This window comes from Sciurus vulgaris (genome assembly GCF_902686455.1).
Source record: "Sciurus vulgaris genome assembly, chromosome: 6".
In the NCBI taxonomy this organism is placed as follows: domain Eukaryota; kingdom Metazoa; phylum Chordata; class Mammalia; order Rodentia; family Sciuridae; genus Sciurus; species Sciurus vulgaris.
Genome location: NC_136466.1, coordinates 109575216 through 109647304, shown reverse-complemented (window position 1 = coordinate 109647304; position 72089 = coordinate 109575216). Strand labels below are relative to the sequence as shown.

General features: G+C 40.9%; 1 long non-coding RNA gene across 1 annotated transcript; it reads left to right on the top strand.

Moving 5' to 3' along the window:
- Window positions 1-22315: 22315 nt before the first annotated feature.
- Window positions 22316-57985, top strand: LOC306664758. Its single transcript, XR_013764791.1, has 3 exons — window positions 22316-22432; window positions 23627-23792; window positions 57416-57985. It is a non-coding gene; the product is annotated as an uncharacterized lncRNA (long non-coding RNA).
- The last annotated feature ends 14104 nt before the right edge of the window (window positions 57986-72089 follow it).

The following is a 72089-nucleotide window of genomic DNA, read 5'->3' as shown; positions in this document are numbered from 1 at the left end:
TGAACAGAGAACCTATAGATGTGAGAAAATCTTCACCACAGGCACCTCAGAGCACTAATCTCCAGGATATATAAAGAACTCAAAAAACTTAACAACCCCAAAAAACCCAATCAGTAAATGAACAAAGAAACTGAAAAGGCACTTCACAGAAGAAAAACTATAAAGGGTCAACAAATAAATGAAAAAATGTTCAATATCCCCAGAAATTACTGAAATGCAAATAAAAACCACACTGAGATTCCACCTCACTCCAGTCAGAATGGCAATTATCAAGAATATAAGTAACAATAAATGTTGGCAAGGATGCAGGTGAAAAGGCACACTTAGACATTGCTGGTGGGACTGCAAATTGGTGCAACCACTCTGGAGAGCAGTATGGAGATTCCTCAGAAAACTTGGAATGGAACCACCATTTGACCCAGTTATCCCACACCTTGGTATATATACCTGAAGGACTTAAAATCAGCAGACTACAGTGATGTAGCAACATCAATGTTTATAGCAGCTCAATTCACAATAGCTAACTATGGAACCAACCTAGGTGCCCTCCAATAGATGAATGGATAAAGAAAGTGTGGTATATACATATTTGATGAACTATTACTCAGCTTTAAAGAAGAGTGAAATTATGGCATCTGCCAGTAAATAGACGGAGTTGGAGAATATCATGCTAAGCGAAATAAGACAATTCCAAAAAACCAAAGGCCAAATGTTTTCTCTGATATTCAGATTCTAATTCATAATAAGTTGTGGGGAGTCCCTAAGGAAGAATAGAGTCACTTTAGATTAGGTAGAGGGGAGTGAAGGGAGGGGAGGGGATGTGGAGATAGGAAGGATAGTATAGTGAAACGGATATTAATACTTTATGTACATATATGACTGCATGACTGATGTGATTCTACAATATGTACAATAAGAAAAATGAAAAATTATACTCATCTATGTATGATATAGCAAAGTGCACAAATGTATTTTATTGTCATGTATAACTAATTAGAAAAAATAAAAAATGGGTGTGTCTTAACCTAAAAAAAATTAAAGTGAACACTGTAAAAAAAATTGGAAGTTATACTCCATGTGTGTATGGTATGTCTGAATATACTCTACTGCCATGTATATCTAAAAAGAACAAATAAAAATAATTTTTTTTAAAGAAAGAAAATCTGCAGATTTCTGGGAAACATTTTGCTTCCTGATGTGGTTATCACCTCTTCCTCTTCATTTTCTTTCTTCTTCCTCCTGCATAGAAGGATGGTTGGAGGGGCAACAGTCATCTCATGACCATAAAGGGACCAAAAAGAATGAAGCATGTCAAGAGCAGTCAGGCAGAGACTGGGGGAGCTAGGGTGTGGGTGATTACGAAGCTGGCAGACCCCCTGCCCACTTCCGGACTTCTTCTTATGTGAAAAATAAATTCCTTTGGTTAAACTTCTCAGTTGGGTCTCTTCACACGCAGCCAAATGCTAGTCTACTACTAGAACAGAAGACTCCCCCCCAAGGAGGGGTGTTTGAGTTGATTTGATGGGCGGAGGCAGGAAGTGACTCTCAGCTACATGGAGCATTTACTTTGTAAATGCCAAGTAAGAAGGTTCACTGTGTTGCATAGTCTCAGGTTTGCACCCCGAGTTCTTGACCTCTCTCTGCTACACTGCCTAGGCTTTGCCGGGTAAAAAGGAAGACCAGGATGAGGTTGCTGAGAGGCAGGAGCAGTTTTGTATCCCTAGCGGTACCATTCCATGGATCTGTAAGCAGCAGTGGTGGTCGCTCCATGAAGACAGGTTCAGGCTGGAACCAGCAAACCTGGTGCAATAAGCCATAACTTCTCTTCCTCCCTCTCTCTACCCCAGTTCACAAACAGCTTTCAAATCTTATTTTCAAATACTCAGCTCCTAGACAGACAAGCCAACCAACCCTTTCCTGCCTGCCAGGAAGCTGCTTTTCCAGGGAGGGGCCTTTTGAATTCAAGTAAAGAAAAATCTTCTTTTTTTTTTTTTTTTAAGCTTCAACTGGTTGCTAGGGTTTTGTGTCTCCTGCTTACCCTGCTTTCCGGTGAGAGAGTCATCTCTATAGAAACTGCCACGTCACAGGGTTCTGTACAGCAGCAGCTGAGTCTCAGGCTGCCTCTTCCAGAACAGGTTAACTGTCAGAGTCCCCCAGTGAAGTGTGTGCCTGGGAACCTGGGGGAGAGGACCTGAGGGCCATCAGTGCCTTTAGATCTCTCTCCCCACAGCAGTCCTTTCCTCTCCTACCCACCACTCCCACCTCTCATTTTACCTCTCCTTCTCCCCTCTCTTCTCGTCCCTCTGTAAACAGAAAGAGGAAACATTCCAGCCTGTATTTCTACTTTGCTTCTCACCCTTGGAAAGATTAGATTGCTCCCCCAGCCACACACACACACACACACACGAACTCTGTTCTGTGAAGTCAGTGGTGGCTGAGAAGGGGCTTGTTTGCAGGACCATTCAGGAATTCTGTGTCATTGTGAAGACACCAAGGCTTACTCAGACCACCCTCCTCAAAAGCCACTGAGTCACCTCAAGTGGAGTTCATAACTAGGGAGTTGGGATATAAGGGATGCTCTTCCAGCTAGTATTGCCTTATAAATGGGCAATCATGTAGTTTACTGAATCAAGAATTCCTAAGAGGAGCTCTTAGTAACAGCACTGGGACGATTCTCAGGCACCAGGATTGTCTGGGTCACTAGGACGTTTAACAGCTCTGCTTATAACTTTTAAGCATGTTTTACAAACAATGCATGCTAGGAAATGGCTTCCTGCATCCTGTTCTTCCCTGTGAGCCCCACTGCCCATGGAATTGGGAAAGTGGAAAGTTTTCAAATAATGTGTGGGCTCTGAAGTGAAGAAAGGAATTACATTCTTGAAGTGCTTGTAGATTTTTAAGAAAACCCCTGTCTACATGACATCTCATGCCCATGGATCTGAAGGATAAATACCCTCTACCAACATGACTTGTTAAACCCTGTAAGCCATTGTTTTAGTCAGTTTTTTTCGCTGCTCGGACTAAAAGATTTGACCAGAACAACTGTAGAGGAGGAGAGGTTTATTAGAGGTCTTAGTCCATAAAAGGCCAGCTCCATTCCTTGGTGCTTAAGGTGAGGCTGAACATCATGGTGGGGGAGAATGGCAGAGGGAAGCAGCTCACATGGTGATCAGAAAGCAGATAGAGACTCCACTCTGCAGATACAAAATATATACCCCATGGCCATGCCCCCAATGTCCACCTCGTCCAGCCACACCCCACCTGCCTCCAGTTACCATTCAGTTAATCCCATCAGGGATCAATTCACTGATTGTTAAGGCTATAATCCAATCATTTCTCCTCTAAACCTTGAGTTGTCTCACACATGAGCTTTTGGGGGACACTACATCTAAACCATAACAGCCACTGTCTCACTAATGGTCTTATAAAACTAAGTCATTCGTTTTATGTCTGGCTCCTACAGCACACAGAGACTCTCTCTGTGTATATATGTATGTATGTATCTATCTATCTATCTATTATCTACCTAGCTACATCACATTTTATTTATCCGTTTATCCACTGAAAAACACCTAGGCTTGTTCTATAGTTTGACAGCCAGACTTTTGTCTCCTTGAAAATTCAGTGCTCGTTTGATGAGGACAAACCTAGTGAGTAGATCACCTCAGGCCTCTCAATGAGCTAGGCTGCTGATTGAAGGAGCTGGCTTCTGCCTAACATGTTACAAAACCCCATAAGACAAATTCCCCTCACTACTTTCTATTTTAGGAATTCCAGCCTATTCATGCTTGTTAATTTTCCAGGTGAACTTTAGCATCGGATAATCCCTTTAAATTTTCTTTTCTTAAAATATTATTTTAAAGTATTAACATGAAGGTTAACTTAGGGAGAAATGATAGCATGATGTTGTCAAGTCTTCCTATTTCTTACACTGGAGATTGCTTTACCTTTCCATTTGTTTAAATCTTCTTTTGTATTTTTAGGGAATTTCGTTTGTTTGTTCATGCAAATTCTTGAACCACAACTCTGGGCAATCTTCTTTAGGATCTTTGGAGCTGGGTGCATCAGAGGTCCGGGAAAAGAGGCCAAAGGCTCAAAAGATAAGTTTACCATAGTGAATTGTACATCACTGCTTTTAGGTGTTTTAAATTCTGAATTTGGAAAGCTAATGTTTTCCATAAATTTCGGTGTTAATCATCATGAGTAGAATAACCTATGTGTTGCACCAGGATCCAGGCCAAGGGTGTTGACATGAAAAGAGATGGGGTTGGAGCAGAGAAAGGGTTAGAGATCTAGCTCCTCCACTCTTTTGTTCTGTGGACTTGAAAAACTAGACTTAGCTTCTCTGTTTGTCCTCCTTCATCTGCAAGGTGGATCTATAATACTTTCTACCCCAAATTTTTAGGATCAAATGGATTCACCTGTTTACATTTGAACAACTGTACAATGTCTAGAAGCTGTCCAATGATAGAAAGGGAGATGCTATGATAATTTTTTCCTAGTGTGAAATTATATTTTAAGTTATAAACATCTGACCTGCAGCTTTTGAAATCCAACATGCCCTCGAGTTTGGGATTCTTGCAGATGGCAAAAATTTGTGCCTATATTTTCTACTTGCTTTAAGAGAAAAAAGCAGTCACGGCATGGTATGCTAACAGCAGATGAATACCAGGACAGCAGGGTTACTTCATTTGGTTTGGCACATTTTAAGAAACTCAAACAGAGACTACTGGCTTGATACTGTCACGGCGATGCAAACGTGGAATGCTTTTATACCTAAATGAAATTCACTAGTGGAAAACAAAAACTCAAACTCTTCCAAAAATGGCATCTCCCCACTCCTGCCATCTTCCTCCTCTTTTCCAGAACTGTAGGAGGTAGAATGGCTCAATAAATGAGCCCTGGTGTTTGGCAATCTGCACTCTGCAAATTATTGGGTACATAAGGCTCATTTCACACACTTCTGGTGGGAAAAATACATGTTGCTCTATGATGGACACCCAAAAGATCCAAAATAAATGCAGCCCTATATGAAACATATGAAGGCTGAAACACCAAAAAGTACTGATAGCAGTACTTCGTGGTCAATCAGCTAAATCACAGTTTGATTCTATTGCATGTCCTAGAAATTAAAGGGAGAGGAAGTAGGTTTTTTTCACAGATAAGCCTCAAATGAGCCATCTCCTGCTAAAAGGTGAAGAGGTGTTCTCTTCTTTTCCATGGCCTCTCTTGACTCACCTGATGGTTTTCAGGACTCTTGATACCCTATTAGTACAAGAACCATAAAGCAATTCTTTTTGCTTCTTTTTCTTTTATTATTTTTGTTGTTGTTTATTGATGCATGCATAATAGTGGGTCTCATTGTTCCGTATTTGTACATGCACACACACAATGTGGTCGATTTCATCCTTCAATACCCCTCTTCCCTTTTCTCCTCCCTTCCCCGGTCCCCTTCCTTTTCTCTACTGGCCTTTTTTCTATTTTCATGAGATGCCCTCCCTTTTTTTCCCTCCCTTTTTTCTCTCTAGCTTCCACATGTGGGAGGAAATATAAAACCCTTGACTTTTTGAGCCTTCTTTCTCTTTTGAGCATCTCTTGCCTAGTCTCTTTTCTTAAAAATATAGAATTGTACTTTATTTCCTCTTAGAAAAGAATCATGTCCATAACTCATGTCCATAACAACATTATGTAGTAAAACTCACAAAAACATTCACATTCTTTGCTTTTTTTCCCAACATTGAGAGATGTTACCAGAATAACAACTCAAAAGAAGAAGAGAAGGAAGAAGAAAACTCCATGTAAAAAGATATCTATAGGAAAATATTGGAGAATGACCATGAGGGAGTCAAATAAACTAGTACTGAATTTTTAAGTTAAAATATCACCCAACAACTTTAAAAGAGAAACGTGGAGGCTTTGCAGAAGTCTTTCTGTTAGAACTTTTCTTTCTTATTTTGCAGTGCTGGGGTTCAAACCCAGGGCCTTGCACATGCTAGCCAAGTACACGACTACTGAGCTACATCCTAAGCCCTAGAAATAGTTTTACATTGTTTATGATCCATGAAAAATAAAGAATGCAAAATAGTACACATACTTACTAAAATTACATGACAATTTTATTCCTAAAAAGAAGTGATCAGAAGAGAAGAGAGAGAGGAGAAGGGGCACAATTCTTATGGGGCTTATTGATACATGTGAAAAAGAAAGATGCTGTTGGTGACTTCCACTGAACAGCTCACGTGTACTTCCCGCCTTTGTGGTCAATTCCAAAAATACTGCAAGAAAAGTGGAGATTTTTGTATCAAATAACATTTAAGAATATTTGCTGAAGACTAATTTGACAACTTTCCAATTGCTATTCCAACCACCCAGCTGCCACTAGAACAGGATTATCCTGTGGTTTCCTATCATCATCCCACAGGTGGTAAAGTAAAGAAGGGTCTTTCAGGGCTGGGGAGATAGCTCAGTCAGTAGAATGCTTGCCTTGCATGCACAAGGCCCTGAGTTCGGTCCCCAGCACTGCAAAAAAAAAAAAAAAAAAAAAAAAAAAAAAAAAAAAAAAAAGAAGGGTCTTTTGTAGTATTATAAAATAATTATAAAATTAACTTTGATTGTCCTAAAGCAGGAGCTTTCTCGGGATTTGGAGTGGAGTGAAGGTGTGGCATAACCTCATTGTATACTTAAAATTTGTTTTGCTAAAATATTCTTTTATTAAAATGTTAACACTGTTCCCAATTTTTTACAAGCTTAGGAACTTGAACCACCCCAGGAATCAAAAGACAGACTGTACCATTTTGCTGTAGTTTTGTTGAGCCATAAACCCCAAATTTAAAAATACAAGTAAACAATTTTTAATTGGAATAAAACCTATTTAATAATGAAATAGGACCAAAGCATTAAAACATTCTATGAAAGGCAAGGGTGAATGAATTTATTCAAGTTCAAGCTCTCAAATAATAACTTTTACTCCCTAAATACTTTGAAAATTTCTATTCTGGTACAGGTCGGGAAATACAGCATATTATGTGTTTGTCTAAACACTACATGCATGAATTCATTTAATTATCCTAATAACCTTAAGATGTAGGTAGAATCATTATCCCCATGTTGCAAATATGTAAATTGAGGCCCAGAGAGGTCACCTGACCTGTAACAGCTAAATCAGGAGTCAAACCCAGGCCATCTAGCCCTTTAGTGTACATTTTTTAAAAATAATTTTTTATTTGTAGATGTGCACAATATCTTTATTTCATTCATTAATTTCCATGTGTGCTGAGAATCGAATCCAGTGCCTCACACATGCCAGGCAAGCACCCCACCCCTGAGCCACAACCCCAGCCCCTTTGGTGAACATTCTAACCACTGCACAGAGAAGTTGCCCATGTCAAATTAGTGTTCTTGGTTTTGACCTCACAGTGCCCCGGCTCAGGTCTCCAGAGAAAGACTCCCAGAAAGGAGTGTGCACTGCTGAGCAGGAAATACACAGGGTGAGGAGCCAGAGAACCATGGCTTGGCTGATGTGGACACAACACTTGAGCCTATTGAGATCTCAGTTTCCTTGTTCTTTAAGCAAAATGCTTGCCCAGCTGGGCTCACAGATTTGTGAAGATAAACTCTGAAAGTGTTTACTAGACTGTAAACTCTGCATACACCAAGTATTATTTTTTCCTAAAATTAAAATTTCCAAATACTTGAATTTCAATGGAAGTGTTGCTAAACTTCAGTATCACATACTTTGCATCCTTCTCCAAAGTGTTCAAAGTTTTTTCTTGATGACTCGGTTTCAAGTTGTAGATAAAGAGTTATTTTCCCTACACTAAAGGCCCCAATTCTTCTGTCTGAGCCTTTGTTTTTCTCATTCATCTGTGTGTATGAAGGAGAATAAACATGGGAGGGAAGAGTATGGGGAGGTCACATTTCTTTTCTCCTTGCTGTCTTTCCTTGTCTATCTTCCTACTTTAAAATGCTATCTCTAATCTACTGTGGATGGGGAAATAATGAAAGCAAGCATGTCAGAATCATGCTTAAAATAAGAGAGTATGAGGTTTCCAGGTCAGGGCCTTATTATCCTTTTCCTTCTTCTTTTTTTTTCCTTTCTGACTATGTTTTATTCCAAGGTAGAAGCGACCATGGAGTAGCACCCTTACACTGGAGAGCCCAGTCATCCCTGGGCCTGGACAGAACGGCCGGTACATCTGAGACCTTCACTCTAGAGAAGAGCAGTGGCAAGGAAGTGGAATTTGAGGTTAATTTCACATCTCTACTAATGATTACTTTCCCTCACAGGATAGGAAGGGCAGCATGGGTGGAGGTGTCCCCTAGTCCTGTGAAATTACCAGTGTATCTGGGATGCAAGGCCAAAGTGAGGACCCTGGAGTCATCTTCTAAATAATGTCCTCCACTGTGGTGAGGCTTCTCCTAGCTCTTGATACTTCTTACACTAACTCTCTGACTCATCCAAGACTGTCAAACACACAGACATTGTTTTAGTATCCCAAAGATCCTATGAAAATTTCACCTTAGCTTCCTCACATGAACTGGAAGTCCCTGTCATTCTCAGGCTACTGTGGGACATTCCATTTAACAGGATGCCTGCTGGAGCTGAACTTACGTGTGATTTTTACTGCTCTGTGGGAAGAAATGTGCCAGAGAACTTGCTTTGGAGCTCGCAAGTAGTCACAGGGAATGGGACATGGTGGTGCACACTTGTAATCTCAGAGATCTGGGAGGCTGAGGTAAGAGGACCACAAGTTCAAGGCCAACCTCAAAAACTTAGTGAGACCCTGACTCAAAATTTAAAAATAAAAAAAAAAGCAAACAGAAAAATAAAAATTGGAAGAGGAGAGAAAGGGAAGATCTGGCATTCCTGAAGTCAGCAACACTTCAGGAGGTAGGTGCAGGGCAAGTGACCCTGTGGAAATTATCATCCTTTCTCTGATTAAACCTCATGCCTGTCGTTATTTAACCTTACTTATGTGACCATTCTGAGGCTTTCGCTGGTGAAATACCCTATGCCAAAGGCCAGTATAAGGGATGTCATGTACTGAGGTGAGTTGCATGCCTGGTCTAAATCTGTACTGAGTACACAGGTTTTTGAAAGATTATTTTAAAAGCCTTACAATCAACTTCTATTAGTCTGTTGCTGTGGCAAAATAACTGAAGCTTGGTAATGTATAAAAGAGGTTTATTTGGCTTATGATTTTAAAAAGTTTGAAAGTCCACTATTGGGTGACCCATCTGCTCAGCCTCTGGGGAAGGCCTCTGGCTACCTCACAAAATGGTAGATGGTGTCATCATGGGGTCACATGGGAAAGGTGGATATCATATGGCAAGACGGAAGCTAGAGCAATCCAAGGGAGAGATCAGTTTCTCTCATGACAACCTGCTCTTGAGGGAGCTGACTGGGATCAATCCCTTCCAGTGGCAGTGCCTTCTTGATCTAACTAATTTCTACTAGGTACCAGCTCTTGAAGGTTCCACCACTTTTCAACATCACCACACCAAAGACCACACTTCTAGCACATGAACCTTTTGGGGGCACATTTAACCATATCAAACCGTGGGAATTTCTAAGGCAATTTGGGGTATCATTGCACATCTCTCCCTCTTTAAGCACTGCCTTCTCCCTTCCTCAGGAAGCAGCCCTATTTGTCCCCTGTGACTTCCACCCACCAGCCCTCAGGTCATAGCTGATGGGACTACCCTTTATGCCCTGGAGGACCCTTTCACCTAAGTATCAGGAGGTATGACACTATTGAACTTAAGACTTGAAACAACCTAAATGTTTGTCACCCAAAGAATGGGTAACAAACTGAGGCATATTTTTTGAACAGCAGAATATTATGTAGTAGTGAAGGTGAATGAGCTAAATCTACATGTATCAACAGTTTTATTTCAAAAACAATTAAAGCAAAAGCAAGTTATCGTATATAAACCATTTCTCTGAAACATCAAAATATGTAAGCAATATCATATTTTATATACACACATATTTGTAGTAAAAGATAAAGAAATGAACAGAACACCAAACGCAATACTCATCACATTTAGGATACTTGTTGGCAAGTAAAGAGGGAAATTATACGTACAATGCTTTTTTCTTAAAGGGGATATGTACATATGAATGCTTAATATATCATTTCTATATTTTTGCAAGCAAAGACCTTCTATAAGTATTTAAGTAAATAAAGAAATGAAAAAATACAATAAAACCTTTACAGCAGTCAATTCCAAGAGATAAGATTGTAAGAAAGATTCCTCTACTTTTCCTTAAAAATTCCCCTAATTTATCTATCAGGCCATTTGTTTTATGACAGAAAAATATCATTGATATGTAAGCATATCTGAAAAATTCTTGATTCTATAAGGAGAAACTAAGATTAATAGTGTGTGTATGTGCGTGCACACATACATACGCACACACACAACTCTCTCTCTCTTTATAAATAAGAAGCATTTAATATACACATACTATGCATATGTACACATATGTGTAATACATATGGGGAATTATGCTGACTACACTTCTTGCTAAGATGTAAATGATTCATCCATGACTTAGGAGCAACCATAGGTGGAAAAGAGAAGAATTGGAGCAAGAAAACAGTGAGTTCCTGAAAGATTACAACCATGTTTGGAGTGGGGGAGGGGTGGGGTGGTAGGAGGTAAAGTGAAGAGGAAAATAAGAAAAGTTATAGAAAAAGTTACCACAGGAAGAAATAAGAGAACTCAAGATAAAGTGTAAGCTGATATGTGTGGTCAACAATCCCAGTGAGCCCTAATCACTGGGGTGGGACCTTGTGTTGTGTATACCCATGGAGAACACTGGTCACGTCCCCCTGGATGTTGCTGCTCTGCAGTGAGGAAACAGAAGTCTAGCTTTCCTAGGTTGCTGCCCCTTGCCTCCTAGGACAAGGGCAAAATCAGGGATAGGTTTATTTGTGTCTGAATTCTGCTTGCTGCCCAGCCTGCCCAAGCTCTATGGCGTCTCACCAGGATCTGCTCCTCTGGAATCCTGTGGAATAAATAAGTAAACAGCAACACTTGATTTTTAATTAATGGAAGCGGATGCATTTCTTTAATACATACAGAAGTAAAAGATTGATTTATGTCTTTTGCACACATGTAGAGACAGCTTAATTTAATGGAGCTGACGAGGGTGGGGAGGGGGTCTGAGCAAGGCCCATCTGGCCAGCTTCTGTTTAGCACGGATCACTTCCCACTCATGACAGAGATGCTAATTGTGAGCACTACTTCCAAACACCATAGGATGTAGTGTAATTACACTGTTCATAAAAGAATTCCAAACAGGGATCTGTTTTGAATCTGATGGAACATAATGAGTGATCTCGGTGGCAGATGACAACATTCTTCTTTCAATTAATAGGAGACTTGCTCAAGTCCTCCCCAAAACCATTAGGCACTGATCAAAGAGATTTACGACCTCTGAAAGGACCCCAAACAAACATTCTTCAACTAGAAAGTGCAGCAAAACTGTCTCCTTTGAGGACATCAATTTAAATGAAATGAGTAGACAAAAGAATTTTTTAGAAGACTTTCCAACCACATCTGAAAGTCAAATTGTCCCAATGCAAATATCATTAGACCATTTTATGGGTGGTTTAATTCATTCCTTTTCTCCTTCAGTCATTTGTTCATAAAAACCATTCAATAGATAAGTATGGAACATTATTAGGAGCAAGGCTTAGGGTTTGGCTGTGTTAAAAAGCAATGATGAATCAGAAAGGGAAGTTTTTCATAAGAGGACTCTGCTTGTTAGAAACAGAACCCACGATGAGTTAGAAATTCGTAATTCAAGTTCAAGCTGGCTATGGACTTTTTGCAAATCATTTAACTTCTCTATGCCTCAGAGTTCTTAAAATAGGGATAAGTAATGCCTGCCTTTCAAACCGCATGGAATTGCTCTGAGTGAAATAATGCACACTGAATCTGACCGTAAACACATGAATGCAAGAGGCTATTGATGTTAAGACACTGTCCAGGAAGGGAGATTTAAAGCACACAGAAATACCTATCATACAAGGCAAAAAGCCAAAGCTATTTTAATAAAGGTACAAATTTGTCTATTGGTTCCAGATATCTTCTGAGCTCTGATAGGGTCCCAATGATGTGCTCAAATGAAGTGCAAAGAAGTTCAGAAGAGGAAGAATTCTCCTGCTTACTCTTTCAATGCTCCCCATCAAAATTATTCCCCCAATATTACAGTATCCCCACAGTGATCAATTCAGCTCTCATAAAACCCATTGTGTACAGTTTGATTTTGTTTCATTACAAAGGCCTTCCATTACTCTGAAAATGATCTTCTCCCAGCCTCTTGCTGTTTTTCTTCCCTCTCCTCTCATGGAAGTTGAGAAAGAGAGAACAGTTTTTGGAGGCACACAGACCAGCCTCTACTCTACCTGGCCCAATCTGGGTGATCCAGAAAAGTTATCTGATGTCTCTGAGTCCCAGTGATCTCTGTACAATGGGGGAATTACGCCAGCCTTATGACGTCCTTATGGGATGAGAGAAGTTTATGTGAAGCTTCCGGCATATTGAACAGTCTCCAGACGGCAGCCGTTATTATTATAACAAAGGCCATTTGAATCCATTTGCCAGGTTTCCTCCATTCATGTAATGACTTTGGCTTTGAAAAAGGATTTGATTCAACTGAGTTGTATTTTCTTTTTTCACTTATTGATCTGGGAGATAAAATGTGCATGTTTAAAATTTTTTCAGTAGGCTTTAAACCAGTTATTCAAAAGATACAGACACCAGAAAACAAACTCAGCAAAGGGCTTACAGCTTCCTCCATGGGCCTTGGACTCTCGGAGCCAGGGTCCTCCTCTCTTAGCAATGTGCCTACCCTCCCCATCCTTGCTTTAGTTTTTGCCATGGTTTATACCTCTTCCACCAAAGGCAGGGATGTCACTCTCTGGGCTGGTCACTCCAATTTCAATCATTCAGTTTACGGTTATACCTTTTTTCGTTTTGTTTTGTGTTTTGGTACTGAGGATTGAACCCAGGTCCTTAACCACTGAGCAACATTCCCAGTCCTTTTTAATATTTTATTTAAAGATAGGCTTTCCCTGAGTTGCTAAGTGTCTCGCTACATTTCTGAGGCTGGCTTTAATCTTCAATCCTCCTGCCTCAGCCTCCCCAGCAGCTGGGATTACAGGTGTGCACCACTGCACCCCACCAGTTATGCCTTATTTTTAAGCACATAATGAAATGGGAGAATGGTAAATCAGACAATTGTAAAAGAAGGCAAAATGCTTCGATTGATCTAAGACCTTCCTGTCCCTGGGAGTTGTCATAGTATTAGAAATAGCTATTTGTAGAAGTCCATTGGCTTAGATCAAGGGAAATGAAGGAAAGGAGGGTGGGGGTGGAATAGGAAAGATAGTAGCATGAATCAGACATAACTTTCTTATGCTCATTATGAATAAATGACCAGTGTTAACTCCAACCAGAAGAATGGGATGCTAATTAGAATAAGTTATACTCCATGTTTGTATAATATGTCGAAATACACTCTACTGCCATGTGTATCTAAAAAGAACAAATTTTTAAAATTTTAAAAAAAGAAATAGCTATTTGCTTTGTTTTCTTCCATGTTTAAAAAGAAAGCTTTCTAAGACAAACTCGAGTCTGCCGAATCGATGCTGAAGAGCAGTGAGCCTTTGGTGGGGAGGCTGTGGACCATAGGCAGGGCTAAGCCTAGATCTGTGAGTGGTTGCCTGTGAAACTGACCCTTGAAAATGACCTTTGATTCCCCTCACAAAAGCACTTAGGGATGTGCTGAGGTTGTTACCAGCTACATGTACCTCCTGGAGCCCAGGACCAGAGTCTCAGAGCCAGGCAGAGAACCCAGGATGGCGAACTACCCCTTCCACCTTAAATGGTGGAATGAATGTCTTCAAGGTGTGGGCAACATTACTGGTCCTGGGCACTTTCCTGGGGACTTGGAGACCAGAGAGGTTTGCTCCTTGGGGAGGGGAAAATATTTTGTAGAGTTGTTCTTTGAGGTTTTATGTCACTTACTTCCAGCAAAGGAGTTTGTATCTTGCCTGTGTGTGTTGGTGTCTTTCCATCTACCACCATTTCCTTTAGGGTACCACCTAACATGTGGATGTGCATCTGTGTGATGTATTTCTGGAAGTGGAACTGGTAGGTCCCCAAACTACACCTCTATTCTCATAAGTCAGTGGGGAGGAAGGACAACCATAATGAAAACTCCTATTCAGTAACTTGGGCTGGGAAAGAAACCCCTGGACATGGCATAGTGACCTCAGATGTAGAGGATATGCCATTCCTGCTGGACAAGCATACTAAGAAAAATGACAGGACTGACAGTCATAAAGCACATACATCTGTTCACTCACTTTCCAGGTAATGGGATAGATGCCTTGAACAACCAGTCTATCTGCCCGGTGTATCATCCTTGGGAGGAAAGCTCTGTCCAGGGTCCCATATGCTTCTTAGTTTTGTCAGCACTCTTTGTGTTTAGGCCCAAGGATTTCCTAACTAGCTCACCATCAACTCAAATCTGTTGATCTGACTTGGGCTTTTGGGCTTTAATTGCCACCAAATCTCAGTCAACTGCCAATTTCATTTTGAGAGGGTCCATTTACTAAACCTGTGAGATCTCTGTGTGTCTAATTATGTCTTGAATGTACCTTAGCTTGGCCACCTATTACAATGACCATCTCCTCTTGGCTTCTGACTCAAAAAACCTGTTATGGGGAGCCTGTCTCTCTACAGTTTTCTTTAAGAGCCTAGGTGAAAGTGGCTTGAAGACATATAAGATCAGTGTACTCCAACATATCTGATAGCCCTGTTATAATTTTGAAATAATCAAACTTTCCTAAATGGAGTACCTACCTTATTCATAGGATGGCTGCAAACAGAATTTGATCTATGCAATCCAGCAATGCACATGATTAATATCTTATTCTGGACCTTGGAAATCTCATTTTCCAGACTTAATTTTTTCTCCTACTTTCAGTTAAACAGCCCTGGACTTGAGTTGGTATTTCAAGCTATCCTTTAACTAAGACCACAAAAAGTAACTAACATCCTCCCATATCCTTAACTTGACCACCAAATCCCATAAAGCCCCATCCCCAGGGGACACATGCTCTGAATTCCAACTAACAAGAGCTGTGATTTGGCAAACAGTCTCAATACTGCACAATGTGGACCAATGGTAAATTCTTCCTTGGTCCAATCTTGCTCATCTTTAAGATTATCTTTTCTTGTTCTTTAATTTCATAGATAAATTCAAGAATCACAGGGTTTTTTTGGATTTGCATTTAATCAATAGATTAATTACATTACTAAGTCTATGTACATCATATGTCTCCTCAAACTTGTCTCCTTTAATTGTTTGTTAGTATCTTTTAATTGTCTTGTATTTTTCCATAAAGTTTTACATTTTTATATTTTAATTTTTTATTTTGTTCTAATTAGTTATATATGACAGTAGAATGCATTTATGCATTCTGGTAGATCATACATAAATGGAGTGTAATCTCTCATTTTTCTGATTGTACATGTTGTAGGATCACAGCAGTCATGCCTTCAGATATGTACATGAGATAATAATGTGCTTCACTCTACTATCCTTCCTACCCCGAGACCCCTCCCCCTCCTTTCACTCCCCTCTACCTGATCTAAAGTAACTATTCTTCCCTAGCACCGCCCCCACTTATTGTGAATTAGCATCCACATTTATTCTTTATTCATTTCACATAGTTGAGGTCCTGGGGCATATATGTAATAGTTATTCTCTTGTTTATTCCAAATTCACACCTAGGTTGGCATCATCTTCTACAATATCAAAATGTTTCTATATGTAATAAAAATTCACTATAGGTAACACTAGAAGAATCTGGCATGTACGGGAGCACTAATGACCAGGGTCATTCCTTTTAGGGCTTTTCTTCTTTGTCCACTCATGCATCTTGTTTTCTTTAAAAATCAGATCTCAAATAACACTTACTTCAGCCTTTCTCAAGATCTGCTTTGCCTCAAAGTTCATTAGTTAATTCGTTCTTTAATTAATTCTGTGAATATTTATTATGTTTTTGCCTATTAGCATATTTTAATATTAGAACATTATTCAAGCATCTGAAACTGAAAACTAGAAATTCCTAGTACCTTTAATGGTGGAATTCAGTGATACCTAACATAGGTGCTTTCTCCCTCTGTTCCTACCACAGAGTAAATATACACTAAAACTTTTCCTATTGCCTGTAGAGGTCGGAGCTGACCCCATGAATGTCTTCACAAGATAGGGACAAGAGGAGTGATTGGATAAAGGATTTCACAAGTTTTCAGGTATAGACATCCGTCATTGATTTTTATAGAAAAAGCACTGCAAGTTACTACTGTCACCTTTGAAGAGCAACACATTATTGGTGTAAGTCATGTCACATAAAATATCAGGGCCAGGATCTAGCGCAAGGGAATAGTGGCTGCGGGAGGTGGAGATGCTAGTGCTGCGTGTGATCAAGCCTGGAGAGTCGGGGGCAGCAGTGAGGGTTAGGGAAGCTGTCCCATCCCATTCAGCAATGCTGAGGCTGATGCAGCTCGCCAACCCAGTGTGGAAGCAAAGGCAGAGCAGCAGTCAGGATCAGGCCTTGCACCCACTGTGTTCACTCTGCCATCTACATGCCAACCTTTGTGGCCCGGTATCCTCAGAACACTATTCCAAGCCTCAGTGCATGGACTTGGATTTTCCTTGGTATTAACTTCCCTGCAGTGTTCAACCTCTACTCTGGTGCCTCATTCATTCATCCATTCACTAAACAATTATTGATTATCCCATATATGCAGCACCGTTCTAGGCTCTGGACATACAGAGACAAAAGACACTTCCTTTGCCTTCAAGGAACTGGTAGACCAGTGAGGAAAACAGAAATTACCATCAATTCAGTTCCATGCAACAAATATTCTTCATATGGCTACTATTCCAAGAGACCTTTTAATAGGATGGCAACCCAAATGCTGACTTTCATGGGGATTTCAGGCAGGATAGAAACTATATGAAAAATGTATATGAAATGCATTGTGAGCTACCTGTATTTTCTATCATTATGAGGCATACAAGTTGACCAAGTCAAAGCCATTGCTGTTGCTTCAATTCTTCAGTTCTCTTAGGCAAAGGTAAAGACATTAGGGAAATGCAGTTTAATCTGGGGCTCCGGACAACCTCTCCCAATAAATGAATGAATGTTTCTCTACAAAGATTCCTGTGTTAGTCAGTTTTTCATTGCTGCGACCAAAATACCAGACACAAACAACTTAGAGGAGGAAAGATTTATTTTAGTTTATGGTTTCAGACATTTTAATCCATTGTTGGGCCTGAGCATCATGGCAGAAGGACATAGCAGCATAGCAGAGGGAAGTGACTTAGCTCATGGCAACTGGGAAACAGAGAGGGGGAGAGAGAGAGAGAGAGAGAGAGAGAGAGAGAGAGAGAGAGAGAAGAGGAGGGAGAGAGAGAAAGAGGAAGGGGGCAAGGACAAGATATAATCCCCCCCAAGGGCATGTTCCCAAAGATCTACTTCCTTCCACTAGATCCCTCCTCCTACAGTTTCCAATAATGCCTTCAAATGAGGTCAGAGCCCTGACGAACCAAACACTTCCCAGTTGCCACGCCTCTGAACATTGCTTCATTGGTGAAGTCTTTAAGTAGATGAACTTTGGGGGAACACTTCACAAAATCACAACATTCCACCCTTGACTTCCAAAGTCTCATATCCATCTCACATTGGGGATCAAGCTTTCAACACATGAGTCTTTGTGGGATTCCTTATGTTCAAACCATAACAAATGCTAAGCTTTTCTGAGTCTGCGAAAGCACTGGCTGGTGGTGACAGATGAAAAGAAGGACATGTCAAGGAGCCAGGAAGGAGTTAATTACTCTTGACTTGTTTTTATCCATTTTTCTTGAAGAGAGGAATGCTACTCCCACCAAGAGACTCACCTTCACCTGGTGGGTGCACAACTGGAAGCAAGTGCATGAGTAAGGAGGAGATTTTCCTCTGTCTAGCAAGGCAATTACAAAGCACAATGTGTTAATGCTTTTTCCCACGGAAGTCAAGGTCAGTGCTGTTCTTAGTGTACTCAGAGAGACTGAAAAGAGATGTGATTTGGGCCAACTCTCATCCAATCAAGATTCAGAACCACAAGTTCAATTACTATCCTCTGCCACTCAGCAGGAAAACTTTTGAATCATGACAGAAAACAAGAATTTGATTTGACAAGTAGAAGAGCTTTCACACAAGTTAATAGAACTTGGAATTATGGAGACACTTGAAAATAGCTTCACACTAAAGATTTCTCCTTGAGAGTCATTCATGTTTCCTTGCATTTCTGAAAAGGTCCAGAAATGAATAGCAGAAAGTCCTGTCCACTCACTTCTTCATACAGCAGTGGAGGATTTTTATTTGTTTACTATAGCTTTTTAGTGGAAATTTTTCATATAACATTTTCTGAGGCCTCCCATGCTACTTTGGAAGAAGATGCCAATCAGAATTAAATAACCATAAAGGAAATATTTGTGCAGGGTCTAGGGCAATGGGAGCAGGAATAGACAGAAAGACTTCAAACTGCTATGCAAGGAAGAGAGTTTGTCGGGGTCTTAAGCCCCCTTGCTCTTCTTGACCAGTGACAAGGGAAGGGGACACTCCCCAACAAGGCCAGACCGGGAAAGGTAGGGCCGACTGACCGCCCACACCCAGCCCTGGGGGCCAAGGACACCCTCCAGGCGGAGGACAATCAGACACATCAGGGAGAACAGTCACAGCAGGAACTCGTTTATTGAGGAAGTCACTCAGCTTTTATGTAGGGCGGAGGCTAGGTGGGACCAGCTTAAAGGTCAGCAAGGCCCAGGGGGTTCACGCAGGCGAGAGTCCCATAGTACTATATGGCAAGCACGAGCTGATCACGTTCACAGAACTGTTGTTAACCAATCCCTGACGGTGGTCAATTTATCGTCATTAACTTTTGAAACTGCCTTTGAGGCCTTGATCTTGCTCACCCGCCAGGGAGTAAGGAGTCAGCCTGAGTTAGTTAACATGTCATTAGTCCCAACAAAAGTTGACAAGGAAAATTGGGGGAATGGAGAATTGGGTAGGAGAAGATTTCAATTGCAGGGAAACTCCGATGGTCTCAGGGAAATGGGAAACACCAGAGAAAAGAGTTCCCATTAGAGGACTCCAAACTGGGTAGGTAGAGGACTCCAAATGGGGCTGGCATGGCCCTGCTCTAGTACTCTACCCATAGAGAGTGAGGCCTCAGCATGAATGCTGTGTTAGGTCCAAGTGCTAAACCTCAGGTTGCCCTGATCTACTGTCCTTGCAGCAGGTTCTCTTGAAGAAAGATCTGAATGGAATCTGCCACATCCATTCCGTACCACCCAGATCCATTTCTCCACATGTGTTTGGTAAACAGCTCCCATCCAGTTCTTATGGGCTTCTCTTTCTGGAGAGAAACCTTAGAGAGGTTAGTTGAGTGAGCTCCAGTCTCTGCAGCTAGTCACTGTCTTCATCTTCCACTAGCCATTCTAATTTCTCCTTACTCACACAGTCATTTTAGCAGGTCCTGATGGCTCACCCAGTGGTTTGACTCTCCAGTACAACTGGGAATAGAATACTAAAATGTGCCCAATTGCTTTCCCTGAGTTTCACCCCCATTCCTGCCACCATCCTGTGAAAGTAACCCCTCCTCCTGTTGACCAGGAACAATTATTCTTACCAACATGGCAAAATCAAAACACCAATTTTCACCTGCTAGTCCTGGATAACAGGAGTCCAAAGTACCCAGGTGGCATCATAATTTGTAGTTCAATAGGACACGTGATAAATCCCTGGCAAGAGTATATCCTCTTTTCAGACTAGAATCTCTAATCTTGCAAAGATCAGAACTGTGAGAATCTAAAACACAAAGTCCCTGTATGGGTCATTGGGAGTGATAGTAAGAGGGGCCAGTTTTGCTTTTAACTTCTGGTTTCTGAAGAGTTCACATTTATTCAGACTTTATTAAGGCAGTGAGTGGGACACTTAACATATATACCTGGGGCAAAATTAAGTCTGTCTCACATATATGTAAATTATCTCTGATCCTCCATTTTAATTGGAATAGAAAGAAGGCCAAATTACATACCATATACTTGAGACATTATTCAACACTGTAGCAAGATACTATGTCCAACTACGTCTGACCCAGGATTGTAATCACAGCTAATGGTAAATCTAACTATGGTTGTCTACAGTCATTGTCTGTGAACTAGTCTGTGTCCTCAGGCCCGGACTGTTGAATTAGATGGAAAGATGATGAAAACCACCATCCTTTCATCCTTTAGTTCTTCCATGGTGGCACCAATTTCCACCATCAACACCTGCCAAACTCTCAACCCCTAAAATCAAGCAATAAACAACAATGGATGCAGCATTTGGATGCAATGTTTTTTCATTTACTATTTTGTCCAGGATGTCAGAGGCTTCTGCTTGGTCTTTCCCACTATTGCTAGTTTTTACTCACAGGCCAGTGGTCCAATGTGAATGTTACTCCAAATACCAAGTATGGGTCCCTGGGACCTGTAAACAGTAAGCCAAACTTGTAATATTCCCATTCATTAGAGGACTATGGGAACATTTTGGGTCTCTACGTGACAATACCAACTCAGATCAAACCCTCTGTTCAATACTTCTGGAAATGTCTCGGTATTCCTTTCTCCCAGTATACAGTCACCCAAGTGAATGGCCATATGTCCATTTGAGGAAGAACAGAGAGAAGAGTTCAGTGAGCACTTGCCATGGTGAAGCAGGGACCTTCCTCTTAAGAACTGACCATCTCTTTAGCTGGTGGGTTTCAGATTGGAAAATTGTCTGAGCTTCCCATCTACTGAGCCATATTACATTGACCATCTCCGCAATATCCTGTGCTCAAGTGTCTTCGGTTGCCTTCTGACACCGCCAGTCATTATGGTAATTGCAGACCCCTAGCTTCTGGCGATTAAGTGTTGCTACCTGGCCTCTATGCCTTCAGAGCTCCATTGTCCCCAGTGCTATTCATGGGCCCAACTTTCCCTTCCATCACTGAGCTTCACCAGCATATTCATGATGGCCCTGGTCAATGCCATGTCTTCTGGTCTCTCCTATGCAATACAATCCTCAGGTGGATTTTCTGCCCTCACCTAAACTATCGATTACACCATCTTTTTTCTCCTCAAATCTTTTCATTCCTTACTTTGGCATCTGCCTGGGCAACTCAGGAAAGTCCATTTTTCTCAGTGTTAGCCATCACTTTCCTTAGACTTCTAAGAGCCACCCTAGATCTAACTTTCCCTCATATACAAGTTCTTGCCTGTGTCTAAGAAAGTGTACCAAGTCGATGAATTCTTCGTTTTCTGTCAATGAAAGTTCACACAATTTCTTACCTTCCTAAGTCTAGTGACCCATCAGCCAAAGTTAGGTTTGGACCTAGCTACTCCAAAGAAAAAACAAGGATCCTAGCAGCCCCACAAAAATCCTATAGCTCCTATGATGACTGGAGTTGCTCAGGATGCTGTTCAGGCTTGAACTTCTGTCTTAGCAGGGGGCCTGTTCCTTCCTGGTAGTCTACTATATGTGCTTTGTAAAGCATATCCTTAATAGGTCAGCATAGGAACCAGTCCCTGCAGATTAAGATCACAGGTGCTGAGGTAGTCTCACAGCTATCTCAGCTATCTCCCCAAAAGCCTTTGCCCAAGCCAAGTCAGACACCTTGAATCTCATCAAGCATGTAATCAAATGAATCCTGCTTTACACAGAAATGAAACCTGGCCTAGAGGGGTTTTCTACCAGAACTTGTTTTCAGTTCCTTCAGATAGCATTCTTACGGGGAATCCCAAGTGCCACCACATAGCTTCCCAAACAGGTGGGCTGGGCGGTCTCCATGTGTGAAAACTCCTGCACCCAGGTAGCAAGATGGGGAGTGGGGAGGAGTAGGTCATCCTGAGCTACTTTTCATGTCAGAGGGAAACCTGTGATGGCAGTGATTCAGTTTAGCATACCAAGATTTTACTTGTTGTTATGGTGTGGATGTGAGGTGTCCCCCAAAGCTCACGTGCGAGACAATGCAAGAAGGTTCAAAGGAGAAATGGTTGGGTTGAGAGAGTCTTAACCTAATTAGTGAATTAATCCCTGATGGGATTAACTGAGTGGTGACTGGAGGCAGGTGGGATGTGGTTGGAGGGAGTGGCTCACTGGGGTGTGGCTATGGGGTATATATTTTGTATCTGGAGAGTGAAGTTTCTCTCTCTCTGCTTTCTGATTATCATGTGAGCTGCTTCCCTCTATCACACTCTTCCACCATGACGTTCAGCCTGGCCTCAACCCTGAGGAATGGAGCCCATCTTCTATGGATTAAGACCTCTGAAACTGTGAGTCCTCAAATAAACTTTTCCTCCTCTACAATTGTTCTGGTCAGATCTTGCAGTCACAGCAGCAAAATAGCTGACTAAAACACCTGTACATCTGAGGTATAATCTGCCCTCCACAAGGGCAGGATTATTTTTGTCAGTTTGCATCAGCTCTATCCCTAGCACCTGGAACAATGCCTGACTACAGCAGGTATTCAATAGATCTCTTGTTTCTTTTCATTCTAAGAGTTAATGATTCATAAGCAGTGAAATGCACAGGTCTTAGGTGGTATGATGAATTTTAGACAAATGAATATATTCATTTAATCCAAACCTGAATCAAGATATACATTTCCACCACCCCAAAATATTCCCCAGAACCCCTTTCCTGATGATCCTTCATCTTTTTCTGGATATACCTGCTGTTTGGGTTTTTATTAACATAGACTATTTTGGCTTTAATATAAATCGAATTATAAAAAGTGTGTACACTTTTACATCTGACTTCTTTGTTTGGCTTCTCGTTTTTTAGCTTCATTTTATCACAGGTTTCAATGATTCACTTCTTTGTATTGCTGAGTAGATTACATTTACGAATGTGTCACAACTTGTCTACTCTGTTGGTAGACAGTTGTTTCTAGATTTTGTTGATCATGACTAAAGCAGCTATGAATGTTCTTGCACAAGTGCTTTTGCGGGCATATGTTTTCATTTCTCTGGGTAAATACTTAGGAATGGAATTTCAGGGTTGTAGGATAGGTATATGTATAATTTGATGAGACAAAGCCAAGCAATTTTTTAAAAGGATTATCCTAGCAATGTATATTCTCATGAATATTTGGTGGTGTTAGTTTTTATAATTTTAACCCTCCTAGGTGTGAAGTTGTAATGTCCATAAAGAAAAGGAGGACAATAAAACACCATGTTGCTGAATCCTCCTTTCTGTTCCCCCAAACCCAACCAAGTTAGGAGAACAGTAAGAGCAAGCCCAGGTGGAAAAGTCCAGATAATTATTATCTTGAATGACATCGGCTTTCTCTTATGCACACCTGGGAACTAGGGCAGGTTAGTGTTATCTGTGGAAAGGGACTTTTCTTGCCCATACAACAGGACAGTTATTCCTTGGGATTCTGGTTACAGAAGCAAACTAAGCAAGCTTATGCTGATGATGTTACTGCTTCGGCAACTTAACATATAAAACTCTTCTCTGGATAGGCACACACCGAGGACAAGGATACATGTCAATCTTCCAACCGGTCATCACTGGACAACATGCCATGAGGGAAAGGAGTTCCTGCTAGGTGAAGCATTGTCGGGATGGAAGTGCTGTTCATTTAGTCCATCACCACTGAACTCTTCTCGGAGCAGTCAGTGACCTCTCGTAAGCTTTCCCCAACAAATCCTATATCTCCCAGGCTGTCTCAGGAACTTTTGGCTTTCCCACAACCTACTCCACTGCCATAGCCTAGTGGGTCCATGGACATGATAGAGGTAGATTCTCACTGTGGTTTTAATTGGCATTTCTCTGCTAACCAGTAATATCAAGCCTATTTTCATGTGCCTGCACATAATTTGTCTGTCTTCTTTTGTGAAGTGAATACTCAACTCTGGTCAATGTTTGTATTGCTGTTGATTTGTTTAATCATCAATACTAAGGAGCTATTTAAATATTCTGATTTAAATATACCTTTGGGTATAAACCAAGGAGTGGGAGAGCTGGGTCAAATGGTGGTTCCATTCCAAGTTTTCTGAGGAATCTCCATACTGCTTTCCAGAGTGGTTGCACCAATTTGCAGTCCCATCAGCAATGTATGAGTGTACCTTTTTCCCTGCATCCTCGCCAATGTTTATTGTTGCTTATGTTCTTGATAATTGCCATTCTAACTGGAGTGAGATGAAATCTTAGAGTAGCTTTGGTTTGCATTTCTCTAATTGATAGAAATGTTGAGCATTTTTTCATTTGTTTGTTGACCTTTCATATTTCCTCTTCTGTGAAGTGTCTCTTCAATTCCTTTGTCCACTTACTGACTGGATTATTTGTTTTTTGTGTGTTTAGTTTTTTGAGGTGCAGGTGGTAAAGATTTTCTCCCCTTCTGTAGGCTCTCTCTCTTCATGTTATCGATTGTTTCCTTTACTGAGAAGAACTTTTTAGTTTGAATCCATCCCATTTATTGATGCTAGATTGTACTTCTCATGCTTTAGGAGTCTAGTTAAGGAAGTTGGTTTCTAAGCTGACATGATGAAGATTTGGGCCTACTTTTTCTTCTAGTAGGCACAGAGTTTCTGTTTTAGTACCTAAGTCTTTGATCCACTTTGAGTTGAGTTTTGTGAGGGTGAGAGATAGGGGTTTAATTTCATTTTGTTACATATGGATTTCCAGTTTTCCCAGCACCATTTACTGAAGAGGCTATCTTTTCTCCAATGAATGTTTTTGGCACCTTTGTCTAATATGAGATAACTATATTTATGTGGGTTTGTCTCTGTATCCTCTTTTCTTGGTCTTTGTGTCTGTTTTGATGCCAATACCATGCTGTTTTTGTTACTATGGCTCTGTAGTACAGCTTAAGGTCTGGTATCGTGATGCCTCCTGCTTCACTCTTCTTGCTAGGATTGTTTTGGTAATTCTGGGTCTCTTATTTTTCCAAATGAATTTCATGATTTCTCTCTTTATTTCCAAGAAGAATGTCATTGGAATTTTAATGGGAATTGCATTAAATCTGTATAACACTTTTGGTAGTATGGTCATTTTGACAATATTTATTCTGCCTATTCAAGAGCATGGGAGATCTTTTCATCTTCTAAGATCTTCTTCAATTTCTTTCTTTAGTGTTCTGTAGTTTTTATTGTAGAGGTCTTTTGCCTCTTTTGTTATATTGATTTCCAAGTATTTTTTCTTCTTGAGGCTATTGTGAATGGGGTAGTTTTCCTAATTTCTCTTTCAGTATATTCATCACTGATGTATAGGGGCACCTTTGATTTGTGGGTTGATTTTATATCCTGTTACTTTGCTGAATTCATTTATTCTAGAAGATTTCTAGTGGAATATTTTGGATCTTCTAAATACATAATCATGACACCCACAAATAGCGATAATTTGAGTTCTTCTTTTCCTATACATATTCCTTTAATTTTTTTCTTTTAATTGCTCTGACTAGAGTTTCAAAGATGACGTTAAATAGAAGTGGTGAAAGAGGGCATCCTTGTCTTGTTCCAGTTTTAGAGGGAATGCTTTCAAGTTTTCTTTGTTTAGAATGATGTTTACCTTGGGTTTAGCATATATAGCTTTTACAATGTTGAGGTATATTCCTACTATCCCTATTTTTTCTAGTATTTTGAACATGAAGGGGTGCTATATTTTGTCAAATGCTTTTTCTGCATCTTTTAAGATGATCATATGATTCTTGTCTTTAAGAGTATTAATGTGATGAATTATGTTTATTGATTTCCATATGCTTAACCAACCTTGCATCCCTGGGATGAACCCCACTTAATCTTGGTGCACTATCTTTTTAATATGTTTTTGTATTTTGCCAGAATTGTATTGATAATTTTTGCATCTCTGTTCATCAGGGATATACAATTGGTTTTTATATACTGACTTGGTATCTTATGAGCTTGCTAACTTTTTGTATTAGTTTTAATAGTTTGGGGTAGGTTCCCTTGAAATCAGATTATCTAGGCATACAACTACTTCTGTGAATAAAGACAATTTTACTTCTTTACCAAGCCTTCCACCTTTTCTTGTTTGTTTGTTTTTTGGTGCTGGGGATTCAACACAGAAGTTTGCACATGATAAGCAAACACTCTACCACTGAGCTACATTCCCAGCACTTTTGATTTTTATTTTAAGGCAGGGGTCACCCTAAAGTAGTCCATTCCAACCTTGAATTTGTGATCCTCCTGCCCAACCTCCTAAGTAGCTGGGATGACAGATGTCAAATATTTCTTTATCTTTCTTTTCCTGGTTGGGATCCCCATTACAAGGCTGAGTGTGTCTTCTTTGAACAAATGTCCTTACCTTGTTATTGGTCCTAGGGGAAAAGGCATTTGATATTTTACTTTTATTATATCATATTACCTATAATTATTTTGTAGATAGCCTTTGTGAGATTGCCTACTTTCTTGAGAGCTTTTATTTTTATTGCAAATGAATGTTAGATTTTGGTCAAATGCTTCTTTTGCCTTTGTTGATCTAATCATGTTTTTTTCTACTGGACTCTTAATAGGCTAACTTTTATTGATTTGCTAATATTAAATCAACTTTGACTTCCTGTAACAATCTCACACTTGGTCTTTAAGTGTTCTCCTCTTTATATATTGCTTGTTCTACATTGCAGTGTTGGTGAAGATTTTTGCATTTAGGTTTATGAGGGATATTGGTCTGTAAATTTTTTCTGTAGTATAATTGTCAGTTTTTGGTAATGCTGACCCTTCTAAAATGGGAAGATTTCTCCTTCCCATCTCCATTCTGACAGCTGACATGAGGTTGATATAATTTCTTGCTGAAGTGTTAAATAGACCTCATCAATAAAACCATGCAGTCGGGAGATTTCTTTCTGTGAAGGTTATTATGAATTCAATTCCTTTGATAAGTATGCAGCTATTCATATTTGTATATCATCTTATGTTAACTTTGGTAAGTTATATCTTTCTATAGATTTGTCTATGTCATTAAAATTGCCAAATTTATTGGCACTAAAATTTTCTTATGATATTTTGTAATCCTTTTAATGTCTATAGGAACTGTAGTGATGCCTTCTCTCATTTCTAATATTGTTAATTTGCTTTTTTTTTTTCTTGATTCAGTTTGCTCTGACTTTACCTGTTTCTCAGTGAAGGAACTTTTGACTTTATTGATTTTGTCAATTATTTGTATTTTTATTGTTTCACCAATTTCCACTGTTATATTTATGTTTTTATATTTTACCTTTTTGATTTAATTTGCTTATCTTTTTCTAGTTTCTAGGTGCAAGTTTAGATCATTGATTTTATACTTATTTTTACTTTAAATATTTAATGCTACAAATTCATTTCTAAGAATTTCCAAAGCTGCATTTCCACAAATTTGACGTCATGCTCTTGTTTCCATTCAGTTCAAAATATTTTCTAATTTCTTTTATGATTTTCTCTTTGACCCCTGAGTTACTTAGACAATACTTTGCTAAAGTACTAATTGAAGATTTTTATAGATATTTTTATTATTGATTGATAACTGTATTATGGTGAGATGAAATACATACAATCACTTGAAATGTACTGAGACTTTTTTTATACTGCTCAACACATCATTTCATGGATACTAGAAAAGAATGTAAACTCCTTAATTGGTGGGTGAGTATTTTATAAATTATCAACTAGGATAAGTTGGTTGACTGAGCTCTTCAAATCTTTTATACCAGAAGTCCAAACTTGTCCTGTAACAACCAGAAAGTAAACATTTCCATCCTTGTGTACTATGTATTCTCTATGGCAACTACTCAACCCTGTTTCTGAACTGCAAAATCAGCCATGAAAACAGACACAGAAATGACCAGCCTCAATCAACACTCTGTGGTTTTCAAACTGCAGTGCTATAGAGTTAATGATTTTCAATCTACCTTTTCTTTCATTTGCTAAAAGAGGGGTGTTATAACCTCTACCCATGATTGTAGATTTGTTTAGTTTTTAATTTGGCTATATCGGTTTGGGAGTTTTGCTTTTGTTTTCTTAATTAATTGGCTATTTTTATCATTATAAAATGTCCCTCTTCGTTCCTGAATTGTCTTTTAACTTGAAGTTCATTTTGCCTGGTATTATAAGACCACATCAGTTTTCTTATAATTAGTTTGTATGGTACAATTTTTCTATTTTACGATTTAAAATTTTCACATCTTTACACTTCAAGCATATCTCTTGTAAACAATATATGAGTGGATTCTTTTTATTCAGTCTGATAATCTCTGCCTTCTAATTGGCATAGTGAGTCTATTTACATTCCATTGATATAGCTGGGTTTAATCCTGCCATCTTGATACTTCTTTTCTATTTATTTCTTCTTTCTTGGTTCCTTTGTTTATTTTTTCTCTTTACTTATCTTGGACTAATTGAGAATTTTTAAAAAATATTCCATTTTATCTCACTCATTGGCTTTTTCACCATGTGTCCTTGTTTTATGTTGTTAGTGGTTGCTCTAGGGAAACAATGGGCATCTTTGACTCAATATATCTTGAATTAATATAATATCACTTCATAGGTAATGAAAGACCTTACAATAGGGCTGGTTTGCATTCTCTGAAAAGTTGACACCAATATGGGATTAGATATACAGGCAATTATTGTGGGGAAGTGTCTATGAAAGATAAAGATGGAAGGAGCTCGAGGAGGTAGACACATTCAGGTTGCAATGCAGGTTTGAGACCTGTGAAGGGAAGGAAGGAGGAAAAGGTAGTGCAGGTAGACTCTCAGAATACAAAATAATTTTAAGAAAGTCTTGGTCAAGATGGAGAGGGATTCATTAACAAAGGTTATTCACCTGAGTGTCTGACATTGGGCCAAAATGGACTGCTGGTCCTATGTTCCACCATACTCTGTCATTGTATGGCAGCAGACAGAGAGGCAGAGACTAAAAGTTGTCAATCAACTATGATTCCCACAGTAAGCAATCTGGGAATATCTGACCAGTGTGCCTCCATGGCCACCACAGACCATCCTGTGTCTCACAGGTACTCTGTGTAGGTTCAGGGAGCAACTATGGGACACTTTCTTTCAGAGAAAACTTAGAAATTAGAGATTAGTGGGATCATGATAGCCTTTGTTGCACAGTTGTCAAGAAGTTGCAACTGATATGCATCCTCTCTTTTCTTTACTCTCCATTCTGTTTTCCTTATTCTCAGCAAACTTTTTTGTAGGTATTGGTAGCTGGTATGGCTAAAGCGTTCATCATTGAAGAGTTTGAGACTTCTCAGTTCAGGTTAATTGCATGTGTCCATTCAAGGTGGAAATTAAACAAAAGAATACCAGGAAGTGCCTCATTGGGTCAGCAGGTGTCCACACACTTTCTTCTCTCTTGTGTAAGAATAGTCTGGACACCTTCTAATCAGAGTCAATTACTCCTTCCTAAATAATGATTCTTTTTCCTGCTGGATCTTAGACACTAGATTCCTACTGGATCTTGAGCAATGTGTCCTGGAAACAACCATGATTTGATCAAAAGGATATTTATTCTATGCTCTGACAAGAGAGTACCCCCTTTAGAGACCCAAACCTCTGACATTTTAGTGCTCAGAGTTGTAAGGATAGGAAGCACAAAGTTTGTCATGGGTCATTTTGTGTGATAGTAAATGGAGTCACTCCTACTTCCTCCCTTTTGGTTCCCAGACTCAAGAATTTTTCCTATTGGGAGCACAGTACCCTATACAGGTCTCTGGTTTAGTATATACTACAATCTAAGGGATGGCCTGTATCCTTGCCTATCAGTTGCCACTTCAGTTTTTATTTCTTTCCTGTGTTCTGGGAGACTGCTGTCCATGGTGGGGTGCAATGTTGGTATAATTGGTGCATTCCATGGTCAAGAAGCTATTCCCATATATCCTTGGCTGTGAAATGGGCCTTCTAGATAGCTGTGCTGTGTGGGTTTTCATATTGTGTATCAGGCATTCTGTAAACCTCCAAATTGTGGAGCTAACTGAAACTATACAGGCAGGAAAACCAAATCCATAGTCAATAGGTAGCACTGGGAGGAAAGCTTTGGCTCTTTCAAGATGGAAGGATCCCCAAGGATTAAACCTCTAAGAATAGTACAATGTCTAAGTCTAAATATTAATGGCTGCTTCCAGTTGGTATACTCAGAAGCAGTGGTTAGACTGACCTCTGCAAATGGGAATCTGTGCTGTGATTTCAGCCACGCCGTCAGTCTTCCACTGCTATGTCTAGGAGGCTGCCTGCCACTGTGTGCTGTAGCCTGTATGGTGTAGCCCATGGCCAATGGCCCTAGCCCACAAATTGTTTGCTGTGAGATGGGTTCCCTGGACAGATGCTTCCATCTCTGCCACCATGGCAACTGTGATCATGCACTCGATTCCAGTTTTGGGGTGGCAATGATGAAGGCTTGGCTAATGTCAACTACCTGAGTCATTTTGTTTGTTATTCGATGGCGAATGCTTTCTGGTGGGTGTTAAAACATGATATAAAAATCTTCACATGCTGTTCCCAGTCCCATGTGTCAATCCACACACCTCTACCCACACAGTCTCTGATCTTCCATTTGTTTTCCTTCCAGGGCTCTGACCAATCAGCCAGGTCACTGGACACAATCCATGAATATATACATACATTCTTACCTCAGGCTACTTCTTCTACTCATTGTAAATGACTAGGGGTGCCACTTGCAGCTTCACCTACTGGGAAATTATTCTCTTTTCACTGCCTGTCAAGGTCACCCCCAAATATGGATGTAACACAGCACTGTCTGTTTTTAGCTTGCTTCCTCATATCATGTTAGCCCAGATATACACCAAGTTCAATCTTTTTCCTCCTTTCTCAGAGGATCATATGAGCTCAGAGGCAAGAGATGAGAGATGGAGCCATCCTAGAGAGTGATGTGGAATTGTAGGCAATCTATTCACATATGTACCCTCTGGCCCTATGTAGGCTTAAAGCTGCAATATTTCTAGCTTACAATAGACCATGCCAGGGTCTGTCCAACTTTATGACTTGACAGATCTGATAGACTCAGATCATAATAGGGTGTCCAGCTGCTGAGTCACTGTGCTTCAAAACAAAACAAAAAACAATGAAAAAAATTAATTTTATCTCTATTAAGACTCAAGGTCATGCCATGACCTTACAAAAAGCTTGTAATTCTCTGCTACCATGGCATAACCTTGCTCTAGAACCTCTGAGGCCTGCGCCATAATTCTTCCACAGAGGACTGCTGTATATTCCACACTATATCTTTCACACTGCTGATACCTCCAACACTATGGGGCCTGGTAGACTGTATGGCTTAGGTGTAGATGTTATAGACTGAATGCTGTCCGTCCCTCTTCCTCTATTCATATGGTGGAATCTTAACCTCCCTGTGATGAGGGGTGGGATCTTTGGAAGATAATTGTTATAAAACCTCATAAATGAGATCATGCCTCTTATAAGAGGCACAAGGGCTTCCTCTTACTCTCTGCTCTCTGCCAGGTAGGGATATAATGAGAAGAATGGCTATCTGCAAGCCAGGAAGCAGATTGATCTTGTTTGTGTAGAAGTGCTAGGCTGGTTGATTAAATGACATATAATAAAGACTGCCACGTTGGTGTTTTTTCTATGTTCAGTGGTAGCACTATTATCTGCTATCTCTGTGAAATGGGATGTGCATTTTTAAATGGACTGGTTTGGAGCGGGGAGGCTGTTTCAGAAGTATCTCCTTGGTCTTCCCCACTGTGGTAGCTCTTATCTCATACACCAAGAACCAAATGTCAGACATGTTGATACCAAATGTATACACAGAGGTTGTGGAAATGATCATGACTGGGTCAGTTGCCCCACTGTAATTTCATTCAGGATTTCATTTATTACCTGGCCCCCACTGGCCCCAACTCCACCAGGTGAGCATGATGAGATGATGTCTCTGTGTAGGAAAGCTACTCAAATGTGGTATCCAACCTGATCACCCTCTTTCACCAGTATACCCACATATGAGTAAATGGCTGAAGGTACCTTTAGTCAAGAAATAGAGAAATTATTGCAGTGTATGCTTATAAGTCTTTTTTTCTTGGGGCCTGGCTACCCCTTGAATCAATAGTTTTCAGATCAGAAAACTGGCTTACTTCTAACAACTGAGAAAGTGATCTTGACTTTTATTGGGCTAACTGCAATCACGCTTCTGCTTCTCTATTCTTGCCTTCTTTCAGCTCATGTTAATTAGCACTGAACAGTGACATGCCATTAGGGGCACTGCATTCTATTTGCCATCTCCATACTTCCCTACCGATCAAGACCTCTTGGCCGCCTTTCTCCTTGCCAGTCAGTACACTAATAGTAGCTCTTTGGTGGTTAAATGCCACCACTGGCCTCTTTAATTTGGGGCCCTATTGAGCATGACAGATATTAAGGATGCCAATTCAGTGACTACCTCTCCTACCATCAGTGCAGGCCTACTCAGGAGAAAGCCCTGAATGTCTTTGCAATGCAAGTGCCCTCTCACCAGTATCTTCCAAATGGCTTTAGTAAATGACGTGCCCTCTCAGTCCACCCACATAAATGTGACATAATTACAGGTAATGTAGAGATTGAACAAAAATGCAAGATGTTGTAAACAATTTAAAACTGCTGGGCACTGTAGTACATGCCTATAATTCCAGTGACTCAGGAGGCTGAAGCAAGGAGTTTGCAAGTTCAAGGCCAGCCTCACTGATTTAGTAAGACCCTATCTTTACTAAAAGGGAAGGGGGCAGGCTGGAGGCATAGCTCAGTGGTAAAGTGTCCTTAGGTTCAATCCATAGGATAGATGGATAGAGAGATAGGTAGATAGATAGATAGATAGATAGATAATTTAAAGTGAATATGCTTGAAAACATAGGTGAAATAAAAAATAATAGAACAATAAAACTATAACAAAATGGATGCAATAAGATGTGAAACCTGAAATTCCTCTAATTATAGAATTCATATCATACTGAATTATAGATAAAAATCTTTGTGCAATGAAAACCACAATCTCAAGTCAGTGTTAAAGTGAGGTCTATAAAAATGCAAAGATGGTATGATTCTAAATGTATGGGAATGCTTTCTGACATTATAAGATGTGAGGGTAAAGAAAGAACTACAAGAAGAAAAGGGTTCTGCTGTAGGACTTGAGGTTCCAGAGTAGGACCAGTTCTGGGAGGCCCAGGGGCAAACTTTGGTCTTGAGCTTTCCACGTACTTACCCATAGACCATCCCTCAAAAATGCTTCTTGTTGGTTCTCTTCTCATTCTTCTCTGACCCATGCTTCCATTGAAACTTCTTATTGACCATGTCCTGTAACTTTTGCCAAAATGCATGTTGAAGAATAAGAATTACCAGAAAAAGCTGTGGCATAAACCTCAAGAACCCACTAACATGCTGAGAGGAGTCACAGCCTGAGTCTTTAGGACTCACAGATATTTTTTGTGAACATCCAACAGCTGTGAGCTTATATCTAAAGTACGGAGAAAAATTCCAGTAACTTGTTCAGCAAAACTCCCTAGTAAAGAGGATGTTCCCTGGTTTTAGAACAAACAAACAAACAAACAAAAGGCATGGGGATAGCACATAAAGGTTATATCAGAAAAAAACATATCTGACTCCAGTTCTAGGAATGGCAGTGCAAATGGGTGATTTCCTTCCACAGAACAGTGAGTTTGTGAGCTTGTCTGAGGTGGGCGGAGGTGGCAAGGAATCTATCACTCACAGCTTTGAAGGGAAACTCTGCAGCTTTACTGGCAAGAAGTGGTAGGTTTGGTTTAGAGCTGGTGGGAAAACTGCTAGAAATTTAAGAGGGGAGATTTTGGAAGCCGAAGAGGCATATAAGAACTGAAATAATGAATTCTCTACACATCCCTGTGTGACTGCTAATACAATAATGCTACATGTGTGCACAGGAGATATCAGAGAGCCTGGTGAAAAGTGAAAGTCTGGGAGGCTTGCCAATTTTCTCTGGGGCAGAAGGTGGAAGTCTTACTGGCTTTAGGGTCTGAGCACATCCCTCTGCACTAAATGTTGGCTGACCTCTAAACAATGTAGGCACAGGGAGAACCCTAGGGAGTAAAGTTTAAAAAAAAAAAAAGAAAGAAAGAAAGAAAATCTGAGCAGGGACACCAGCAAGTTCACATCATAGGAGAGAAAGATTGTGCAGCTTTAGTCCAGACAATTAAATTACCTATGAAACTGAAAAAGCAATTACCAGAAAAAATAAAACAAAAGTCTAAATTTGCTAGTCTGTTATCTATAACATCCAGGCTTAAACCCCAAATTACTAGATCTGCAAAGAAGCAGTAAAGTGTTACTCATACTCAGGAAAAAATGAAGTCAATAAAAACTGATTCCACGTATGTACAGACAGTGGATTGAGCAAAGATATTTCAAAAGTGAACAGTTTTTTGAAATATATTCAAAGAATTGAAAAAATATTTATTTAAACAAATAAAATATACTAATAATGCATGACCAGACACAGACTTCAGTACAGAAACTGAAACTAAAAAGAATCAAATGGAAACTCTAAAGTTAAAAGATACACTAACTAAAATGAAAATTCAACTAAATGACTTCAACAGCAAATTTGTGAAACCAAAGGAAAGAATTGGTGAACTTGAATATAGAATTAAAAAAAAAAACACACACAGAACAAAAGATGGAAGAAAAACAGAAGCTGAGAAATCTATGGTAAATTATTACAGTATATGTGTATTTGGAGTTTTAGAAGGACAGAGAAAGAGACAGGAAAATATTGGAAAACCTAATCACACAAAACTTTCCAAGCTTGGTGAAAACATTAACTTAATCCAGTAACAAGTCTGGATCTTTTTTTTTTTCTTTCTGGAAATTAATATTTTGGTTTTCTGTTTGTTTTTATAGGAAATTCAATTATTTAAAATAAAACTGTAAAATTTGTCTTCCCATGATGTGAAATTGCTGTCTCTGCTCAGATTGTTTTTTTTTTTTTTTTTAAACTGGCTCCTGAGGGTTCTCCCTAAGATCCCAAGATGCTCAATGCATCCCTGCAGTATAAACACAGAGAAAACCACACCTGGATCCATCATACTCCAACCCCTGAAAGCAAAGATAATGAGAGAATCTTGAAAGCAGCAAGAGAATAACAACAATCACATGGCGTGTAACCATGAATTCTCATAAAAAGTGGAGGTCAGATATGTTGGATAAACATTTTCAAAGTATACAAAATACTATAAATCAATAGTTTTATAGCCAACAAAAGTATTCTTCAAAAATGAAAGCAAAATAAAAATATTTCAAGATAAATACAGCATGAATAAGATTGTGCTACAAGAAATATCCTCAGGCTGAAAAGATAACATATGTGACAATAGCAGCACGGGAAAGGAGTGGACTGCAGCTATGCTGGGGCAAATGAACTGTTTCATTGAAAGTAATTTGGTATTTAAAGTAGGCTATGATAAGATAAGGATGCATATTTTAATCTCCAGAGTAACCACCAAAAAAATAATTCAAGGACATATAACTAAAAATCAGTAGAAGAGTTAAAATGCATGATAAAAACACTTATATAGCACAAAGTCAGAAGCAAGGCAGTTGGGGTTGGGGATGCAGCTCAGCTCAGTGGTAGAGCCCTTGCCTGGCATCAGCATGTGTGAGGCCCTAGGTTCAATCTCTAGCACTAATAAACAACAACAAAGAACAAGTAAGCAAGCAAAAACACAAAAACATCCTAGTAAAGCAGTTTCAGAAGGACAAACATCTCTCAACAAAGGAGAGATGAGACAAATTGCAAAAAGGCGTATATAAATTCAAACATATCCACTATTATACTAACTGTGAATGCACTGAGCACTTCACTAAAAAGACACAGACTGATAGATCGGATTTTTAAAAGGGCGATCCAATTATGATTGTCCACACATTTTCAGGATGACAGAAGTGTTCTGAAATTTGAATGTTGTGACAGTTGCATAGGTGTATACTTTTTTCCCAAAAATCATCAACCATACACTTAAATGTTAGTGTATTTCAAACTATACTCCAATAAAGCTATAGAAAGAGGACATATGTTTTTAAAGAGGACATACTTCAACTTATTCTATATGCATAATTTCAGATAGTAGGAAATGACATGAAGAAAATGAAATCAGACTCACATAGAGACTATCTGGGTGTGCTGCCTTGGGAAGGATGGTCAAAAAAGGCCTCTCTGAACAGCTGTCTTTTTCCATTTGAGATCTGTGTTCAGATTGCCTTCCAAAAAGCTGTAACAAAAATTCACATTTCCACCAATTTTGAATGAGGTACTATTGACCCCCCATGTCCCACCAGCAGCAAATCTGTATCTCTATTGGGAAAGTTTCTCAACATGTTTTATTAACTGTGCAGTTTGCATGTGTCCTAGTGGGAATTATTCAGGGGCTGCCTGGCCAGCTGGGGAATGCCCATTTCATGCTCAGATGTGGTCTTCGGGGTGCTTATTTCTCCACGTACCTCTCAGCACCTGCTCACTGGTGCTCTCGGTGTCCCCTGCCTCTTTGCCTTCAGCAGACCTTTGAGCTAGCTGCCCGTTGGTGCCCCAAGGAGGTTCTGAGCCAGTGGGAGGCAGGCAGCCGCATCTTTATAGAGACGAGTAATTAAGTTTTGAAATATTACTTCCCTGGTATAATATCTTCCTATCAGGCTGCCCATTTTCTTTGATTCAGAGCTAATGAAAATCAACAACAATGTTTAGGAGCAGCGTGGCTGAGGATGAGTGATGAAGGAAGAGGGGATGCAAACCGGGAGGCAGAATGGGGATCATTTTAACCTGCATAAGGAATACATTATAAGTGACTAAATTCCCATGGCCATGAGTGTCACTGTGAACACCCCTGATGCTGGGAGAAAACAATGGCTGCCCCTCTAGCCAGACAGTGGGGAGGAGCTCACTATCTTGGCTTAGATGGACCAATCCCAAAGGAGGGCTCTGGTTACATTTCCTTCCTCCTTCTTGTGCTGCATAAAGCAAGGATTCCTGCAGCAAGAAAACCAAAATGTTGGTAACAAAAAGAAATTGGTTCTGAAAAATAGATCATTTGGTTATTCACCACCATCTTCTACCAAACTGTTACTTCCCTTTGAGGGTCCTGAGTGCTGCCGTTAAATAACACATTCAATCTTTCTATGGTTCCGATGCCTCCATACTCACTGGAATTATTGACATCAAACCCTCTCTGCTAACGTAATCTTTGCATCTGTTGTCTGGTGGACATTCAGAACCAGTGCTGAGTCCTGTGGCCAGTCTGTAGTGTTCTCAGCTTGCCTTCTGACCTTGTTTTAAAGACAAGCACGTTTCATCCTGACTGCATCTCGTGATAATGAAGTCTTTGGAAGATTAGCAAAGCATTTCAGGCATTTAAACTTGCATGAGCTCTGTGAGGCAAGGTGTAGGACAAGGATTCCAGCTGCTAAAAGGGAATGTGCAATGATTATATTCATTCAATAGACTTTATTTTTCACACTAAGTCGCCCCTGGTAATAAGCTAACCCCTTAAGAAGGCGTTTTCCTTCTGCCATTCCCACTGTGTTTCTTAGGCCTTTGTGCCTATGTCTGCACAGTGTCCTCATAGGAAACGTGCTCCTCTGTCTATTCAAGCCATCATCCATTAGCAGACTGTATATTTTTCATCTGACATTTATAGAATCTCTTCCGCGTGTCAGGCACTTTAAGCTTTTAGGTTACAAGATGTAATACAAATAGTTCTTGCTGTGGCAAATCTGAAAGCTTACTGGAGAAGAATGAAAGACACACACACACACACACACACACACACACACATACACACACGTGCCAAAAAGAATATTAGCTTTGGCATTGGATGAGGGGTTCACATCCTATCTCTGGCACCTCTACCTGGGCAGCTTCAAATAAGTCATTAAATCTTTCTAAGCTTCAAAATCTCATCAATAAAATGTAAATTCATTTATCTTACAAATAGTTATTGAGAGACAAGGGGCTATGTGCTAGGGATGTAGCTCTGGACCAGACAGTCAGAAATTCCTCTCAAATGCTGCTAGCACTCAGTTACTATCAGATTAAAAATTAAACAACAGATATATAAGATGTCAAATAGTGATAAGTGCTATGAATAAAAATCAAGCTGGGTGAAAAGAGTGGATGGAGGAAGATGCTGGTTTTGAGGGTCAGGAGTACCCCTTCAAAGTCAGGGAATACTTCTCTGAAGAGGTAGCACTGGGCAGTGATCCCAGGCAATTGGAAGAGTATTTCCATGATGATCTGGGAGAAGAATGTTCCAGGCAGAGAAAAGCCAAGCCCTAGGCATGCCCAGTCTGGTTAGAGAAAGCTCAGTCTTCTGCATTTCAGAATCCACAAGAACAGGTGTGGACCTTTCTACTTCAGGGCAATGTCCCTGAGGCCTAGCACAGTACCACTCTTATTAATAGGCACTCAGTAGATCCTGGCTGAAAGTTTTCACAGACTGATTAGATGAAAATAAGTCTGCATGTGGAAAACATTTTCAGCTGGTCTGTACTGACATTATTGGTTTCTTAAATGTTCAGATATGAATAAAAAGATTTTTTTTACATATTCATGGACCTAATTTGTTGAATGTTCGCCTTAGCCATGAGGAGTCTTAGAGCTAATGACAAAGAATCAATTTAATGCAGTAGAGTAGCTAGAACAAAAATCTCAGTTGGCCTCTGAGGGAGGATGCAGAATGCAATTCAAATTACACCCCACGGTCCCAAGGGGTGCTGTTCCCTTTGGGTTTGCCTCATTTGGAGCCAAGGTTCATTGAACAAAAGAAGAGCTGAGGTCCTCAGAGGTCATTCTGACTAACTCTCACAAGCAATATGCTTGCATTGCAAGGCTAAGCAATGGGGGAAAAAAAGAGTAAACAATGTGGAGATTTAAAAAAAATACTTGTTCTATGTAATTTCCTAGCCCCTCCTAGCTAAAGACCATTATTCTTAGTCCAGAGGCAGAGCTGGGAATTAGTCTAGATTCGGCTACAGAGCCCATGCTGTCACCAAATCACCCAGTAAAGAGAGTATGCAATTTATCTTTCTGTTGGTTGGAAGCCCCCACTGGGGGCTTCTGTATATCCAGCCATGAGGGTCAGAGTGTAGAAGCTTGTGCTAGAAAAGTTCTTCTTACGTGAGAGGAGAAATCTAAAAGGTAGTAAAAGAGAAACTCACCCAGCAAAGTCAGCATCAAACCATGTTGCTAGGCAACAAAGAAATAGGATATAGTCGGATCCTGGGACTGAAGTCCAGGTGAAGGAAGAGAAAGGCAGGAGAGAAAACAGAGGCTAAATGATTGGAGAGAGATGCTTTCATTGTCAAGATTCTAGGCTCATTTTTATTATCTATGCCAGAGAGAGGGAGGGAGGGAGGAAGGGGGAGAGAGAGACAGAGAGAGACAGAGAGAGAGAGACAGAGAGAAAGGAAGAAGAAGAAGGAGGAGGAGGAGGAGGAGGAGAAGGAGGAGGAGGAGGAGGAGGAGGAGGAGGAGTAAGGGGAGGGGAGTGGAGAGAGAGAGGGAGGGGAATAGGGAGGGAAGAAGGAAGGAAGAAAGGAAGAGCACTTGGGAAAAGATGAGAAACTTGACCCACAGAGGTGAACGAAAGGTGAAATGAAGCTAAGGGGCCTCTCTTTGATTCAACATACCAACAAGGAGGAAGCCTTGTTTGTACTGACATACATGAGTTTGGAGTCTTGCCAATCTCTTTGGTTGGTGTTCAGAAAGAAAAGACAATGCTCTAACCAACCAAGAAGCTGAATTACAGAGCAAAACACAGCTCGAACCCGAAATCTTTCCTACAAACCTCCCAAACTCTTCTGCTCTGTGAATAACTCTTTCTACTGCCAGAAATCCTACTGGATAAATATACATATGCTTCACTATATACCCTCTTTTAAATAGAAAAACACTATAAGGAAGTTGTCACAAGGATTGGCTAGCCATTCACACACTAGCACAAATGAGTTTGTTCGCCTTTCTAACATCCAGCTGAGATAATTTTCTATAACAGAAAGGGAATTTAATTAAGGACATAAAGGAGTAGGTGACTATGTTTCTTTATGTATTTTCTTCTACTTTAGACTTCTGCTACTTCTGCAAAGGATCTGAGACAGCAAACATGTGTGCAGGGGACGGGAAACATTGGATTGTAGAGATCCCTGAGAACATAGAAATTTAATTGTTTCCTGCTAAACCTGAAAATCTTCACATGTTGGATCAGAACACAGAATATTATCTAAACTTTAAAGAATCAGAATGGCTTCCAAGTCTACCAATTTTGATTCTGATCTGATAGAAGATAATTATTGAATAGCCCTAATCCAAACATTCAAAATCTGAAACTCTGAAAGTGTGGATGTGATGCCACAAGTGGAAAATTTTCACACCATGAGGCTCTGTTCTATGCATAAAATTATTAGAAATATTGTATAGAATTATATTCAAGTTATTGGAATAAGGTATATATGCAATACAAGTTAATTTTGTCATCGAAAATGGGTTCCATGCCCAAGATATTTCATTACAGATATGTGAATATTCCAAAATATGAAAAAAATCCCCAATCCGAAACTCCTCTGGTCCCAAACATTTCCAATAAGCAGTACTCCACCTGTATCACTGCAGCTAGAGCCAGAATATGTCTGGCAAAGGACAAGAAAGCCCAAGAAAGAGAAAATGAAGGAGAAAGTTCCAAGCTTTCACTATGCACAGCGTGGTCCAAGGAGAAGTCTAAAACTGTTCTGGCCAGTTCTGTGGCAATTGATGCCCTAATTTAATAGAAGCCCACCACATCACTTTCTTATTCTCCCCAGCTTCCCTTGCAGTTCGCTTCCAGAGAGGAAGTGCTCTGGGAGCAACAAGCTTATCTAGGGGGCTTGATAGACAGCAGTGTTGGTGAGTAACTGCCTTTCTATTTGCTACACAAGCTGGTGTGAGTTTACTTATCATGGGTCAGATCACAAACTCCGGTCATTTGTAGCTCTAATGCCACAAGAGACAGCATGCCCAAGACCTGATTACTACTAACTGTGGCCTCGGACTAGCAATGTATTAATAGAGTGTGTGTCACTGGGGAGTGGGGGATCCTTCTTTTCCTCAGTACTATTTCTCCTATCCTCCCTTCCCACCCCACCACCCACAAATTCCCTCTTTCACTCCTACATACAGTCTGTCCCTAGATCCCTCATTAGTATCACAATTCAGCTTTGTTATTGATTACATGGCTTGTGGAGGATATCCTGAAACCCTCCCCACACCATTGTTGCTATGAGGAAAAAACCAGTGTGAATTCTAATGACTGATTCTCGAGTGAATGTTGGCGCATGACCCAGTTGCACTGGGGACAGTTTGTTCCTGTAAATTGGTCTCTCCAGCCAGTGTCTGGGAACTGGCTGGGAAATGCACTTAGTAAATCACTCCCAGTGGTTTGAGGAAGGACAGCGAAGGTTCTAGAAGAGATGAGTCAGGCTAGGAGGTGGGCAGTGTAGCAGGGAAAGGAACAAAGAGCCGAGCAATATTCTGAACACAGAATTTGTTCCCAGCCAGAAATAACTGTCTGGTCAGGCCTAGCTGAAGACTATCTGAAATGATGAAGCAAATATTAGCAGAGAAATCTTAAAGACCTTCCTCAGCAAAGATAACACTCTGCTTGGTGATAAGCAGATGGGTTTATAAATAATGCTTTCTGCCAGGCGATCTTGATAAAGCCTTATTCTCCCCTACAGAACTGGCAAGTTGGAAATTGAAGTTTTATATCTCAACCAGAACCCAGTATATGATGCAGAGACCCACCTACCTGGACTGGCCAAATAGCCTGAGACAAACTCAATGACTGTCACACTGACCACAAGAAGTCCAAAGGACAGTCTAAAAAAATGAAAAGATAATGGCCAACTTTCTTTCCAGCCCCTAAGTGGTGAACTGGAGTAGGAAGAGCTCAATGCCCAGAGAGCTATCTCTTTGTTAGTCGATTTTACACCTCTGTGACCAAAAATACCCCACAGTAACAACTTTGAAGAGTAAAGGTTTATCTTGGCTCATGGTTTCAGAGATTTCAGGCTGTGGTCAGCTGACTCCATTGCTTTGGGCCTGGGGTAAGGCAGAACATCATGGCAGAAAGACATAGCAAAGGCAAGCAACTCAGCTCATGGCAACCAGGAAGCAGAGAGAGGGTCCAATGACAGGAGAGCCTCTGTCTCCAGTAACCTAATTCCTCTAATCATGCCCCACCTGCCTACAGTTTTCACCATCTCCAAGTAGTCCATTCAAATTATTAATCCATCAAATGGATTAATCTACTGATAAGGTCAGGGCCCTCATGATCCAATCAGTTCCAAAAAGCCCCACCTCTGGACTATGCTGTGTTGGGGACCCTTCAAACATGTATCCCTAGGACAGTTCAGATCCAAACCATAACAACCTCTCACCTAGCTGGTGTGTGCCCTCACAGGTATGTGGGCCTCTTCTTGGCAGATGTCAGAGGGGTCTAGATGAGCCAGAAACTATCAAGAAACCATCAGACAATGTTGTTGCCAACATCCTTCCACTCTGAAATTAAGCACACAGCTTCTGAGTGCCACAGTTGTACCTATTGGAAGCTCCATTCATTCATTCTTTCAAAATTGTATTTACTCTCCTCTATGCTCTAGGCTGCAACTGCTGGTCTAGGGGATCACAGAATGTGTGCAGTTACAATCTTTTAGGGAAAGGGAATGTGCCTGAGGCCTTTGAAAGCACAGAGGATGGTCATCAAAAGGGAATGGAAACAGAGACAGCCCCAGTCATGAGACCCATGAGTCTGTCATTTGCAAAGCAGAGAAGAGCAGTACCGCACCTCCGAAAAGACATGAGGCAAAAAGCTGGATCTGCTTCTGTCTGGAGAAAATAAACACCCTCAACACTAAACGCAAACAAGCCACTCCAAATAAATAGACACACACAATGCCCACCCTGAGGTCTGCTCCCTGTGGGAAAAGAGAAGAACAGCATGAAGGGCTGTCACGAGGGCAGGCCAGACGATGGCCCAGAGTGATGGGGTCAGAGCTCTCACATGGAGGACAAGGATCAGCCTGACAGGGGCAGAATGCATTGCTATTCTGACAGTGCCTGTCAATGCTGATTTACTCAGTGTCCCTGCCACTGAGATAGCTGCTGCCACTTCCCAAATAAACTGACAAGTAAGAGAAGCTGGCAGGGCAGTCTCAGTTTTCAGCTTGGGTCTGAGGCAAGCACTCCAGATCAGGCATCAGAATGGAGTTGCACCAGAGCCCTGGTCCTCCCTAGACTTTGGAGTCCTCATCTGTGAAGTGGGGAGAATTATAGGACCCACTTCTCAGAACTGCTGCAGAGTACGGATTAAATAAAATACTCGTGGTACCAAGCTTACACATCATGAGTGGTCAGCATATGTCAGCTATTGTCATGGCCAACAGTAATGGAGACCTTACTGCTATTGGTCTCGGGGCAGAGCACAGCCCTGGGTGTCAATGGCATGCAAAGATAGTTTTTACATGAGATGGAACCAAACCAAAGAAGGGAACTGTGGCTCCTCATCTGCTCAGCTCTTTCTCCTGGGGACTCACTAATCAAGCCAGGAATGGTGATCCTTTAGCCCAGGCTTTGCAGACTTTTTCCCCAGGCCTCCCCTCCCCAAGACCCCCTTCTGCACTTGCACACAAGCAACTGTAGAATGGAAATAAGGGAACGGAGGAGGGAACTGAAAGTGGCCAATAGGTCTCTGCTGAAGGAAAAAGGGTACTTTCTAGTAGGAGGGGAAAGAAAAACATGGGTATCTTGCTAGAGACTGCCACTACGTATCCAGTACACCATCAAGGAATGGTGGTAAAGTTGCACAGAGACTTCCCAAGGTCTCTGAGGGGAGGGGAAACTGAGGTTTAAGATCAAATAGACCAAGCTGGGGTTGTGGCTCAGTGGTAGAAGCGCTTGCCTGGCATGGATGAGGCACTGGATTTGATTCTCAGCATTGCATAAAAATGAATAAATAAAATAAAGGTATTATGTCCATCTACAACTAAAAAAAATATTTAAAAAAAATAGTGAATAGGCCTTCAGTGGAGTTTAGGGGTTGCCAGTTTGTTGGCCAACAGCAGCTGAGGACCTGGGTCCTGGCAAGGCCTCATCCAGTGTTCCCGAAAAGAATGAGAGCAGACAGCCAGGAATTGTCCAGAATGTAGAATTAGGGATGATCAGAGATCCTGTGGGAAGAAATGCAGAGGATCTGGACAATGTTCAGAGATGTGAGCCAACAATGAGGAGAGGACAGGGAAAATGGGAGGCAGGTGGCCCTTGGTGATCTTCCTGTAGGGAGCAGGAGTTCTGGGGACAAGGGCAAGGGGAGTACATCTAGAATTTAGAGGAACACTAAAAAAATCCACACTAATTAGTTTGGAGATGTTCTTCTGATTTCATTCATTTGAATAAGAATTTCTCTGAGAGACTGAAAATTAATGCCAAACGAAGTGAATGTTTGTGTCTCTCCAAAATCAAAATGCTGCGATCTTAATCACCAAGTTGATATTAAGAGGTGGGCTTTCATGAGCAGGATTAGACCCCAGAGAGCTGTCTCACCCCTTCTACCCTGAGCAGACACAGCAAGAAGTTGCAATCTATGAACCAGAAAGCATACCCTGGCTTTGCTGTCCCCTGGATCTTGGACTTTCCAAACTTCAAAACTGTTAGAAATAAATTATTATTTATAAGCTAACTATTTTATAGCATTTTGGTATGGCCACTAGTTTGAATGAAGACACAAATATTAGAGTAGGGATATAAGAACTGGATCAGACAGGCTGTCTCAGGCCATTGTCATGTCTAACATCTTCTGGTCTCTGGGCTTTCTGGAGAAGGGGTCCCTTCCCAACCAATACTGAAATCTGCCCCAGCAGAGCCACTGTCACGAGCTTCTTTCCTATTCAAACCCCCTAACAGGAAGGAACAGTGTTCCTGGATACACAGACCTTCTCAGGCACACCAAAGTTAGCAACCAGAACTTTTTGCCTCTCCTCTTGTATCTTCTGATAATCTAAAGACCCCATTAGAATCACAGTAGCTTATAAAAATGTCAGGTAGAAGTCAGATATCCAGAGACAATGGTAAGATTACAAAAAGAAAATAAAAAGTGCTACAGATGGTCCCTGACTGAGGTTTTTGATCGCGTCCCCACAATTTTTACTTTCTTCCTTAATCCAAAGGCTGTCAATGAAGTCAAGTTAGACATAGAGATTCTTAGAGTAGAAATGTGTTTATTGGGGTTTTATGGTTTGGATGTGAGGTGTCCCCCAAATGCTCATGTGTGAGACAATGTGAGAAGGTTCAGAGGAGAAATGATTAGGTTTTTAAAGTCTTAATATAATCAGTGAATTAATCCCTGGTGGGAGTAACTGAGTGTAGTGTGTGATAACTGGAGGCAGGTAAGGTGTGACTGGAGGAGGTGGAAATTGGGTTGTGGCTTTGATGTATCTATATTCGCATCTGGCAAGTGGAGTCTCTCTGCTTTCTGATCACTGTGATGTGAGCTCCTTCCCTCTGCCACTCTCTCCTGCCATGATGTTCAGCCTTACCTCAAGCCCCAAGGAATGGAGCTGGCCTTCTATGGACTAAGACCTCTGAAACTGTGAGCCCTCAAACAAATCTCTTCTCTTCTTAAAATTGTGCTGGTCAGATCATTTAGTCACAGTAGCAAAATAGCTGACTAAAACATGGGGTATGGTGGTCAAAGAAAAACCTGTGTAATTGTCCACTTCCTTCTCCTGACACCCACCCCTAACACTAACTTTGAGCTAGTTCTTACAGCCAGAGCTCTACAGTCTTAGGCATATTTTAATATAGAAAATGGTAGATGTACTAGATTCTGAATTCTTCTAGAACCTTTCATAGACACCTGACATAGTCATTCATCGTGGGGGGAGACCTGGCAGAGTTAGGATGGATCTCAAATAGCAAGTCTGGGATGCTCAAGAGATTCCCACTACAATGAATTTGGCATAGGACTTTTTTTCTGATATTCTGCTTATAGGTGAAGATAAGGGGGAAAAAATTCAGGTTAGTCAGTGAACTCTCATCAAAATTCTCTTCATAGTTGTTTGTAAATACTCCTTTCCTTCTGGTATTTGTGCAGCTGATACCATGGGAACATCTTGATCGCCTTCCCATTCACATGCATCTGGCCCAGGAAATGTGTAGGCATGACACAATGTTGTTTAACCTTAATGAACACAATCCAGAATGTGGGCATATTTGGACCATGTGCAATTTCAAGGCACCAGTTGAGGAAGCCATAAGGTGCACCTGGAAGGTAAGACCTTCCAAATATTCCCTTTACCATTTACATCAAGATTTTCAGAAATGGCAGAGTTGATTGTACATTCAGAACTAACACACTCCTTGGAAACATCTTTTCCCTCTCAAACATCTTAAAATAGAAGATATATTCTGCAACACAAAAGAAGGTATTTCTAAAAGCAGAATCTTTGTGATAGGAAATTCGAGGAATTCTGATTATTTTAAATTAGTAAGATGCTTCAAGATCATCCTGGGGAAATGCATTATCAGAAAATGTTCTGAGCCAAGAACACTCTACAGAATCCCCCAGCAGAAGATGAGCCATGTCAGACGCCCACAGACTGAGAAGAACAATAAAGTGTAAATAATTTAGAACTCCTTGATATTATCCTGCCTACTCATAACGTACATCTTTAATAATTAATTCAACTCAATCTTTAAAAAAATTCTCCCTACGTAATTTAAATCACTCTCTCTGCTTTTCCTGTTAACAATAGGAGATCATTTCCTGTTTGGGATTTGCCCTTCCCAAGTGAGGTATGTTATTTGCACATGAGACTTTTTCCTGCTGTTGGTTTTCACAGATGTATTGTGCACATGCTCAATGAACATCATGATTCTGATCAGAATTGTCTGCAGGTAACACTGTTTTCTGAAACTGTTTAAGTATTTTGCATCTACTGACATAATTCCAACGGTAACCCTATTACTATCATTTCTCTTTTTTATAGATGAAGGAGATGATTCATAACTTGAATAAAATGATTCCATGACACTTCTGTACACCCCAATACTGAATATGCCAGGCATATTCATCAACAGAACAAGTCTATGTATAACTCATCTCATGGTGTTAAAGGGGTTAGTTTTGTGTAGAGACTGTTTTTAAAGATGCTTATACCTTTATTTATTTGATTACTGAGTCCCTTTAAATATCTGATTACTGAGTCCTGCTAAACCACATGCACAGAGAAAGCCTTGGGGGATGGGGAAAGGAAAGTGACAGGGTGTTTGAAAATAGCTAAGAAATAGTGACATCAAATGCTTCCAATATAGAAGGTAGAGGAACATCAGCTCCAAGAGAAGATTTAGGGGTGGAGGAAAGAGAACTGGAGCATATGTATGTTTTACAGGATGCAGTTTGCTCCAGAAATGGAAATTATTGCAGGAAGATTCGAGAGAAGAAGCTGCTATCAAAAGAACGGACAGAGTTGAGCAGAAATTCCTCAACTCCCCATCCCTCAAAAAAATCAGGTCAGGAAAGTTCACAACACTGTGGCTTCAAGTAACTTATCATTAGCAAAGTGGAATCTGTATGGTATTTATATCCTAAAACTTTCCTCTTAAAAATGGCAGAGAGGGTCAAAGCGAAGTATCACAAATTAAGGAACTATATAGGAGGAACTATATAGGAGGCCTTTTTTAAAATTGTATACTAATTTTATTTTCAGTTGTAGATGCTATTGTTTCTTAAACTGAGGTATAATATTTTTTAAAATTAATGTGTAAAGTATATAAATCTTTTGTGCATAGTTTAATGAAATTTTACATCTATATCTCCATGTGACCAGTATCCAGTTCAAGACAACAAGCATCTCCACCATCCCAGAAAGCTCCCAGCAATCTCACCAACCCTGCCGGAAGTAAAAACAGTTCTTACTTCTAATACTATGTTAGTTTTGCCTGTCCTTGATAAAGGGTATAAATTAAATCAGACAGTATGCACTCTTTTGGTTCTGCCTTTTTTTCACTCAACAAAATGTCTGAAAGATTTTTACACATTATTGGGCTTGTGAGTGTTAGCTCTTTCATGTTGCAGTTTCATATTCTGTTGCATGACTACACTCCTAACTTATTCATCTATTCTATTAATGAACATTTGTGTAATTTTCAGTTTGGGGCTTTTAAAAATAAAGTTATGAAAGTTTTTATGCATTTTTTATGGACAAATACACTCATTTCCTTTCCATATATACCTATAAGTGAAATATCTAGGACCTAGGGTACACACATGTTTACATTAAATTGCTACTTTTGGTGGACACTGTAATGTGTCCCTCAGATTCTCCTTTAAAACATTCTCCCCATCTGTAGAGCTGATGTCAGCTGTTAGCCTTCTTTGAGAATTGCTCCAGCTGAAGGAATTGCTTCTCTCTCAGTCCCCATGGCCACACAAGAGATCCTTTATGACCAGATGACAGGAGGGAACAACCTAAGTTCAGTCCCTGTGGACTGGTTGGGATGAGTCTAATGCCAGACTGGTCAACAGCTCACATTCACAGGTGAACTTGAGGACAGTGTTGAGGGGAGGTCCTCTCACTGAGCAGGGCCTTGGTCGGTGAATCTGGTCACCTGCTTTCTATGACAGGAGAAATGATCAGAGGATAGGATACAATTAAGCACTGGCAAAATGGTTTAGTCAGCTGGTCAAAGATTTGGAAGGAGAGAGAAGAAGATCAGGAGCAGGGAAGTCTTGGGTAGAGCTATGAACACATGGGAGTGAACACAAAGCATGAAGCTCTTAGCATTGCCATTAACCCCTATTAGCGAGTGCCCACCATTGTAAGAACCATAAAAAAGCCAGAGAGAGCAAAATGACTTGACCGGCCCCTCCCACCAGCCATGGCAGAATCAGGAAAATGGGCAGGCACCTAAATGGAGTAATCACAGTGGTGGGATGGAGACCATGAATGGTACTGATGGTGTGCCTTACAATTATAAATGCTACTCCTGCTATTGCTGTTACTGAATGTTCAAATTTCCAGCAACAGAGATAAGTCCTTAAAATGGCATTATCCTTCAAGTGGGTTAGCCAGTCGCTTTGTGAAAAGTTGATTTACATTGGGCCCCTGCCATTCAACAGATGGAATGAAGGCCATGTTTCATTTTGACAGTAACAGATACATATTTGGATATGGATTTGTTTCTCCTGCCCACAAAACCTAAGTCCAAATTCAGTACCCAGGAGTTTTCAGAGTGAGCCACCACTTTAAAGCAAAGGGTCTGTGTGAGTGGGCACATGACTGGGATCTACTAGTTATATTCAATACCACATAAGCCAGACTGATAGAGATGGAACGACCTGTCAAACACACAGCTGGAAGTGGTGCCTTGCAAGGACGTGGTGGTGACTCTAAGTCACAACCTTTATGTGATACTGTGTCCTCAATAGATTGAATATACTGGTCCAGGAGCCAAGGAATGAGGGGAGAATAGACCTCACCAAACGTGACTCCTGGTGATGTTCAAGAGATTTCTGGCTTCCCACCTCTGCAGCACTGGGCTCTGTGGGTTTGGAGGTCCTGGTTCGAGAAGAGGAATATTTCTCCTAGAGAACACAGCAAGAGTGCCTTGGAAGTATGGCTGCTGCTGGGGAGTTTTACGTTCCTTCTGTCAAGAGACCAACTGGCAGGAAAAGAAACCATTACTGGCAAGAACAATTTGCCAGGTCATCGGGGAAGGCAGGAAGGAATATAATTAATATGCAGATTCCTCTTCATATTCTTGTGCCCAAGTTTGGTGGCAAAAGGACAAGTATAGCAGTCTGAGCCTGAGAACAGCATGGTAACCAGGGACAGGGCTCCTTTAGAAATGGGAGTCTGGGTCATACCATGTGATAAACCACTGACACCAGAAGAGGGAGTGACTGAGGGGGCAGGAAACCAGCCTGCATGGCCGCCCTCTCCAGGAATCACCTTGATCAAGGAGCGGGGCTCCACCCCAGATCATTTCTTCCTCCTATGACAGTCCACTTCTAATGGCTGATAAGGACTGAGGTATAAAACCAAGTCCCCTCACCTGCAGCTCAGAACAGCTCTGATTGGCCATCCTAGCTTTGGTGCTCCTTTGGTGGACCGCTGATGCCCTTCCCGAGACTGTACTGTACATCAAATTTCCCTCTGCCAGTCCTCCTTCCTTCTCTTCCTTTCCTCTCCTCTCTTTTCCTTTTTAAGTGTTGGTCCCAAATGAACTTCCTAAAACATTTCTTACATTCTCATCTTCCTAGGGAAGTCAAACTCCAGAGTATTCCTATGTAGCAGATCCAATTTACACTTCCACGTGCAATAGGTGAAAATTGTAATTGCTCTATACCCTCATCAAACGTGATATCACTGGTCTTTTTAATTTTAACCTTTCTGATGGGTATCCAAAGATATCTCATTATGGTTCTAATTTGCATCTTCCTGATGACTAATGATATTGAGCACCTTTTTAAATACCCATTGGGAATTTGGGTATCCTTTATTTTTTTGCCCATTTTTATTGACTTGTGTTTTTCAATTTGATTTTCAGGAATTCTTTATGTATTTGGATAGGAATCCTTTGAGATAAATGTATTACAGACAATTTTCCCAGCCTGGGGTTTGCCTCTTCATTCTCTTATATACTCTGTTCATTATATGCTCTGTTCTTTTTAAATTTTTTAAAAAATTTGTTGTAATTTTGTCTTTTTTTCCTTTTCATGTTTTTATTGGTACATTATAATTGTACATAATGATAGGATTTGTTGTTACATACTTGTGCATGCACATAATAAAACAATGTAACTTGGTCAATATCCCTCCCCAGCACTGCCCCACCCCCTGCCTCCCACCCCCTGGTTCCTTTCCTAGACATTACAAAGATAGTACAAAGAGGTCACCCAGTTTTCCCTAATGGAAGCATCTTACATAACTATAGTGCAATATCAAATCCAGGAAAATGACATCGGAACAATGTCAGTGTATGGTTCTATTTATCAGCACATAGATCTATGTAACTATTGCTGCAATCAAGACACAGAACAATTCCATCCTACAAGGACATCCTTTCCTGCCATCCCTTTATAGTCACATTAGTTCCTTCCCCAGTCTTCCGTTTGGAACCCTGGGCAATTTATTCTCTATCACTATAATTTAATCATTTCAAGAATGCTATATAAATGGAATCATGATATATGACTTTTTAATTTTTTTAATTTTTTAATTTGTTTTAATTAGTTGTGCATGACAGTAGAATGCATTTATACATTTTGATAGATCATACATAAATAGAATGTAATTTCTTGTTTTTCTGTTTGTACATATTGTAGGATCACATCAGTCATGCAGTCATATATAAACATGAGGTAATAATGTCTGTTTCATTCTACTATCCTTCCTACTATGAGGCTTTTTTTCACTCAGCCTAATGCCCTTGAGGTCTTCCCAAGCCTTTCTTGTATGTATACAATTATGTTACATATGCAACATTTTCTGTTTATCTAGTTATGTTTGATAAAGGAATCAACCAGTTTGTTTCTTCATTATAAGTAGAGTCTTGTCTTTCATATAAACACACTGGAGTGATAATCCCTTGTGTTTTCAATGCTCAGGCCTGGGTACCATACACACTGTCCATGGAGGGGGCTCATCTGCCCACATCTGGTGGACCAAGGAGAGGAACACCAGATACTGATGTCTCCCAAGTCCTAACTGTGGCCTCCATTCTTTTGTATCATCCACAAGGCCACCTGACCTCATGTTAGGTGTATAGAATAGAATGTATAAAAGAACAAAAACTTCTCATTTTATTGTTCAAGGGTGATGAGAAAAAGAATGGCTCATTTTGCTTTTAAGAATGATGAGATACAGGTTCCAAAATGGGGCCTATTAAGAACCCCATCTGTTTGTATCACTTTTAGAAGAAATTAGAATATCCCCTCTGAATGCAAAAATGTTGGTAATGCTCTTTTTACTCTAGGGGATGGTATTTCCCCGAAGCCTGGTGTCCCTCTCCACCCTCCATGCTCTGCAGCTTCCTCTTCGAGGGTGCCATGTCCTCACACCTTCTCTAAGGTGTCTGCTAGAACCCTGAGCTTGGTTCTGTGGCTGAGTGTGCTAATCAACAGTATGCAAAACTCTGAAAGTAACATTCTTGGTTATGGTTATTTCAACTGATTCTTTTTGTATTTCACCTGTGTATCACAATATCACAGATCACCCAAATAATACAAGAAATGCTGCTGCCTTTCCTTTCTCAGAAAAATGGAGGTGAGTGGGAGGAGGAACCAGGGAGTTTGCTAGGGTGGATGTGTAAGGAGCAGAATGTTCCTAGGTTAGCTTGGGGAAGTCTGGAGCTCAACCGGGAGATTGCACATTGAGCAATAAAGGAGAGAGCATCTCAGGAACTTCCCAGAACAAGAAGTGCTTGGGGATCAAGCTTCAGGGACAAGGGAGCTAAAAGGCAGTTCTAGAACTAGGGCAGCACTGGGGGCCTCTACAGAAGCTGTTCATGAATCTTCCTTCTACAGCTGTCTAGACTGTCTTAAGGAATTGTGCCTCTTTTCTGTCTCTGCTCTGTTTTTCTCTGTGTTACTACTTATAGAACCCTTTAAGTTTTCGTACTTCTCATTCCAAATTTCAGAGGGATTTGATTGACTGAACCAATTTTTTTTTTTTAATTTAAACCAGGCTGGTTTAATTTAAATTAAATTTTTAATTTAAATCAGGTCATGTGTCTATCTCTGGTCCAATCAGATGTAGCCAAGAAAGGTTGGGTTATGTGTGTATGACTTAGAATGTGCCTGCTTGAGACAGTCCTTTTCACCAGAGCTTTGGTGCATTTTCTCTTAGACGGGACTTATCTTGTGGCAGTTGTCTTATTTGTGTGTGTGTATGTGTGTCGGAGATGGATAAGCCCTTGGTTTTCTCTTGAAATACTTGTTTCAAAGCATGGTGTCCAGTGGAAAGATGTGGCTATTAACTGGAGCTACAATGAACTGATTTATTTCTGTCTCACAGATAGATATCACCATCAATTTATTACTATGGGTGATGACAAATTTTCAAACCATATTTGTGAATTTTCAATCTACATTTCCCATATGGATCAATCAGCTATTTCTCTAATGCAGCTGTATAACATACAACTCCAAAAAGCTTCAGTGGCTTAAACACAAATATATTGTTCTTATTCAAGGGTCTGAGGTGTGGCTCAGTTGGGTTCAGCTGAACTCACAGGAGTCAGCAAGGCATGCTGGCAGATCAGAGTTAGGCCTCCTTCCTGGGTCTCTCATTCTGGATTTAGGCTGCAAAAGCATTGGCTAATGAGGGAGGTGGGGTTGCATGTTATTCTCATGGTAGACAGAAGAACTGCAAAAGACAAAGACAAACATTTCAGACTAACACAGAGCCTCTACTTGTATTATATCTGCCAGTGGCCAAAGCAAGTCACATATCAAGTCCCAACATGAATAGGGAAGTGAACTTTTGCCAAGGTGGAAGTGAGAGAGAACATTTGTTGCACAAGAATACAGTCTATTAGACCATGTTTCCCCCTACTGCTCAGAATCACAGTAGAGCTGCCAGACAGGATATGTGATGGATGGCACATTAGCTGGCAATATAACCTCTTCAAATGGAGACACCACATCTCAACTTCTTATATGCCTTACTCATACTAACTAATACTATGTGCTACTCTTCAAAGCTACTCAATAAAACTCCTTTCAACTGACCAAAATTATCAGAGTTCTAGACTATGGTCAGCACCAATCAACATGAGTCATCTTATCAAGTCAATCTAAAGGCCGTATATGTAGAAGATTAATTTTTTAAATGTCATAGAGAAATCATACTTCATTTATGATTTATCAAAATCTATAAATACGGGCTAGGGAGATAGCTCAGCTGGTAGAGTGCTTGCCTTGCAAGCACAAGGCCCTGAGTTCGATCCCCGTACCGCGAAAAAAAAAAAAAAAAAAACTATAAATGCGCTCTACTGTCATATACAACTAATTAGAACAAGTTTAATTTTTTAAAAATGTAATAATTAAGAACGCAAGTTCTAAAGTCAAATGCTTAGTTTTAATCCTCAGTCCTTCACTTTCTTGGTGTGACTTTGGGCAAGTTGCTTACCCTTTCTGTGTCAGTTCCCTTATCCACACAGTGAGGGTAACAACAGCAACCAACGGATGGGGAGGTACTAAGCATTACATACTATACTCATGGAAAGCCCCTTAAGCAGGATTCTTCTCCTGAGAAGCATTCAATTGTAAGCAACCTTTTTGAAAAAGCAAAGCCTGCCTTTAGGAAAAAAAAAAAAAAAAAAGATAAAATTGAAAGAGCTGGAATTTGGAGTCAAAAAATTTGTGTTGAGTCTCAGCTTCTATATTCATGTGACTATGACCTTGACCAAGTCCCAGTTTCCTTGCCTGTTAAAAAAAATGGCTCTCCTTCCTCCAGCTCCCATCTATGTGAGGATCAGGTGAGATGTGTGAAAACACTTTTGCAAAGTGAAAACTACCGGAAAAAAAAAGTGAGTTCTTTAACCAAATTGTTCCACTGTCTTGCTTGCTTTTCTGATAGTAATTAATAGATGGTAGAGGATTTCTCTGCAGGATGTTTCTAATTTCCACCTTTAGAGACATACCAGTGGCATATGCCATTTCTTTGAAGCTCTTGATTATTTAAATCAACACTCTTCCTAATTTAGCAGAAACCCAGAAAACTGATCCTCAAAGATGCTCATAGACAGAAATGCATTCCTCTTTCCTGAATGAATACTTGGACTTTTCATAATTCCAAATGAATCCAAGTCATAAATTCAGTTACCTCCTTGATGCCACCCCTTGGATGTCTAAGTGACATCTCAAATCCAAAGCCAAGTTCCTGCTATCCTGACTTGAATCTGATTTCCTCTGTTCTTCCACTTTGCAGTAAATAGGGTCTCCATCCTTCCTGTTGCTCGTAACAAAAACATAAGGATTATCCTTGCTCCTCTCTTCCTTATACCCCATAAGCAATTTATCAATAATTCTTTAGGTATTACCTTCATATTACACCCAGAATTCGATCTCTCTTTTTTTTTTAAACTGCCTCTACCACTTCTGTGCTTTCCTGAGCCATCATCATCATCATCTCTTATCTGGATTAATGAAATGGCTTCCTGTATCCACCCTTTTGCTAACCTCCCCCACTTCCAAGAAGCCAAATCCTTTTAGAAAACTGTGTCCCTCTTCTGATGAATATACTTCAGTTGCTTCTATCTCACTCAGAGTAAAACCCTAACTCCTTACTCTGATCTATAAGCACCTATTATCTTTGACATTCTCTTCTAACTTTCTACCTCCTGCTCCAGGAACACTCCCTGATCATCCTTGAACACCCCAAGATGCTCCCACTCTAGGGCCTTTGTATTTCCCATCAAACATTTTTCTATAACATTTCAAAATATTATAGGTATAAATTCATCAGACAAAGCGAGGTGCTCATGTGTAGTATTTTCAAAGTTACCATATATTCCTTTATGCCTTTAAAAATGCTTTTAATTATTTTCAGTGAATACCATGTGTTTATTTTGCAATCAGAAAATACATGAGATTTAAATTAAAAATCAAGAACATAAAAGGACAGTGTTGCATGGTTCAACACTGTTGCTCAAATGCCTTGTTAAAGGACTGCCTCGTCTCCAGCAGTCTCTGAGTGCAGCCCAGATAGTGCCTCCAGAGAAGGGGCCAACCCTAAACCCATGGGTCTCCACTGGGTTTTATCCTCCCCATCCTCTTTGCTTCTTCCTCATTTCCCTTCATTAACGAGCATCGCACCAGGATAGTGATAACTGATCTCTGGGTGAAGATTCTGACTCACCAAATTAAATTGCAATGAAATGCCTTTTAGTATGTAATCTAGGATGATAGTAAATAGTTATTTTCCCCTTGTGAGTGGCATTACCTGTCATTCTAAAAATTAATCTTATTTAAGAGATGCTTAAATATGAGGCAATAGCGTGGTGCTTTAGACCAAGCAGTTAATGAGTAATTTAATCTGTGTGAATTATGAATCTTAGTTCTTTCTGTGCTATTTTCCTTTAGAGCTATCAGTTATCCTCTTTCTCCCCCCACCTCTTTCTTTCAGTTGCTACAGAGATTCACACTCTGACTTTAGAGAATTCTTTCTGTGGGTTGGTGGTAGAGCACAGTGGCAGAGCCCTTGCCCATAATGCAGGAGGCCCTGGATTCAATCTCAGCAATGCATGCATACACACAGAATTCTTTCTGTAAAATGGAGAAAATGCTATTGGCCTACTTGAATTTAATATATCCAACCAGCAAATGTCTTTAGGCATAGCAGATGACAAAACTCCAGAGGGTGTATCTGAGGAATCTCCATCAGATGTGGGAAGAGAGTGTAAAAACGATGGTCCCAAGGCTTTTTGGAAGAAAAATGACTTAGTGTGCCAGGCACCATTGCATTTCTAGCAGCCCTAGTTTCCACATTTCCTGGAAGATAATTGGACAAAGAATTGTGGCATGAGGTGATAGATGGAGTGGGAGACCCATTTATCATGGATTTCATTATGTGTTTCAAACCTTTCATATATGTCTTTGAGACTCTCCACATATATTAAATTGAAATCTTCTTTTAAATGTCAGCCATCTTTCTACCACTCTGTACTGTGGTATGTTCCTTGCAGAGATCTGTAGTGTGGAACTGACTTTATAGCCTTTGTTCAACTCAGGCCCTGTCCTACAGCTGCACCTGTGACTTCCTCTGCATTGTCCCACCCAAGCCCCAGGAGCCCATGACAGAAGGAAGGTGAATCTGTGACTGGAGTTAGCATCACTCAGCTGACTTGTGCTTAGAAAAGGGATGAGTTAGCCTTGTGGTTTAGAGAATTCCACCTGACTTCAGCAAAATTTATAGATACTACTTGAGACAAACACCACATTTGGATGGTTGGTCTCCCTTTCTGCAGAGAATTTGACTTTTCAGCCACCTTAGGCAGCTCAAAATCTCTTTTCAGAAATGGTCTATGTTCCCACTTGCCCTATTATAACACCTACCAACTATACCACAGTGGCCTGGAACAGCCCAGGGGCCATATCTGTCTCATTCACTGCTATAACCCAGAGGCCAGTACAGAGTTTGGCACGTAAAAATACTCAAAAAATATTTGTTGAATAAATGGATGGGTGAATTAACAGATGAATGATGTCACCTCTTTCATGCAAGTCCTAACAATATTTTCTCCAACTTTCCCCCCAGGTTGGAACAGTTCTATTGTGTTCACATACAATCTACTTGGAAGAGGAGGCTGGAGCCTGCTGGACAGTCCACATTGGCTCCTCATCACCCTAGGCTTGGTTTCTGCATTTGCAGAGAACACACATCCCAGCTGTGTGCAGTGGTGCACCCCTGTCATTCCAGCAACTTGCAAGACTAGGCAGGAGGATTCCAAGTTTGAGACCAGTCTTAGCAACTGAGCAAGGCCGTAAGGAAATTAGCAAGATCCTGTCTCAAAACAAAAAATAAAAATGAAAACTGGGCATGTAGCTCAATTATAAAGTGCTCCTGGGTTCATTCTGCCAGTACCAAAACAAAAAACAAAGGAACAAAAACACAAACCTGTTATTTTCCTCCAGGCCTTGGAACCTATGCTTTGTATTCCTGATGAAATAAAAACAAAATCAAGGACTTTGTAATGTATAAGCCCTATGATGGCTTACTAATGGGTGCCAAACATGTACCCCAGCACTGCTAACCATGCTCATGGTTGTGACTTTCATCACCATTGGTAGGATGATGGAGTTCCCTTGGCTGACTTGAAGTAGAGCCACCCAACAAGACTCCCATTCTACTTTTGTTCTTTGGCTCTATTATTGCTGGTCTCAACTATTACCATGTGTTCCTGAATTTTTATTGCATCGTGAACATTGGTGTTTTATCTTCTGGTATTCATTTTGGAATCATGATTTCACTTGGAACATGAGCTAATTGTGACAGATACTCTAGGTGTTATCACGTCAGAAAGTAGTGTACATGAACTCCTGATTTCAACCATATCCTTTATTCCCATGAGCATCCCTCAGGCATTTGGTCATGACTTGGATTACTTTGTCAGAAAATCTTTAGGGTTAAATACTTGGTGTTTACAGTAAATAACCAGTAGTGGTTTTTACTTAGCACTAAAGAGTACATTCACTGCTATATGCAAATCTTTAACATACTAATATCAATAAGAATAGCCACTATTCAGCACTACTATGTGCCAGACACTGTTCAAGTGTTTTATACATGAACTATAACAATCCTATGTGGTAGATGCTAATGCAATCACCTCTATTTATGAATGGACAAGCTAACGCTCAAAGAGGGAAATAACTTGCCAAATACATGTAGCAAGAGGCAGGCAGGATATAAACCCAGATTCTTAATCTGAGTCCAAACTGTAAAACTATATACTCAACACTCTTATTAGAGGGTCTTAATTTTATTTTATTTATTTATTTTTTATTATTATTTTCTTTTATTGTAAACAAATGGGATACATGTTGCTTCTCTGTTTGTACATGGCGTAAAGGGAGGGTCTTAATTTTAATGACCATGGATTGTCTCATTAGCCATTTATGTCCCTCCCCACATACTTATCGGTTAGCATTAATGATCATTAACATTTAGGGACCATGTATCACTTCTTTGTAGCTTTCTAAGGTCTTTTTCCATCTGGATCTCCTGACCCCTACATCCATATCCCATCTGTGAGTAACTGAAAGGTGGGCTTGCTATTTTTTATTATTATTATTATTATTTCTTTTGAAGACCCTCCCTGGACAGTGTGTGCAGAATGTACCTACCACATGTTGTTGAATGACTTGGTCACATGGCCTGGTCACCTAACAGTCTCCAAGGGCCAGCACCTCAGGGATGCACCTTAACAAGACCACTGGGGTCCTTTCCTTTTCTTTATTAGCTTTTCCTCCCTTGTCTCAAGGTCCAGCTTAACTGCCTGTTTAAATAGCCCCTTCCTTTGCTGCCTGCCCAACTCCACCCTGTGGGATCAAGTGGGGTGTAAACAAGGGCACTGGCCACCTCACAAGGACTTCACTGAAAGCACTTTCTCTCCCCAAACGGAAGCCAAGCATAGTGGTCAGAGGTGCTCTTCTCCAAGGTGGAAATTGACTCTAGGATCCAGGTGTACAGAACAGAGGAAAGCCATGTCCCACCTCTAGTCCTTGGTAGAGACTAGGGAGCGAACCAATACACTCCCCACCAAAGGGAAAGAGTCCAGCATCCTAACAAGGTATCTCTGGCAGAGGCAGGATCTCCAGACAATAGAAAACCAGCTCCTTTAGGACACTTCATATTGCAAATGCCCCAGGCTAGACACACACTCTTTCAATTACTTCTGTATGAATAAGGTAGATTTCTTCACATTGATGCTGCTGTTGCTATGCATGAATATTTATATATAAAACTGCTTTTGTACTGAACCTGTCAGCAGTTCATTTAGTCAAATGGATAAATTTGTCTCATAGCCTTGTGCTTTAATTCTGGTACACATCCCATCATCTCCCTGTAAATCAGCCTTTCAATTGATCCGTGGTTCAGGTTCTCTTTTATTGCTTAGTTAGGGATACGCTTCTGCTATATTTATAAAATACTCTCAATCACCCTGGCCCATTCTTACTGACAAACCAAAAATATAAAGTCATACTTCATGTCCTCATGACGTCTATCAGATAAAGATTTTGCTACTGCAGATCCAGCAAAGTGCACTGGTTCACATTCAGGTGCCTTGTGTAAGTCATCAGCCTGAGGAGTGAGTGTGTCTGAGGCATTTAGAAGAAGAATCATCCTCCAGCACTGCTTACTTAGCTCAGCTTATAAAAATAAATATTTGCTCAATAATATGGCAGGTTTACGAGTTGCAATAAAAAAATCTGTGTGTGTGTGTGTGAGAGAGAGAGCGAGAGAGAGATAGAGTGTGTGTGTGTGTGTGTGTGTGTGTGTGTTAAGGTTGCCATGGGAGCCTGCAGTGCTTCTGAACCTTTATGATTATGAACAATAATTAGATGTAATGCTTTATGGTGGTGAAGCACTTCGTGGGCTCCTGGTAATTGTAAAGTGTTTGGCAATTAACTCACACTCCCTGAGATTCAGGTTGGTATAATTAACCCCACAAGGAAAAACAGCCCCAGAGAAGGGAAGTCACATGGGGAGAGCAATCCTGCTTTGTAGTGATACAAAGGGAGCCCCTCACCAGTACTGGCCCTATACCATCTCCCCAAAATTGTCCACCATAGACGCCCTCCTGGCCCAGAGAGGCCCTGTGCTCAGATTGCAGGGTCCAATCAGTGGGGGTGCTAGCCCATTCTGTGGAGAGGTTGGCAGGACACAAACTCAGGCACCAGGCCCTCAGTGCTTCATTTCACTGGGCGTGGACATGCAGTCCCTGCAGAGCTGTGACAACACAGTGTGTGCAGGGAGAGGAATTCAGAAAGCCATAAGGGGATAAGGGAGTTGGAAATATGTTGCTTAGCTACAATCAGCTAACCCTTCATGAAGTCAATACTTCTGTCCTCTCTTCCCAAAGCAGCTGCAATCTGGGGTTGGTTCTTAGTCTGCCAGCTTTTCTCATTTTTGTCTTCTGATATGAATAATGAAGTTGCTTTTTGGCACCTACTGAAAAATTGGGAAGAGGGTGGGTATCCTTAATGCAGAGTGTTACTGATAGATTGAGATAATGGTATATATGTTACTGTATTATAGAGGTGTCTTTTATATCTATTTGTGTAACATTTTATGCATAGTATTATATATAATTAATTACAAATAATTATATAAATGGTTAATAGTGTAAATAATTGCAAGTAAACTCCTGAAATGAGTGGGTCATATGCCTTGGGTCTATCATGCTGATCGAAAACTAGATTTGTCTCCATTTTCTTCAAAGGAAAACAAAGTATAACTCTTGCAGAAAATTTCAGCCAACATTCCCTGTTGTTTCAACTTAAATTCTCATGGATTAATTCACACATTTCATTTTCTTGGTTGCAGCTGTGGCAGTCTGCATGCTAATGTTTCCAAAGAGTGTGGGTGTTCAATTACTTTCATCAACAAACTACCTATGTCTCATGTCCCTTCCCCAAATCCCCACTCAGCTCTGGGAGAGCTTGGTAATGGGTCATGGTCTCAGCTGGAGACCTCAAGGGCCACCAATCTGGGGACTTGGCCCAGAAGACCATCTTTGCCAGTGCTTAGCAGGTGGGAAGGCCACATGAGTGTTTTCCTGCCACACAGCAGTCTCATTAATACCTGCCCACAACCAGGTCCATCGCCTAGGTCAGTATCGCACCATCATACTGGTGGCCAAAACAGGGTAGAGGAGCACACTAGATGAGCCACATGTTTAGTTTTACTCCATGAAAGACCCTGTGCAGCACAAGATCTCCAACACATTTGGAAAGACTGTTTATACCAGAAAAGTCAATTTACTATGATTAGTTCTATTACATTTATGACACTGTCACTCTATGTTTATTTGGGAGACAAATTGGAATCCCTTTAGGTGATTTTCCCCTGTGAACTGAAGGCACTCTCCAAAATTTTCATTACAAATTAAATGCAACCGTGAAGAAAACCTCTTGGGTCTGGGAAAAGAAGAAAGGTTCCGGTGCCATCTGCAAATAGTCCTGAGAGAAGCTGAAAGGGCAAAAGAGGGATTGGAGGAACACAAAGGCACCAGGTACAAGACTAAGGCCTGGAAGAGAGGTGGACAGGGCTCCCTCATGCCCAGCCCCCTCCTTATATCTATATAAAGATATATAAGATGCTATATCTTTAGAACTCTCACAGGTTTCATTTTGTTAGTGAAAGAACAAATACTGGTTATTTATGATCCCTCCTGTGTTGGAGCAGTGTATGACACTGCTGAGCTAGTGTTGACAGAGGAGATGTGAGCTGTAGGAAAAGGGCCTGACTTAAATGCCCAGATGAGACAGAAAGAAATAGAGAGGTCTTCTGGACAGTTCTCAGTGATGTAAACAGGAATGAAGGAAGAATGACAGGAACTTCTTGGAGAAGCACTGGAAAGTGAAGGAGCCAACAAGCCTGAACACTGAGAAGACTTGGAGGAACCAGACCCAGATGGAAGTTTCCCTTTTTCCCTTCTTTTCTTCTTTCCTCTTTCTGTACACACACATGCACACATGTAAACACACACTCACATATCTTTCTCTCAGTAAATTCCATGTGCTATGCAATACAGATTTTTATTTTGGAAATAGCCATCAATGAAGTCTACACGTCTAAATAAGTTCTTATGAAATGAGTTTTATTTTTAAGAGATGCAAGAAAATGTTAAATCTTGCCTTGGTATTTGCGAGGAAAAACTAGCCATACATACCCACTTTCAATTCCTATAATCATAACAGATGATTGGTGTAATTGACAGAAATTTGGAACCTGGATGCCCCATTTCCTTATACCCTTCATATTCTTTAGTAGCCCCACTCATATTCCACCTATGCTATCCCAAGGGAAGCCAACCCAGGTGATCATTAGCAGGGATAGATCTCAGGACTGGGAGGTAACACCAGACCTACCATGTGAGCCCAGGCTGCTCAGACCCTGGGGAAGTGCATCTTTCCTGGCTGTTGCTTCCCAACTGCTCATCCATGCTTTGGAGATGAAAAGATGAACTTGTCCTTTCAATTTTTGCACAAACTTGTTAGGCCCAGGCCCAGGTGGAAGCAGAACGTAAGAGAGCCATCCCAAGTGCAAGCAAGAGTCATCCAGGCCATCTGGGAGCTGGAAACAGAAGATGAAATGCTCTAAACTTCCATCCCAGACTGCGTAGAGGCAGGTGTCAAAGGAGGCAGCACCTCCTTCATATTCTTAACACATCTTTGCAAGACTCGAGACCTTGCACATTCACTCATCGTGCTGATCAAAAGAGCTTTTTTTTTGAGACTGAAAAAGAAAAGCAAATGAAAGCCAAGTGTTCACGCATGCAGTCTTCCTAATTAACAGCAGGCCCCCAGTGAAAGAGGAAGCACATCACAGTTTTTGGAAGCAGCTGTTCTCCCAGCATCAGTCTCCTCAGGGGAATTGTGAGCGGATGCTCTCAGATGCTGTGAATTCAGAGCCTGTGACCACTGCAATGAAGACACAGGCGGAGGTCTGGGGCAAAGTCCTCATTCCTGAAGTCAACCAATGAGGCAACTACAATCAGAGAACCTGGCATTCACAGTGTAACACTAAGCCTGCCACAATCGGGGTTACTGTGTGCTGGACCCTGTGCTCAAGTCATTACCTGCACTTTCTAATTTCATCCTCCCACCAAATCTGTGCAGTAGTAGCCTCACTTCAGCAAGAAGCAAACATGGTGTCCACTGCCACACGAAGAGGAGGCAACGCAGAGAAGATCTGAGGATAGGTTTGTCTGACCTAAAGCCTTTACATTAGGCTCCCCATCATGTTCCCAAGCTGCCTTCTCCCATCTCACCCTCTTTGCAGTTGGCCTATTTCCAGTGCCTCACAAAGCTGGGATTAAATGAATGCTAGATAATTATGAAAATGGATGGTTTGTTTTGTTGGTTGTCCCTAACCCCAGGACCCTCTTCCGTGTTCACGACACACCCACCACTGACCCCTATCACGACTCACACTATATTGCTTATAATTATTTCTCCACTTTCACCTTTCTTGCAAGACTGCAAGCTCCTGGGGTGGGGGTAGGGGCCTTTGTGTTTATTTCCAGCAGCTAGAATAGTGTCTGCTATATAATAGATGTTTAGTAAATGAGTGACTGACCTAAAACGTTTCCTGAATAAAACATATATTGAAAGCACAATAGCACAGCTTCGTGCAAGGGAGAGAGCACCAGGTGTAGAGTCAGAAATCCTGCCCTGGAGTCCAGCTCCTGCACTTATTAGCTGTGTACTTTGGAACAAATCAGGAGCAGCCTATCAGCAGTGAGTCGGGAAGGGTTAATTTTTAATTTGCCAGTGTGAGGTGTTTCTAATGTATTTGAACAAAGAGACTGGAGGACACGCTGCAATAGAGGTCTTCTCATTACCGCCACTCCAGCGCACACACTGTTAATTGGGTACTGCTTATTCTCCTTGAATCTACTCCCTCCATTCAGTGGCCTTGGCAAGAGAGACCAGGAGCCTGTGTGAATTAGACTGCAGGTCCCTGCCTGGAGCACATGCGTAGGCAGCTGTAAGGGCAGATGCAGAGCGCTCCAGGCAGAGAAGTGTCCTTGTTGCTTCCCATTGCGTGGGACCCCTTGAGGCCAGAAGCATTGTCCAGTGATAGCAGAGATGTGACAAATGAGTCAGCAAGAATTCTACAATTCTGATTTGAAACTGACATACTTGAGAGGAAATGATTTAAACTTATCTTTAAAATGAAAAAAAGAAAGAAAGAGAAAGAGAGAGAGAGAAAGAAAAGAAAAAACAGTCACTCCGAGGACTCTTTGTAAAGGGCTTTATATTGCAGGAATCAGAAGAAGTCATAGGAACTCAGAATATATAATCTGGAAAAGAAGAGGCCCAGGCAGGGGCTTTCAGGCCTTTACCTGTGAGGGTGGACATGAAGAGAAAGGGTTTTTTCTGGGACCCTCCCAAGGGCAGAGTGATATGTGGGGTGGAAGATTTGGGCCCTTGGAGAGGGAGTACTTTCTAATGGCTGGAGCTCTGGGTGGTGAGCTTCCTGTGCCTGAAGTTTGGTCACACTGGATGGCCACATGGCAGGCTTGTCTCAAATGATCTGCAATCATATAAATGGGCCCTGATAAAGTGAACAGTAAGGTTCATTCTAGCCCCCAAATCTGACCAAAGTACTCAGCCTCTGAATTGTGAGAGGTCAGTGCTGAGCCCACAAGACACTGGGGCTTGGTCAGGGTCTATCTTGGGCCTGGAAGGTTTTTTTGTTTGTTGAATTCTTTCACATCTCTGCTGTTGTTGGCAGATACCGTGGTGGGCTAATTCAAGCGATTCCCAATCTCCTCCTCCCTTGCTGTCTTCCTTTATAGACATTTCTGCTTTTTCAGCCTCCTCTGCAACTAGAGCAGACCATGAGATTAGATGTGACTCGTGAACACAAATGGAAGCCTCTGTAAAAGGGAAGAAGCTTGTGAGGCCTATACCACTGGAATTCCATCGGCATACAGAGAGAACATTCAAATTAGGCTAACACAAGAGAATAAAAAAAACTATTTACAGATGGGTGTGTAGAAGCCTGGAAACCAAAAAGATAGTGCAGAACCCTAGGTTAGTAACAGCAGAGCTGCTCCTGTCCCTAGCCTCAAAGGACTCAAGGGAAGGACAGGTACAGGCCCCAGAGGTGAGCACTATGTAGAAGGGCTGCTTGGAACCTCTGTGGCCCCCAGGCCCAGGTAACCCTAGAGAGAGGGGACAAGGAAATCCACACCCTCACCTCATTCTCCTCCCTCCCTGTCTCCTATTGAGGAGCACCGTGGGCCTCACCCAACGACACCCTGAAGACAAGCTTCTTGTACATCAATTTCCTGGGCAAAGAATGAAGAATAGAGAGAATACCTAGAGTGATAACAAAAGCTATCAAAATTCTTCCTCAGATGTGATGTCCAGAAGTACAGCAGCCATCTTACAACCCTGAGGTAACACTCCTGACAGGGCGTACTAAGAGAATTGACCCTGGGAAACTTACTTTCCCTTCACACAGTCTTGCTGTAGCACTCAAGTATTGACGTTACCAGTTATCTGTACATGTTGGGTAGGCAAAATGACACCAGGTACTGTAAATTTTCAAAGCAGATTTTCCTGCTGCTATAATACTCCCACAAACATGCTTGAGCATCCTGCACAGCAAACAGGTGCACAGGGTAATAAGTGTGACCCTGCCTCAGTTTTCCTTCTTACACTCCCCTGACATGACCTAGGAACACAAATGCACCAATGAACTCTCCTCGCACCTTTGCTCCTGTACTCCACCCTGACCCCCTGATAAAAGGCACTTGTCCATGGTCCTTGTTTTCCCTCTGCTCCCCACCACTCCTATGGTGCTCCTTCCCATGTGACCCCTTCTCTGTCTTTCTGGGAGCCAGGATATAATATAACTTTTATTTCTGACCCTTTCCTGAGCTCCTTCTCCTTGTGACTACACCTGACTGATCAACATCTATAAGAAATACCAAATAGGCCTGAATCTTCAGATAGCTGGGAGAGGTCAACAGGGTATGACAACTCTGACAGGCAGGCCTGACGCCCTGATGTCCCTGCTATAGAGATTTCATATGACCCTGCGAGGAAGGAAGTCTCAGAGGCCCTGACGGGATCCTTGACCACAGGACAACTCTGTAGGTACTGTAGGGGAGAAGCCTGTGGGGGTCCTGCCATGCACAGCCATCTGCCTGTAGTTAACCATGTGTGACCTTGGCTCCCAGGTACATATCTGCGTCCTGATGCCTAGCCGCCAATCACTGCACTACTGCACAGCATGGAAGAAATGCCCTGCCCTCAGAGGCTTAGAATCTGGGGAGATAAACAGGCACACAGGCATGGAACACTGAGCGATCATTCAACACTAAACTTTGTGGAAATAGCCACATGTGCTATGGAAATTAAAGCTCAATTTTGGTTGGTCCTAGTTTTTAGCCCATGATACATTTGAAGCAAGTAAACCAGAATTAAAACTTCAGTCCCATCAAACATTAGCTGTGGGACCTTGGACAATCTCTTTGAGCTTCATTTTCCTTACCTGTAAAGTAGAAATAAGGATCCTCACCTTTCTGTACTGTTTTAAAGATTATAGATAATAAATATAAATTACTCTACAGTAATACCTTATCTGTAGTGCTTCATATATTCCAGGTACAGTTATATAGATGAACTTGATGAGGTATCCCATCCAGTGTATAAAGGGGGAAATTGAGCTGTTGAGACATTAAGAAACTTGGTCAAGATCAGCAGCTGGTGTGTGACAGAACCAGAATTTGAACCCAGGCAGACCAGCTAGAAACAGTTATCTTAACATCTCCACCACACTGGTGGATATAGTAGGTGCTCAATAATCTGTCATTGCCCCTGCTAGGACCACCTTCACCACTGTCACTGCCATGGCCCCATCCCTGGTGTGAACTAGACTGCTTGGTGAAGTAGGGGGGCGGGGCAGGGGGAGTGTTTGAAGCCAGACCCAAAAACTGGAGTGAGATACCCGCTTACCTGTCCACACCCAAAGAGTGGACTGAGAGACAAAAGGTCTCTGCAGGCAAGATAGGTGCCCAGTGGCCAGGGAACCCCACAATGGTTATAATCAGTATTTTATCCTAGCACGGAAGGTCCCTTCCCCGGTTCCTCACTGGCTGAGTACTGTGGGGTGCACAGTCTTCCCAAATGTTGCCTAGGTATTTCTTTCTCCTATTAGGTTATTTAAAGAAATATACCTTTAGTTGTTCCCACTTCCCTTTGTTCTTTTGAGGGGAAAATCCTTCTTGGGGTGAATGCATTCTGACACATACCCAGCTGTTAGTTCTTTACCTAAGTTACTATTTCTTAGCAGATTTCTATCTCTGTTGGTTAGGCTGACCCCTTCCCCCACCTCCTGTTTGTCAAGGGGCTGTTCAGGGGCATGGACTTTGGATCTGTCGCATCCATAGGCTGTGGAGCTGTTGTGTGAGTCAGTTACTTGTAACTTTCCATTCTGCTCTATTTCCCCTCTGGCTGCCTTTCCCATATCCCAATTTTACATTTAGGACTAAATACTGTATTCTGAAAATGGACCACTGGACTTTGTGTTTCTCACACTAGCAATAAGAGTCTGGACTCAGGAACACTGTGAGATGCCAGCCAGGGCTCAGGCCAGGCCATGTGACCTGTTGGAATAAAAGCAACCTTTGAGAAAGTGAGTTGAGCAGCAGAGGTCAGCCTGGATGGGGAGGCCATGATGACACTTGGTAATAATGAGGTTTTAAATGTTGAGACCATGAAATTGGTCAAATGTGAATTTTGTGAGGGTTCAAACTTGGTGAAGGAGACATGGGAGTGAAGAAAGGAAAGTGTGAAAAAATGACCCCTGTGCTTCCAGCATATAACACTTCACAGGAGCAACTGCCTGGCTCCTCAGGCCTCCCTCACAGGGGTCTCACTTGGGCTCAGCCCCAGGCAGCAAGCATCTATAGAGCAGTTAGCATAGGCCAGCCCCGAGGGCATCTCAGGGACCCACAGGCTCTGGCCCAACAGTTTCCTCTGTGATGAAAATTTGTTGGAGAGACACGGTGACAACCCCCTTTGGAGCTCATCCAGGAGATGGGCCAAGGATCCACAACCATGCAGGAAGCACAGCTGTCTAAAACTCTTTGATTAGAAATCATGGTAAGTTGCTCTTTTGACACAATGCACATGCTCCCTCATCTGTTAAAGAGAAGACGAGGGAAAAGCTTTTTCATCCACATCCAAATGAAGTAAAGATAATTAAGAGTGGAGGTCGCCACGGCTCTTAATTTCTGCTCTTGGCTAAATAAGAAATGGGTCAGAACATTCTCTACCCTCAGAACTGGGCTGTTGGGTTCACTGTTGAAAACTACTCTGAAATCTATCTTTATTACCAAGGCGGACATCAGCTTTGGGGTTTGGAGACTACTGGGAAGGTTCATTGATATACCTCTAGGTAGAAGATGGAAACTAGGAGGGAAATCCTTGGCATTAAATAAATGGAAATAAAGGCTAGTGAAATCCTTCATTGGGCTCAGCCCCTGCAGCTTCTAACTTCCATTTTCCTGTACCATATTTCCTAGGGCAGGACTCCCCCCTGGGATAGGAAAGGTCAAAGATGGCAAAGGAACCTCTACCAGCAGAGGGGTCCTGCCTCATCCAACAGACACCCCCACTGAGCAGGCTGCTTCCTCTAAACAGCCAAGCCCAGCTTGCAAGGCAGGAGAAATTAGAAGCGTCTGACAAGATTTGTTCTGTCAGAAAGCAAGCTTTATTTTTACCCTGGAGCCCCTAATCTTCTAGGTGTCTGCAAGTTGGGGAATTATTTTTACCCAGATATAGAAATAAAGTCATTTCACTTTGGCACGCTGCCTGTGCTTCCCACATAGTGTTGGCTCTGGTGGTCTGAGCTGGCTGACTTTTGTAGAGACTGAAACAGGCTGGAACCTCGCCTGTGCCACTCCAGCTGTGTTAATCTGGTGAGCCCTCCGCCCCCGCCCAGTCTCAATCTCCTTATCTGTAAAATGCACAGGGCTGGACTAGATGGTCTCCATGGTATAACTAAATGAAAGGCAAAGATTTTTTAAAATACATTCATTTTATTTTTTAAATTAATTTTATTGTTTATATTTAAGGTATACGACATAATATTATGGGATACCCATAGATATTAAGAAGGTATTAGAGTGAATCAAATTAACATATCCATCACAAAACTAGATCTCTTTCTATGCAATCTGTTTTGTCTTTTCCCTTCCCCACTTACAAAAGGGTAGCATAGCATTTCTGTAGATCTGAGAAGATCACATTTTGTTATTTTGTCAACTTTACAATTGAAGGGAACAGATATTGGAGGAAAAGTAAATAAACAGAAGAGGGCAAGAAGCATAACTGTCCGGCTTGCACAGACTACCACATCCTGCAGTTTGTCTCAGAGGCCCGTGTTTGCAGATGCCTGGCTCCATCCGCTTTTGTACACCTGGCTGCTGTGCCTTTCAGCCTCTTGAGCCTTGGCTGGAAGCCCAACTCTCAGGATCTTCTTCCCAACGACCCCTCAGGGATAAAAGCAAGTGAGATGAGCTACAGAAGACATGAGATGGCCTTGCTGGGGCTTTGAGGAACACCAGGGGTTACGGGACAAGATTTTTGCCCTCCTGACAGCATACATGGAACAACAGCATGAAAAGGTACTGACTTTGTAAAACTGACTTTATGGAACAATCCCTGGCTTTGCAGGGGGAGTTTGGTCAGAAGGGCTGGAACAGAGGTGGCACAGGGAACACTTACCAGCAACTCCATCATCCCCAATACCCCAAGAGCCAAGAACTAAAGAGGAGACTAACCATTTCTCTGCAAGCACGCTAGCCACCCCACAGTTCATTGATGACTTTCTCCCATAGAGTTCACTGAGGTCTACTATATGCCAGAAAGGAGGGGAACGAGACACATAAAACAGAACCCTCCCCTCCCAGACAAAAACAGAAAACCCTCACAATTTAACACACAAATGAAGTTCAAGTACTTTACTTGAGAAAGTATATCTGTAACCCTCACTTAGCACTCAATTACTCTTTTTTTTTTTTTTTGTTATTGTTCTAGTTATACATGCCAGTAGAGTGCATTTATGCAATTTGATAAATTCTACATAATTTATGTATGATGTCATAAATGGAGTATAATTGCTCATTTTTCTGATTGTACATGTTGTAGGATCACATGGGTCATGCAGTCATATATGTGCATGAGGTAATAATGTCTGTTTCACTCTTTATCCTTTCCACCCCCATAATCCTTCCCTAGTTAACTTTGTTGAGATATATTTTGCATATCATCAAATTTGCCCATTTTGAGTTACGGTTCAATGGTTTTTAGGAAGTCCTCTGAGATGAATAGCCATCACCATAATCCATCAACTCTCAGGCCCATTTACAATTCATTCATCTTTCTGGCCCCTGTCCCAGCCTACCACTTTCCTAGTTTCTATTTCCGTATTTAACTTTTCTGGGCATTTCCTATGAATGGAATCATATAATACATAGATTTTGTGCCTGGTTTCCTTTAAATAGCATAGTGATTGTGAGGTTCATCTATGTTGTAGCATGTATCAGTACCTCATTTTTTTTCTTTAATGGATAAATAGTAGTCCATTCTATGGAATACCACATTTCATTTATCCATTAATTTAGTTGATAGACATTTGGTTTGTTTCTATTTTGGGGCTATTCGGAGTAATGCTGCTGTGAACATTTGTGCATTTGTCTTTGTGTGAATAGATTTTTTCATCTCTCTTGGGTAAATACCTAAGAACAGAATCGCTGGGATGTATGGTATACTTAAATTTCACTGTTTAAGAAACTGTCTGGTGGTTTTCCAAAGCAGCTATACTACTATTACACATGCTCATAGAGGGTTCCCATTTTCCACATCTTTTCCAGAATTTGTATTTAGTTAAATTCTAGTGGGTGTTAAATGTATTATTTCACTGTGGTTGAAATTTGCATGTCCCTAATGACTAAAGATGTTGAGCATATTTTCTTGTCCCTAGTAATCATTCATATATCTTAGTGAAACATTTATGTGACTCTTTTGCCCATTTTTATTTTTTTATCTGTTCTAATTAGTTGTACATGACAGTAGAATGCATTAAGCATTTTGATAAATCATACATAAATGGAATATAATTTCTCATTTTTCTGATTGTACATGTTGTAGGATCACATGGGCCATGCAGTTATGTATGTACATGAGGTAATAATGTCTGTTTCACTCTACTATCTTTCCTAGCCCAAATCTCTTCCCCCATTTTTAAATTGGTCTACCCTCTTAGTGAATTGAAAGAATTCTTTGTGTATTTTTGATATAATTTTTTATCAGATGCAATTTGCAAATATTCTCCGAGTATATGAATTGTCTTTTCCTTTTCTTAATGGGTATCTTTTAAAGAACAAAGTTTTCCATTTTGATGAAGTTCAATTTGTCAATTATTATCTTTGATGGATTATCCTTTTCATGTCATAACCAAGAAATCTATGCCTAATTCAAGGTCTTAAGGATTTTCTTCCATAGTTTCTTCTAATACTTTTTATAGTTCTGGTACCTACATTTAAATCCCCAATCCATTTTGAGTTAATTTTTGTGTGTTATATGAGGTAAGAATCTAACTTCACCTTTTTGCATTTGAAAATACAACTATCCCAGTACTATTTGTTGAAAATACTGACCTTTCCCCCATTTAATTCCTT